Here is a 72,089-nt window from a genome sequence, read left to right on the forward strand (position 1 = left end):
TAACACCCACAGAAACACGTTAGAGCAGTGAAAACATCCAGAAAACCCTTCAGCCAGAATTTACATGCCAAATGTAAATTTGGCAATAATGTAATTTGGCAGTAATGTAAATGCATGGAAAACGCTATTCAGGAGCTGAAAAGCACTTTAAAGCAATAAAAATATCAAAGTCTCAAAAACGGGATCCGATGGCTAAACATCTTCACAAAACACCTTTTCCATGTTATAACACCCACAGAAACACGTTAGAGCAGTGAAAACATCCAGAAAACCCTTCAGCCAGAATTTACATGCCAAACATTGTAAATGCATGGAAAACGCTATTCAGGAGCTGAAAAGCACTTTAAAGCACTAAAAAAGTCAAAGTCTCTAAAACGGGATCTGATGGCTAAACATCTTCACAAAACACCTTTTCCATGTAGTTACACCCACATAAACATGTTAAAGCAGTGAAGACATCCAGAAAACCCTTCAGCCAGAAGTTTCATGCCAAACATTGTAAATGCATGGAAAACGCTATTCAGGAGCTGAAAAACACTTTAAAGCAATAAAAAAATCAAAGTCTCAAACACGGGATCTGAAGGCTAAACATCTTCACAAAACACCTTTTACATGTAGTTACCACCACATAAACATGTTAGAGCAGTGAAAACATCCAGAAAACCCTTCAGCCAGAAGTTACATGCCAAACATTGTAAATGCATGGAAAACGCTATTCAGGAGATGAAAAGCACTTTAAAGGAATAGAAAAAATTAAAGTCTCAAAAACGGGATCTGATGGCTAAACATCTTCACAAAACACCTTTTCCATGTAGTAACACCCACAGAAACATGTTAGAGCAGTGAAACATCCAGAAAACCCTTCAGTCAGAAGTTAAATGCCAAATATTGTAAATGCATGGAAAACGCTTTCAGGAGCTGAAAAGCACTTTAAAGGAATAGAAAAAATTAAAGTCTCAAAAACGGGATCTGATGGCTAAACATCTTCACAAAACACCTTTTCCATGTAGTAACACCCACAGAAACATGTTAGAGCAGTGAAACATCCAGAAAACCCTTCAGTGAGAAGTTACATGCCAAACATTGTAAATGCATGGAAAACGCTATTCAGGAGCTGAAAAGCACTTTAAAGCAATAAAGAAATCTAAGTCTCAAACACGGGATCTGATGGCTAAACATCTTCACAAAACACCTTTTCCATGTAATAACACCCACATAAACACGTTAGAGCAGTGAAGACATCCAGAAAACCCTTCAGCCAGAAGTTTCATGCCAAACATTGTAAATGCATGGAAAACGCTATTCAGGAGCTGAAAAGCACTTTAAAGCAATAACAAAATCAAAGTCTCTAAAACGGGATCTGATGGCTAAACATCTTCACAAAACACCTTTTCCGTGTACTTACACCCACATAAACATGTTAGAGCAGTGAAAACATCCAGAAAACCCTTCAGCCAGAAGTTACATGCCAAACATTGTAAATGCATGGAAAACGCTATTCAGGAGCTGAAAAGCACTTTAAAGCAATACAAAAATCAAAGTCTCAAACACGGGATCTGATAGCTAAACATCTTCACAAAACACCTTTTCCATGTAGTAACACCCACAGAAACACGTTAGAGCAGTGAAAACATCCAGAAAACCCTTCAGCCAGAATTTACATGCCAAATGTAAATTTGGCAATAATGTAATTTGGCAGTAATGTAAATGCATGGAAAACGCTATTCAGGAGCTGAAAAGCACTTTAAATTAATAAAAATATCAAAGTCTCAAAAACGGGATCCGATGGCTAAACATCTTCACAAAACACCTTTTCCATGTAATAACACCCACAGAAACACGTTAGAGCAGTGAAAACATCCAGAAAACCCTTCAGCCAGAATTTACATGCCAAACATTGTAAATGCATGGAAAACGCTATTCAGGAGCTGAAAAGCACTTTAAAGCACTAAAAAAATCAAAGTCTCTAAAACGGGATCTGATGGCTAAACATCTTCACAAAACACCTTTTCCATGTAGTTACACCCACATAAACATGTTAAAGCAGTGAAGACATCCAGAAAACCCTTCAGCCAGAAGTTTCATGCCAAACATTGTAAATGCATGGAAAACGCTATTCAGGAGCTGAAAAGCACTTTAAAGCAATAAAAAAATCAAAGTCTCAAACACGGGATCTGAAGGCTAAACATCTTCACAAAACACCTTTTACATGTAGTTACCACCACATAAACATGTTAGAGCAGTGAAAACATCCAGAAAACCCTTCAGCCAGAAGTTACATGCCAAACATTGTAAATGCATGGAAAACGCTATTCAGGAGCTGAAAAGCACTTTAAAGCAATACAAAAATCAATGTCTCAAACACGCGATCTGATGGCTAAACATCTTCACAAAACACCTTTTCCATGTAGTTACACCCACATAAACATGTTAGAGCAGTGAAAACATCCAGAAAACCCTTCAGCCAGAAGTTAAATGCCAAATATTGTAAATGCATGGAAAACGCTTTCAGGAGCTGAAAAGCACTTTAAAGGAATAGAAAAAATTAAAGTCTCAAAAACAGGATCTGATGGCTAAACATCTTCACAAAACACCTTTTCCATGTAGTAACACCCACAGAAACATGTTAGAGCAGTGAAACATCCAGAAAACCCTTCAGTGAGAAGTTACATGCCAAACATTGTAAATGCATGGAAAACGCTATTCAGGAGCTGAAAAGCACTTTAAAGCAATAAAGAAATCTAAGTCTCAAACACGGGATCTGATGGCTAAACATCTTCACAAAACACCTTTTCCATGTAATAACACCCACATAAACACGTTAGAGCAGTGAAGACATCCAGAAAACCCTTCAGCCAGAAGTTTCATGCCAAACATTGTAAATGCATGGAAAACGCTATTCAGGAGCTGAAAAGCACTTTAAAGCAATAACAAAATCAAAGTCTCTAAAACGGGATCTGATGGCTAAACATCTTCACAAAACACCTTTTACATGTAGTTACCACCACATAAACATGTTAGAGCAGTGAAAACATCCAGAAAACCCTTCAGCCAGAAGTTACATGCCAAACATTGTAAATGCATGGAAAACGCTATTCAGGAGCTGAAAAGCACTTTAAAGCAATACAAAAATCAATGTCTCAAACACGGGATCTGATGGCTAAACATCTTCACAAAACACCTTTTCCATGTAGTTACACCCACATAAACATGTTAGAGCAGTGAAAACATCCAGAAAACCCTTCAGCCAGAAGTTAAATGCCAAATATTGTAAATGCATGGAAAACGCTTTCAGGAGCTGAAAAGCACTTTAAAGGAATAGAAAAAATTAAAGTCTCAAACATGGGATCTGATGGCTAAACATCTTCACAAAACACCTTTCCCATGTAGTTACACCCACATAAACATGTTAAGGCAGTGAAAACATCCAGAAAACCCTTCAGCCAGAAGTTACATGCCAAACATTGTAAATGCATGTAAAATGCTATTCAGGAGCTGAAAAGCACTTTAAAGCAATAAAGAAATCTAAGTCTCAAACACGGGATCTGATGGCTAAACATCTTCACAAAACACCTTTTCCATGTAATAACACCCACATAAACACGTTAGAGCAGTGAAGACATCCAGAAAACCCTTCAGCCAGAAGTTTCATGCCAAACATTGTAAATGCATGGAAAACGCTATTCAGGAGCTGAAAAGCACTGTAAAGCAATAAAAAAATCAAAGTCTCAAACACGGGATCTGATGGCTAAACATCTTCACAAAACACCTTTTCCGTGTACTTACACCCACATAAACATGTTAAAGCAGTGAAAACATCCAGAAAACCTTTTATCCAGAAGTTACATGCCAAACATTGTAAATGCATGGAAAACGCTATTCAGGAGCTGAAAAGCACTTTAAAGAAAAAAATAAATAAATGTCTCTAAAACGGGATCTGATGGCTAAACATCTTCACAAAACACCTTTTCCATGTAGTTACACCCACATAAACACGTTAGAGCAGTGAAGACATCCAGAAAACCCTTCAGCCAGAAGTTACATGCCAAACATTGTAAATGCATGGAAAATGCTATTCAGGAGCTGAAAAGCACTTTAAAGCAATAAAGAAATAAATGTCTCTAAAACGGGATCTGATGGCTAAACATCTTCACAAAACACCTTTTCCATGTAGTTACACCCACATAAACACGTTAGAGCAGTGAAGACATCCAGAAAACCCTTCAGCCAGAAGTTACATGCCAAACATTGTAAATGCATGGAAAACGCTATTCAGGAGCTGAAAAGCACTTTAAAGCAATAAAAATATCAAAGTCTCAAAAACGGGATCCGATGGCTTAACATCTTCACAAAACACCTTTTCCGTGTACTTACACCAACATAAACATGTTAAAGCAGTGAAAACATCCAGAAAACCCTTCAGCCAGAAGTTACATGCCAAACATTGTAAATGCACGGAAAATGCTATTTAGGAGCTGAAAAGCACTTTAAAGAAATAAGAAAATAAATGTCTCTAAAACGGGATCTGATGGCTAAACATCTTCACAAAACACCTTTTCCATGTAGTTACACCCACATAAACATGTTAGAGCAGTGAAAACGTCCAGAAAACCCTTCAGCCAGAAGTTACATGCCAAACATTGTAAATGCATGGAAAATGCTATTCAGGAGCTGAAAAGCACTTTAAAGCAATATCAAAATCAATGTCTCAAACATGGGATCTGATGGCTAAACACCTTCACAAAACACCTTTTCCATGTAGTAACACCCACAGAAACACGTTAGAGCAGTGAAAACATCCAGAAAACCCTTCAGCCAGAATTTACATGCCAAACATTGTAAATGCATGGAAAACGCTATTCAGGAGCTGAAAAGCACTTTAAAGCAATACAAAAATTAAAGTCTCAAACACGGGATCTGATGGCTAAACATCTTCACAAAACACCTTTTCCATGTAGTAACACCCACAGAAACACGTTAGAGCAGTGAAAACATCCAGAAAACCCTTCAGCCAGAAGTTACATGCCAAACATTGTAAATGCATGGAAAACGCTATTCAGGAGCTGAAAAGCCCTTTAAAGCAATAAAAAAATCAAAGTCTCAAACACGGGATCTGATGGCTAAACATCTTCACAAAACACCTTTTCCGTGTACTTACACCCACATAAACATGTTAAAGCAGTGAAAACATCCAGAAAACCCTTCAGCCAGAAGTTACATGCCAAACATTGTAAATGCACGGAAAATGCTATTTAGGAGCTGAAAAGCACTTTAAAGAAATAAGAAAATAAATGTCTCTAAAACGGGATCTGATGGCTAAACATCTTCACAAAACACCTTTTCCATGTAGTAACACCCACAGAAACACGTTAGAGCAGTGAAAACATCCAGAAAACCCTTCAGCCAGAAGTTACATGCCAAACATTGTAAATGCATGGAAAATGCTATTCAGGAGCTGAAAAGCACTTTAAAGCAATAAAGAAATCTAAGTCTCAAACACGGGATCTGATGGCTAAACATCATCACAAAACACCTTTTCCATGTAATAACACCCACATAAACACGTTAGAGCAGTGAAGACATCCAGAAAACCCTTCAGCCAGAAGTTACATGCCAAATATTGTAATTGCATGGAAAACGCTTTCAGGAGCTGAAAAGCACTTTAAAGGAATAGAAAAAATTTAAGTCTCAAACACGGGATCTGATGGCTAAACATCTTCACAAAACACCTTTGCCATGTAGTAACACCCACAGAAACATGTTAGAGCAGTGAAACATCCAGAAAACCCTTCAGTGAGAAGTTACATGCCAAACATTGTAAATGCATGGAAAACGCTATTCAGGAGCTGAAAAGCACTTTAAAGCAATAAAAATATCAAAGTCTCAAACACGGGATCTGATGGCTAAACATCTTCACAAAACACCTTTTCCATGTAGTTACACCCACATAAACATGTTAGAGCAGTGAAAACATCCAGAAAACCCTTCAGCCAGAAGTTACATGCCAAACATTGTAAATGCATGGAAAACGCTATTCAGGAGCTGAAAAGCACTTTAAAGCAAAAAAAATCAAAGTCTCAAACACGGGATCTAATGGTTAAACATCTTCACAAAACACCATTTCCATGTAGTTACATCCACAGAAACACGTTAGAGCAGTGAAAACATCCAGAAAACCCTTCAGCCAGAAGTTACATGCCAAACATTGTAAATGCATGGAAAACGCTATTTAGGAGCTGAAAAGCACTTTAAAGCAATACAAAAATCAATGTCTCAAACACGGGATCTGATGGCTAAACATCTTCACAAAACACCTTTTCCATGTAGTAACACCCACAGAAACACGTTAGAGCAGTGAAAACATCCAGAAAACCCTTCAGCCAGAAGTTACATGCCAAATATTGTAAATGCATGGAAAACGCTTTCAGGAGCTGAAAAGCACTTTAAAGGAAAAGAAAAAATTAAAGTCTCAAACACGGGATCTGATGGCTAAACATCTTCACAAAACACCTTTTCCATGTAGTAACACCCACAGAAACATGTTAGAGCAGTGAAACATCCAGAAAACCCTTCAGTGAGAAGTTACATGCCAAACATTGTAAATGCATGGAAAACGCTATTCAGGAGCTGAAAAGCACTTTAACCCTTTACTGCCTAATACAAAATTCCGAACATTCCATATGCTGTTGAAATATGATATGCATATTAATATTCATATTTTATGGATTTTCATATAAAATCATACACCTTAACTGTTTATACCATCTTGAAGAGGAGAACTAGGGGATTTTTATCATGTAAATGAATATATGATTACTTAAGGCAAATCATATTTTATCAAAGTGGTTTCAGGTAGATATTTTTAACAAAAACTTCTCCATCCACCATACCTCATCAGACAACTGAATTTGTCACCACTTTAATTACAAGATAGAGAAAAACTTTGAGTAGGTGGAATATCCACAAGTCTGTGGGCAATGTAGAACAGAAGACAGATTAGAAATACCTTATTTTGATTAAAAGTTATGACCATTCTTGTGACTAGTGGAGACATGGGGGAAACCGGAATTATCCTGTCCCAAAAGCAGCTAAAAGCAGCTAGCGCTATGGCTAGATACTCCTCTCGATAAGTAAAAAACGTTCGAGTTTCTTCCACAATCGACCGAATTGGCCAAACGAGGCATGTACATTTAGCTTAGAGTATACATAATCTCCCTAGTTAATGTTGTTTTTCGAAGTTTTTTAGAAATCTGCTCAAATCGAAGCTAAACAGTGCTACTACCGTCATTGCTGCCTGTCACAAACGGCCAAGCCGGACACGTCATTCTTTCCTGAAAACACTCGCGTCACTCCCACAAACAAATTCTTCGTAAGTAAAAAGTTGAGACTTTTAATAGACAATATTGACAACACATATTAAGGAACTTGTCTTAACTCATAATATCGTCTCCGATTTCAATTCGAAGCTGTATATCTAACACTGTAGGCAATCTCCCATGGTCTCCGCTCTGGCTCCGCCTCAGAAAACAATGGCTGCCGTTGCAGACGATAGATTTATTTCCCCCTCCCACTAACCCCTTAACCAATGATATGTGCTTTGAGCTTAAGTTGTCATGAGTATCTGGCAGTTTTCAGAAATAAAATCGGTGATTGGATGGCAAAGTTATTAAGGCGGGTTCTATGGGTCTTTTTCGACCCATATTTGAATGGTCCGGCAGGAAAGGGTTAAAGCAATAAAAATATCAAAGTCTCAAACACGGGATCTGATGGCTAAACATCTTCACAAAACACCTTTTCCATGTAGTTACACCCACATAAACATGTTAGAGCAGTGACAACATCCAGAAAACCCTTCAGCCAGAAGTTACATGCCAAACATTGTAAATGCATGGAAAACGCTATTCAGGAGCTGAAAAGCACTTTAAAGCAAAAAAATCAAAGTCTCAAACACGGGATCTGATGGCTAAACATCTTCACAAAACACCATTTCCATGTAGTAACACCCACAGAAACACGTTAGAGCAGTGAAAACATCCAGAAAACCCTTCAGCCAGAAGGTACATGCCAAACATTGTAAATGCATGGAAAACGCTATTCAGGAGCTGAAAAACACTTTAAAGCAATACAAAAATTAAAGTCTCAAACACGGGATCTGATGGCTAAACATCTTCACAAAACACCTTTTACATGTAGTTACCACCACATAAACATGTTAGAGCAGTGAAAACATCCAGAAAACCCTTCAGCCAGAATTTACATGCCAAACATTGTAAATGCATGGAAAACGCTATTCAGGAGCTGAAAAACACTTTAAAGCAATACAAAAATTAAAGTCTCAAACACGGGATCTGATGGCTAAACATCTTCACAAAACACCTTTTCCATGTAGTAACACCCACAGAAACACGTTAGAGCAGTGAAAACATCCAGAAAACCCTTCAGCCAGAAGTTACATGCCAAACATTTTAAATGCATGGAAAACGCTATTCAGGAGCTGAAAAGCACTTTAAAGCAATAAAAATATCAAAGTCTCAAACACGGGATCTGATGGCTAAACATCTTCACAAAACACCTTTTCCATGTAGTAACACCCACAGAAACACGTTAGAGCAGTGAAAACATCCAGAAAACCCTTCAGCCAGAATTTACATGCCAAATATTGTAAATGCATGGAAAACGCTTTCAGGAGCTGAAAAGCACTTTAAAGGAATAGAAAAAATTAAAGTCTCAAACACGGGATCTGATGGCTAAACATCTTCACAAAACACCTTTTCCATGTAGTAACACCCACAGAAACATGTGAGAGCAGTGAAACATCCAGAAAACCCTTCAGTGAGAAGTTACATGCCAAACATTGTAAATGCATGGAAAACGCTATTCAGGAGCTGAAAAGCACTTTAAAGCAATAAAAATATCAAAGTCTCAAACACGGGATCTGATGGCTAAACATCTTCACAAAACACCTTTTCCATGTAGTAACACCCACAGAAACACGTTAGAGCAGTGAAAACATCCAGAAAACCCTTCAGCCAGAATTTACATGCCAAATATTGTAAATGCATGGAAAACGCTTTCAGGAGCTGAAAAGCACTTTAAAGGAATATAAAAAATTAAAGTCTCAAACACGGGATCTGATGGCTAAACATCTTCACAAAACACCTTTTCCATGTAGTAACACCGACAGAAACATGTTAGAGCAGTGAAACATCCAGAAAACCCTTCAGTGAGAAGTTACATGCCAAACATTGTAAATGCATGGAAAACGCTATTCAGGAGCTGAAAAGCACTTTAAAGCAATAAAAATATCAAAGTCTCAAACACGGGATCTGATGGCTAAACATCTTCACAAAACACCTTTTCCATGTAGTTACACCCACATAAACATGTTAGAGCAGTGAAAACATCCAGAAAACCCTCCAGCCAGAAGTTACATGCCAAACATTGTAAATGCATGGAAAACGCTATTCAGGAGCTGAAAAGCACTTTAAAGCAAAAATTATCAAAGTCTCAAACACGGGATCTGATGGCTAAACATCTTCACAAAACACCATTTCCATGTAGTAACACCCACAGAAACACGTTAGAACAGTGAAAACATCCAGAAAACCCTTCAGCCAGAAGGTACATGCCAAACATTGTAAATGCATGGAAAACGCTATTCAGGAGCTGAAAAACACTTTGAAGCAATACAAAAATTAAAGTCTCAAACACGGGATCTGATGGTTAAACATCTTCACAAAACACCTTTTACATGTAGTTACCACCACATAAACATGTTAGAGCAGTGAAAACATCCAGAAAACCCTTCAGCCAGAAGTTACATGCCAAACATTGTAAATGCATGGAAAACGCTATTCAGGAGCTGAAAAGCACTTTAAAGCAATACAAAAATCAATGTCTCAAACACGGGATCTGATGGCTAAACATCTTCACAAAACACCTTTTCCATGTAGTAACACCCACAGAAACACGTTAGAGCAGTGAAAACATCCAGAAAACCCTTCAGCCAGAATTTACATGCCAAACATTGTAAATGCATGGAAAACGCTATTCAGGAGCTGAAAAACACTTTAAAGCAATACAAAAATTAAAGTCTCAAACACGGGATCTGATGGCTAAACATCTTCACAAAACACCTTTTCCATGTAGTAACACCCACAGAAACACGTTAGAGCAGTGAAAACATCCAGAAAACCCTTCAGCCAGAAGTTACATGCCAAACATTTTAAATGCATGGAAAACGCTATTCAGGAGCTGAAAAGCACTTTAAAGCAATAAAAATATCAAAGTCTCAAAAACGGGATCCGATGGCTAAACATCTTCACAAAACACCTTTCCCATGTAGTTACACCCACATAAACATGTTAAAGCAGTGAAAACATCCAGAAAACCCTTCAGCCAGAAGTTACTAGCCAAACATTGTAAATGCATGGAAAACGCTATTCAGGAGCTGAAGAGCACTTTAAAGCAATAAAGAAATCTAAGTCTCAAACACGGGATCTGATGGCTAAACATCATCACAAAACACCTTTTCCATGTAATAACACCCACATAAACACGTTAGAGCAGTGAAGACATCCAGAAAACCCTTCAGCCAGAAGTTTCATGCCAAATATTGTAAATGCATGGAAAACGCTATTCAGGAGCTGAAAAGCACTTTAAAGGAATAAAAAAAATTAAAGTCTCAAACACGGGATCTGATGGCTAAACATCTTCACAAAACACCTTTTCCATGTAGTAACACCCACAGAAACATGTTAGAGCAGTGAAACATCCAGAAAACCCTTCAGTGAGAAGTTACATGCCAAACATTGTAAATGCATGGAAAACGCTATTCAGGAGCTGAAAAGCACTTTAAAGCAATAAAAATATCAAAGTCTCAAACACTGGATCTGATGGCTAAACATCTTCACAAAACACCATTTCCATGTAGTAACACCCACAGAAACACGTTAGAGCAGTGAAAACATCCAGAAAACCCTTCAGCCAGAAGTTACATGCCAAACATTGTAAATGCATGGAAAAAACTATTCAGGAGCTGAAAAACACTTTAAAGCAATACAAAAATTAAAGTCTCAAACACGGGATCTGATGGCTAAACATCTTCACAAAACACCTTTTCCATGTAGTAACACCCACAGAAACATGTTCGAGCAGTGAAACATCCAGAAAACCCTTCAGCCAGAAGTTACATGCCAAACATTGTAAATGCATGGAAAACGCTATTCAGGAGCTGAAAAACACTTTCAGTGTTTGGCATGAAACTTCTGGCTGAAAGGTCTTCTGGATTTTTTCACTGCTCTAACTTTTTTCTGTGGGGGTCTACATGGAAAAGGTGTTTTGTGAAGATGTTTAGCCATCAGATCCCGTTTTAGAGACTTTTATTTTTTTATTGCTTTAAAGTGCTTTTAAGCTCCTGAATAGCGTTTTCCATGCATTTACAATGTTTGGCATGAAACTTCTGGCTGAAGGGTTTTCTGGATGTTTTCACTGCTCTAACGTGTTTATGTGGGTGTTACTACATGGTAAAGGTGTTTTGTGAAGATGTTTAGTCATCAGATCCCGTTTTAGAGATTTTGATTTTTTTATTGCTTTAAAGTCCTTTTCAGCTCCTGAATAGCGTTTTCCATGCATTTACAATGTTTGGAATGAAACTTCTGGCTGAAGGGTTTTCTGGATGTTTTCACTGCTCTAACGTATTTATGTGGGTGTTACTACATGGTAAAGGTGTTTGTGAAGATGTTTAGCCATCAGATCCCGTTTTAGAGACTTTTATTTTTTTATTGCTTTAAAGTGCTTTTCAGCTCCTGAATAGCGTTTTCCATGCATTTACAATACTTGGCATGAAACTTCTGGCTGAAGGGTTTTCTGGATGTTTTCACTGCTCTAACGTGTTTATGTGGGTGTTACTACATGGTAAAGGTGTTTAGTGAAGATGTTTAGCCATCAGATCCCGTTTTAGAGACTTTGATTTTTTTATTGCTTTAAAGTGCTTTTCACCTCCTGAATAGCGTTTTCCATGCATTTACAATGTTTGGCATGAAACTTCTGGCTGAAGGGTTTTCTGGATGTTTTCACTGCTCTAATGTGTTTCTGTGGGTGTTATTACATGGAAAAGGTGTTTTGTGAAGATGTTTAGCCATCAGATCCCGTGTTTGAGACTTCGATTTTGTTATTGCTTTAAACCTCTACGTTTAAAAAGAATTCAGATTTGATTGGAAATCTCTCTTTTATAAATGTATAGTTGGATTTGACATTTAACAGACATTCAATTCATTAAGCAAGTTGTTTAACTCAAACAATCATAACACAGTTGGCTACAAAGCTGCAGTCAGATTTGGCAAAATTGTTAGCTTGGATGTTATCTTTACATATACATGGGGTCTTGATGATGATGCGCACGCAGCTTCAAGGCAGAAAGACGCGTTACATTTCAGGAGACGCCGGGACCTTAGCGCGTCAGTAGCATCTCGTCATATCACACAGTCGGAGCACAGCTAGATCATGAGCGTCAGCGCTCTTGGGTACACAGCATGCAGTGCGGCATGTCAAAGAACGCCAAGACTTGTGGTAAATAGTTTGGTTACAACAGCTATTTAAGGGATTTCAGTTGTTGCGTTCGTTCAGTTAGATGTTTTTAATATTGTTGTTTGTTAGTTAAAATAATCTTGTTGGTCACCCTGAAAATGCATGTCGTGTGGTTTACTGGGAATTGAGAGTCGGCCTTCATACATTTGTGTTGATCATCGTGGACTGTGTCATAGACCTTTTGCCAATGAGGCTATTCTTCATTGTAATATGACTGCGGTTCTGGAAAGCGGCCTTCAAGCTATCTTTGAGAAATTCTGGAAACAGTGTTGCGAGCAATGTGTTTTGATTGTGGGAGGCAAATTTGGGTCGACATCTAAATTCATGCGTCCGCTACAACATTTCTGCTTTGGCTTGACTTGTGCTGGGAGGGAGTTAAACGGCATGAATTGGGGGATAGTGTGTGGGCAGGTGTGTTTTTATATAGGGTGAAATGGAATGAGAAATGTTATACAAAATGTCTGAAAGGGGTGTATTTATGTAAATTTCCACATTGCCTTAATATTTGGAAATATTTGAAAACCATCATTTTGACTGATGGTTTCCAAACCTTATTGGGTTCAAGATGACATCACTCTGAAGTACCATCAACAATTAAAAATATGGTTGAATTTGAGTAGTTTAAACTTTGGCTGAATGTAACAACTCTTACCACAGAAGAAACAGCTTACTTTTTTATACAGTAACTGAACATGAGAATAGCTCAATGGACTGGGACAGTGACCTGCAAAGTATAAGGTTGTAGGTTTGAATCCAGCTGCAGTCTTTAAGCCTGTTTTAAATTTGAATATCTGTTTAGTTAAACAGGATGACATCATTATGAAATACCATGTGCAATTTCATACAATTCAACTTTGAAATGTAAACCATTTCTTAACCTTTGTCCCAAAGCTGACCAAAGCTAATACCATGCCCTTTCTTCTCATCCATTGTCAACAGTTGGTGTGTCGCAGAGAGGATAGAGAGGCTGCCTTGTAACCTTATGCTCACGAGGTCAAATCCCAATTCAGCCTATTGTAGTTGACCCAACATAAAGTCGTTTTGCTCTCTTGTTGTCCAACTCTTGACTTTCTACAATGTACATTTTTATAATATTTTACCATTTTGCGGAGGAACCCGCATCGCTGCTTGCAGCTATATTTAAGGTTCCTCCGGTAGGAGGAAACCTATTGTTTTTGTTAGTATTCTTCTTCTTCTTGTTAGGGTTCCTCCGGTAGGAGGGAACCTATTGTTTTTGTTAGTATTCCTATTATTATTATATTTCTCCGCTAAATGGCCCAACAGCTCAAAAAGTCCTGGACCCAATTTTTTCCAATTTGGCCCAATGATACAACAGGTCACTCATTACTCCCAGACGGCTAGTGACCCATGTGCGCCCATAGGTGGTGCTATAAAACACGCCCAAGTCTACGTGATTTCCCAAGTGCCATATTACTCCGAAATGCCTGAAAATTGGTATACATGCATTATTTCTCATGGGGAACAAAAAAGCCTCAAGGACCCATATTGTCAGACTTATGAATTGTTTTGTACTGTCCAAATTTGGTACAACCTTCAAAACCCTTCTACTCATAAACCATAGACCCAATCGACTTGAAATTAGTTACAGATGTGTAGAATACATGTCTTTACATAGGGTGACATGGAATAATAAATGCAATACAAAATGGCTGAAAGAAATGTATTTATGTAAATGTACAAATTGCCTCAATATTCTTTTTGTTAAAAAATCAAATATAATTTTGACTGATCGTTTTTCAAACCTAGTAGGGTTCAAGACGACATCAATCTCTAGTACCATAAACAATTTCACCTTGGTATGTCAATATATGATTGAATTAAATTGAATTGCTCCAAATTCTCACAGACTCATCCTGCCCTTTGTCCCGCTTTGCTTGTGTGGCACAGCATTTTCACCCCTTGTTCCGCACGTCGCATATTGAAAATGCTGTGCTATACAGCGCAAAGAGGAACAGGTGGTCAACCTACTGACACACGCGCGAGCTTGGCGAGATGCACACACATCCTTTCTGGAAATGGTGTGCTGACCAAGCCCCACCCTCACCCTCATTTCACTTCCAATCGCAGCTCGCTGTTACGAATATAAATTATTTTTTGGCGGCCATTGTCGTTTCCAACTTGAATCACCTGAAAGCCGTGTTGGAGGCAGCCACGTTCGGTAAGTCCTATTTTTACACATTTTAAGCTAGAATCAATGATTGGGTTCGTGAAAGTACACTACTCTTGAATTATGGTGAAGGTTTGAGCACTTTGAGAACTTTAGATTGTGAGTTTGAAGTGACGGAAAACCGAACTCGAAAAGTAGCTAGCTTTTTCCCTCTGTGTAATTACTGAATCATGTAGCATCTCGGCGAACTCATCAAAAAGGTAGAGGAGGGCAGCTTTTAGGAGAACAAGCAATTCCCCACAGACCTGTCGGCTCAGAATTTTGATTTGGGTCGAGAAAGTCTTTGTAATAAGCCTATGTGCCAGGGAGACAGCATAGGCTTAGGCGGCAGCCATGTTTGGTCGCGTCATGTTCATAAGTTCACCATTTCACAGTTCGGTCGACACCAAAAATGTCGAGGAGGGCAGCCTTTAGGAGATGTAGGAATTGTGCTTCTAGCCAGATGCTACGATTATTTTTGTGATTTGTGGAAAACTTGCAAGTGGAGTGAGACTGCGTCCCGGGGGTACATTGTTTTGACTTGGCCTCAGTGACAGACTCGGCTCGCTCACTCACTGGCAGTGTGTAAACGATATTGTAGTTCACTAAAATTTACTCCTAAAACGTCAGGGAGGGCTGCTTTTTGTAGACAAGAGTCTGCTGAAGATAGCCAGTATATAGGATCTTTCAAAACAAGCCTATTTCATTTGTCATTTTCCTGAGTAAGCGACCTACGTTAGCCAGGCTAGTTTCACTCGGTCAGCGTATTTAAAGGTCTCTGGCAGTCAGAATCACTGTTTACAGGCAAAGGTCGAGTGGGTCTTTGGTCAGATGTGTATATTGACCAGTTTAGAGCTAAATACTCTAGCTTGAGCCTGTGTTTTGAGTGACTTTGCATGGGTTTCCAACACATTTGGATTCAAGTTCAAGTTTTGCCACTGCATTTCCAGTCAAAACTGAAGTCTGTGTCAAGTGTAAATGGAAAAAGCTTTATTTTCCACCACTGACATGGACCCTTTTTTCACTTTTACAGGTCATGCAGAGGCCTGGTCAACAGAGTGCAAGAGAGCATAATGAGAGCAACAAGAGAGGATGCTGAGTGTAACAGAGGATGCAATAGAGAATGCTGAGGGCAACACAGACCCCCTTGCTGGACTACCCCTCTCTACCTGGACAGCTTCTCTTCAGCCTGCCCCCAAGACAGCTTCATCCAGCTGGCCTGCCCTGCCTGCCTGCCCCTGCCTTGATATCTCAGAAGATCACAGAATTACAGCTGTTTAAACTTCAGCAAAATCTTATTAAGCTTGCCACAGAACAAATAGCTTACTTTTCTATGCAGTAACTGACCACACTGATTCTCAATACTGAGAATAGCTCAGTAGGCTAAGACAGTGTACTGCAAGGAGCAAGGTCACAGGTTCAAATCCAGCAGAAGTCTTTTGGCCAGTCATAATTTTGATTATCTGTTTAGTTAAACAGGATGACATCATTCTGATATACCATGTTCAATTTCACCTTGAAATGTCAACCGTTTCTTAACCTTTGTCCCAAAGCTGACCAAAGCTAATACTCAAAACACAGTTGGAGCACAGCAAGATAAACAGCTTCAGCGCCCCTTGGGTACCCAGCATGCAGTGCGGTATGTCAAATAGGCAAAGACTTGTGGAAAATAGTGCGGTTACAACAGCCGTACGAGGGATTTCAGTTGTTGTGTTTGTTCAATTAGATGTTTGTAATATTATTGTTTATCAGGTAATATAATCTTGTTGGTCACCCTGATTGTGCATGTTGTGTATTTTAATCATATCAGAGAGTTGGCTGCTGTACTGCCATAGGCTATTCTCTTAAGGAGCTGAGCATGCACTCTGACATAGCTTGTTTGCCTTCACGACTATAGTTAATTGTGCATTGACTGAGATTCTGGAAAGAGATAAACTCAAGAAGAGTGACAAAATCTGCCTTTTTTCAGCCGTCTTGGGGAAAAATGTGTCAATTGTGGGAGGCATTTCTTCTTGGCATGACCTGTGCTGAGAGAGAGGGAACAGCATGGATGGAAGTTGTATGTGGTCAGATGTGTCTTTGTATAGGGTGAAATGGAATATGAAATGCAATACAAAATGGCTGAAAGGGTTGTATTTATGTAAATGTACACATTGCCTCAATATCTTTGTGTCAATAAATCAAATATCATTTTGACTGATGGTTTTCAAATCTTATTGGGTTTGAGATGACATCACTCTGAAGGACCATCAACAATATCACCTTAGTATGTCAAAATATGATTGAATTTGAGTAATTTAAACTTTGGCTGAATTTAACAACTCTTACCACAGAAGAAACAGCTTACTTTTTTATACAGTAACTGAACAGCTCAGTTGCCCACATGACTATTATTAGTTGTGCATTGACTGAGAGTCCTGAAAGAGATCAACTCAAGAAGTTTCAATATCCTATAAAAAGTTAATACTTGGCCCTTCCTAATTATACAGTCTCAGCAGTTGGTGTATAGCAGAGAGGCTAGAATGACTGACTTGTTACCTCATGCTCATGAGTTCAAATCCCCGTTCAGCCTATTGTTGATGGCCAAACATTAAGTCTCTTGTTGTCCAAGTCTCAATCTTCTACAGTGTACATGTTTATAATATTTTGCCATTTTGCGGAGGAACCCGCATCGCTGCTTGCAGCTATATTTATTATTATTACTCTTCTCCTTGCGCCACAATAACTCAACATGGTATTGGTAACTAATTTTCTAATTTGGCACAGTCATACTACATCTGAGTGGGTACCCCCACACCAACTATGGGTCACATCAGACCATAGTGGGCGCCACAGGAAACGCCTAAAAGTCAGATTTTCAAAGTGATAGCATTTCCACCCCATTGCTCAAATTCTTCTGAAACTTGGTGTGCATGCCTTATTTCTCATGGCGAACACAACAGCCTCAAGGACCCATAAGGTTTGCCCGATGGATTTTCCTGTACAGTGATAATTTGGGAAAACCTTCAAAATTCCTCTTCTCTTGAACCAAAGGTCTAATTAACTTGGAATTTTGTAAAGATATGTATCATTGACGTATTTTTTTTTTTTTGTTATAGCAATTGAATAAAATACAAAATGGCTGAAAGGGGTGTATTTATGTAAATGTCCACATTGCCTCAATATGTTTGTGTCACTAAATCAAATGTCATTTTGAATGATGGGTTTTCAAACCTAATAGGCGACACGCCCCTGAAGTACCATAAACAATTTCACCTTGATATGTCAAAATATGACTGAATTACAGCTGTTTGAACTCGGACCAAATCTGACAATGCTCGCCATTGGAGAAACAGCTTTTTTTTGTACAGTAACTGAACATGCCGATACACAACACTGAGAATAGCTCAGCGAGCTCGAGCGGTGACCTGCAAATTATAAGGGCGTAGGTTCGAATCCAGCCACACTGAGTCTGTCTTAAATTTGAATATATGTTTAGATAAACAGGATGACATTATTCTGAAGTACCATGCGCAATTTCACCTTGATATGTCAAAAGATCATTGAATTTCAGCTGTTTAACCCTTGTGCTACCTTCGGGTCATTGTGATCCCCAAGGTGAGAGAGAGAGAGGGAGAGAGAGAGAGAGGGAGAGAGAGGTATGAATTGCTGTCTTGGATTCTAATAAAACACTTTGCATCCAACTCTGTCGGATTTCCTGTGCTATTTCAAACTTAGAGAATTTTTTATCCAAGGAAACTTGGATCAAACATCCCTCTCTCCCACTCCATTTAGTCCAACCACGGCCTTTACGATCGTCGATCCCTCTAGGCGGGAGAATCGGTCGGGCGTCGGGGAAACCGCAGCCAGACATGCCAGCCCGCCCGCCCGCTCAGAGGCGTGAGCCCTGTGACGTCAGGTCGAGCATGGCAGGCGTCGTGAAGTGGAATATTATCACCCTATTGTAATTGGCCGCGTTTCCCAGATTCGTTAAGAAGCTTAGGAGCGCTCTTAAGAGCGCTGTGAAAGAAGGACGTGTTTCCCAGAGTCGTTCTGAGCTTAAGAAGATCTTTCACTAAGAAGGAAATGTAAGATCAGCCTGACCCACTCTTAACAGCCTTCTTAGCGACCAAACGCTCACTGCAGCCGCGTCATGGAAAGTTATATCTGACACAAAGGACGATATAATAATAACGATATAAAAATAAATAATTGCCCATGTGTTCCTGTAGCTACATAAATAAAATGAATCATCATTACTATCACTCATTACGTTTTCACAAACATTCGGCATCTGCATGAGTTGACATTAGATATAAAAACATCAACAACCCTGTGGTATTTCACAGATATCAGGGAAACTGACAGGTGTAATTGAACTCGGCTGGAACCTCATCAAGAGATCGAGGCTCCACCTCAGTCGGCGTTGCTGAAGTCCACGCGAGTGAGGCACCATGGCTGCAATACAGCATATTCTCGCTGCTAATTAACAGCGTCGCCGTGCGCGAAGCCAGATAGTTTATATAAATGCCTATGTGCGTCAGCACTTCTCCCTACTGAATGTGGCATCTGCATGATGTCGGACCGGGCTTTCCAGTCCAAGTACCGGCTTCCCCGTATGGAGATCCAACGCCTCGTCAGGCTAGTGTCACCACACATCCGGAGGGCAACCCGCTGCAATTTTGCCCTCAGCCCGGAGGTGCAGCTCCTGGCCTTGCTGCGTTTTTACGCAGTGGGGAGCTTCCTGGATGTGGTGGGGGACGGCACCATCCAGCCGTGACACCGATCCTCCTGCGCCATGCCCGGACACATCCAAATGCCCACCACGAGGTCCGCCAGGTCCACAGTGGATTTCATGCCATGGCTGGGATCCCCCGGGTAATCGGTGTCGTGGATGGCACACTGATCCCAATCCACTACTCCCAACAATAAACCCACTACCACTACCATCACACAAGCCATATCAATTATCATAGGGCTCAAGGCCGTAGCCATGGAGTCAACATTGGGGGGTACGAATTACATTTTTTATGATAATTTCGGACAGCGTGTGTGGTTGCCTGTCGTAGTGTAGCACATTTATATTTTTATATCAATATATTGGGGGGGACATTTTGACCAGATTTGAAGTGGGGGGGATGTGTCCGCCCAATATGTTTTATGATTACGGCCTTACACGGTGTTGTGTGTGGTTCATGCGCTGACAAAGTGGTGGATGATCGATTTTCCTGGCATCGATTGATTTAGTTTCAACACCACGGCGGTGGACAGCTCCCACTAAGAGCTTCTAAAGAGGCTTCTTTGGCGGGATCTTAAGAAGGCAGTTAAAAACGCGTCTGGGAAACACCCCTATCTTAGCACTCCTTCTTAGCCAAACCCTTCTTAAGAGCCTTCTTAAGTCCTTAAGAACGATCGAATCTGGGAAACGCGGCCATTATGAAGATGAAGAACGATTATGGGTTACGTGATTGAAGAACGAAACTGTAAATCACTTATTTTTTAAACAATTTTATACCCATATAAACATCCCTCTCTCCCACTCCATTTAGTCCAACCACGGCCTTTACGATCATCGATCCCTCTAGGCGGGAGAATCGGCCGGGCGTCGGGGAAACCGCAGCCGGACATGCCAGCCCGCCCGCTCAGAGGCGTGAGGCCTGTGACGTCAGGTCGAGCGTCAGGGGTGGGGGAAACCGCAGCGGGACATGCCTGCCCGCCGGCCAGCCAGAACGCCCGCATGGCATGGCATGGCAGGCCTCGCGAAGTGGAATATTATCACCCTATTGTAATTATGAAGATGAAGAACGATTATGGGTTACCTGATTGAAGAACGAAACTGTAAATCACCTTTTTTTTTTTTTATATAATTTTATACCCATATAAACATCCCTCTCTCCCACTCCATTTAGTCCAACCACGGCCTTTACGATCGTCGATCCCTCTAGGCGGGAGAATCGGCCGGGCGTCGGGGAAACCGCAGCCGGACATGCCAGCCCGCCTGCCCAGAGGCATGGCACACCTTTATTTAGTCCAACCACGGTGTCAGGGGAAACCGCAGCGGGACATGCTTGCACGCTCGCACGCTCGCTCGCACGCACGCACGCACGCACGCTCGCTCTTTATTTTATTTCATTTCAGTGCTCTGCAAGTTCTACAACAGATGTTTGCAAATATCGAGCAAAGTGAGTCTGAAGAGGAGACCGAGGACGTGTCAGAAATAGAAGACGGCGAAGAGTGTGTGGAGCATGTGGCAGAAGAGCAGGAAGAAGAAGAAGAAGAAAAAGATGACGGGCAAGAGTACGCTGAGCATGTGTCGGAACAAGAAGACGGGCAAGAGTATAATGCGGTCGACAACAACGCAGCAGCAGCCGCTGCCGCCGACCGAGCCCCTGAAATCGACAGAGATACTTTCTTGTCGAAAGATGGCAAAATTGAATGGCGTTCGGTTGCGTATCTAAGGAATTCGAGGCTGCTGTCACAACGTGACAGCCGTGAGAGGACCCCCAGAGGACCCACAGCGTACGCCGTTTCCCACGCTCACGACATCGTCTCTGCGTTTTTACTCTTTGTCACGCCACAAATCGAAAAAGTGATCTTGGACGAGACAAATCGGGAAGGCTATCTGAAACGCGGAGAGGAGTGGAAAGCCATGGACGCCACTGACCTACGTGCCTACATAGGGCTGCTAATCCTGGCAGGGGTGTACAAGTCCCGAGGCGAAGCGGCCGCCAGTCTATGGGACGCACAAAGCGGCAGAGCGATTTTCCACGCTACCATGCAGCGGAAAGTCTTCTACACCTATTCAACGTCAATACGATTTGACGACCGTGGGACGCGAGCGGCGAGACGTGCCACGGACAAGTTGGCGGCAATACGAGAGGTCTGGGATATGTGGGTAGGGAGATTACCCCGCCTCTACGACCCAGGGCCCGAAGTGACCGTGGATGAACAACTGGTCGCGTTCAGAGGACGGTGTCCTTTCAGGCAGTACATGCCGAGCAAACCGGCAAAGTATGGGATCAAGTCATGGGTCACGTGCGACGCAAAATCAAGCTACGCTTGGAAGATGCAAGTTTACACCAGGAAGTTGAGCGACGGAGCCCCGGAGAGGAAGCAGGGGATGCGCGTCGTGCTCGATGTGACAGACGACCTCAAAGATCGCAATGTCACGTGTGACAATTTCTTCACCTCCTACGAACTCGGACGTGAGCTCATGGCAATGAGAAACATGACCATGGTTGGCACCGTGCGAAAGAACAGGACCGAGCTCCCGTCTGAGCTGCTAGCGACAAACAGGCGACGGGTGCTGTCGTCGCAGTTCGCCTTCACTCCCACCACCACTCTGGTTTCCTACCTCGCAAAGAAAAATAAGAACGTTTTACTCATGAGCACACACTACACAAACGACGAAATCAGTGACAGAAACGACGGCAAACCGACCATCGTCTTAGACTACAACCGCAACAAAGGAGGCGTAGACAATCTGGACAAGGTCATCACAGCCTACAGCTGTAAAAGGAAGACGGCCCGCTGGCCCCTCGTCATCTTCAGCAAAATCCTTGACGTCTCCTCCTACAACGCCTTTGTGATATGGAGAGAGGTCAATCCCAACTGGATGCCGCGTAAGCGCAACAAGAGGAGGTATTACCTCGAGCAGCTCGGAAGGGCCCTCGTGACTCCGCTGATCGAGAGGAGATGATGTCTGCCCCGCGCGGAAGCTGCTGCCGCGGTTGTGAAAGATCTACGGATGGCCAGCTGTCGCGATCCACCTCCTCGACGACAACCCGAAGAGGATGGCGCAGCAGCCGCCGCCGCCGCCTCCTCATCGGCAGGACAGACCTCGCCGGTCCCTGCCAGTAAGAGGAAGAGATGTCAAGTCTGCCCGGTGAAGAAGGACCGTAAAACGTTCACGGTTTGTCGCGGTTGTAAGAGGCATGTCTGCAAATCCTGTTCGCATGTATACTGCCCCACATGCCCCACCGAGCTGCGCTTCGGCCAAGGAGAGGTTCCCGTAGACCCCGGACGACCTGCGGGAGTGTGTGCAGGAGACTGAACAACTCAGTAGAGTGCAGAAGATGGGCTTTGCTCAAGTCACAGCACAATGCTGCTGCTGCCGCCGCCGCCACCGCCACCACCACATGTATGGGATGAATAGATGATGTATCAGGACGGCGGGCTGGAGGTCTATCCCTAGTGGTGTCTGCGGGCCGTTTTGAAGCACGGTGTCATGCATGGTGTGACAACTTTTCATGGTACAAAAACAAAATAAAAATAAAGTGAAACATTTGATTTTATTCCTTGCGTTGTCTGCCTAGTCTATGACGCCACTCTCGTGCCGTTTCGTGGTTGAGGTGAGTCAAACTGAGGTTGTGACAACGTTTTCATAACAAAAATAAATAAATAAATAAAGTGAAACCTTTCTAGCCTTGTCTGCCTAGCCTATTAGTACACTCTCGCGCTGTATCCTAGTCTGCACTGTGACTCACCATACCTAGTCTGTTACGCCACTCTCGTGCTGACGACCTTTCCCAATACAATTTTTTTTTTTTTACCCTGACCGTGGAGCAAACCCAGACCGCGGAGTTGACAGCACCGCAGCCCTGTCATTAGACCACAAGGGAGTTGTTTGTACTTTGTACCGTCTCTGTTTTTTTTTTATTGTTATTTTTTGACACTTCAACGTCTGTGTCGTCTATTATGCAGCCCCGCACTGTCTCCGGTTCATTGTGACCCACAGCGGTCTTCTGACAACTTCTCGTAATGGGAGTCAGATGGCTGAGCGGTGAGGGAGTTGGGCGCGTGATCAGAAGGTTGCCGGATCGATTCCCTGCCGTGCCAAATGACGTTGTGTCGTTGGGCAAGGCACTTCACCCTACTTGCCTCGGGGGAATGTCCCTGTACTTACTGTAAGTCGCTCTGGATAAGAGCGTCTGCTAAATGACTAAATGTAATGTAATAATACAAATAAAGTGAAACCTTTTTTTTTCTTCTTTTTTTTTATTCCCCCAGCGTGGGCCACAATGACCCCGAGACAGCGCGAAGGTTGCGCAATAGACAACGCTGTGGGTCACAACGACCCGGAGGCAGCACGAAGGTGGCGTAATTGACAGAGCTGTGGGTCACAATGACCCGGAGACAGCGCGTGGGATAAATGCAAGCATAGACAATGAGGAGAGCGTGAGGGTTAAACTTTCGCAGAATTGAAAAATCCATGCTACAGGAGAAACGGCTCTCTTTTTTTAATACAGAAACTGACTGGAATTCCTTAGCCTTGCGGGTAGCTCAATGGGTTGAAACGTTAAGCTACAAAGTAGAAGGCCACAGGATCAAATCCAGCCACAGTCTTTAGCCTAATATAATTTTGATTACTTGTTTAGTTAAACAGGCAGACATCCTTTTAAAATACCATGCCAATTTTCATGCAATTTCACCTTGAAATGTCAACCGTTTCTTAACCTTTGTCCCAAAACTGACCAAAAAATAATACTCATATCACGCAGTCGGAGCACAGCTAGATAATCAGCGTCAGCACCCTTGGGTACCCAGCATGCAGTGCGGCATGTCCAAAAACAACTGAAACAAAATTTCAGTTGTTGTGTTCGTTCAGTTAGATGTTTGTAATGTTAGTGTTTGTTAGGTAATAGAATCTTGTTGGTCACCCTGATTGTGCATGTTGTGCATTTTAATCGGACCAGAGATTCGTCCTTCGGGAATCTTTGAATTAATCTTGCCAGCAACTGAATATGAGCTCTGCCCAGCCCAATAGACCACATGACTACTGTCAGTTGTGCATTGCCTGAGATTAATATCCTATGAAAAGCTAATAATTTCCCCTTACTACTCATAGAATTTCAGCAGTTGTTGTGTAGCAGAGAGGATAGAGAGACTGACTTGTAACCCTATGTGAGTTCAAATTCCCATTCATCCAATTCTTGTAGCCTATCAAAGTAGCATATTAGCTGTCACGAGCTGTCTAGCTGGCTATTGTGAATTTGGTCTCTAAACTATATGTATATGTCATTGCAGAAATGTGTCAGATTGCAGGCAATAACAGTTTGTTGATGATCAGTGATTTGCCCAAATCATATGTGCTGCATAATGTCGGTTTCACAATAAATCATGGGCAAGCATTTTCTGGTAAAGTTGGACTGCATGAGTATAATCCAGGTTTGGTAAATATATCTGTAAGCCTTTATGAAGCCATGCAGAGAATCCTGCTAACAGATGAGAGCTGTTTTTTGACATTAACTCTAAGCACATGTGCCATTATCAAATATGTTAATGATTTTGCAGTGTTTTCTCATTCACGGAGCTATGATGGGCTTGTTAGTTCAACAGGGAAAATGTTGTTTGTTTCTATGAAACGTTTGATGATATGTATAATCAGCACATTAATACATTTACATTTATTCATTTAGCAGATGCTTTTATCCAAAGCGACTTCCAAGAGAGAGCTTTACAAAGTGCATAGGTCACTGATAATAACAACAAGATAGCCCCAAAGCATTGCAGGTAGCTAAAAACAGAAGTACACATTGTGAACAACCAAAAATAAGTGCTAAAGGGAAGAAACCATAAGAGCATGTAGTTAAGCAAATTACAATTACACAACATGAATCTCTAAGTGCAAGTGTACCTGTAGGAAAGCAATAAAAATAGGATTAAATAATTAAACAGTTTAAATCAGCTACCACTAACCAACAAGAGCAACAGTCTAAGCAAGAGTCATTGTGATCCTTGAGGAAACTAGCGTTGGGTTCAACAAACCATTCCTACGTACCGTTGTACTCCCGGAACAAGTGCGTCTTGAGCCTTCTCTTGAAGGTGGAGAGACAGTCTGTGTCTCTGATGGAGGTGGGGAGTTGATTCCACCACTGGGGGGCCAGGCAGGAGAAGAGCTTGTGTTGGGACCGGGCGGTCTTGAGCGGTGGGACCACCAGGCGGTTGTCTGAAGAAGACCGTAGGTGGCGGGTGGGGTGTAAGGCTGCAGGAGAGACTTGATGTAGTCGGGTGCAGTCCCGTTCACTGCTCGGAAGGTCAGTACCAGGGTCTTGAATCTGATGCGGGCCGTTATGGGTAGCCAGTGGAGGGAGATGAGGAGCGGGGTAACATGGGAGTGTCTGGGTAGATTGTAGACCAGGCGGGCCGCTGCGTTCTGAATCCTCTGAAGAGGGCGGGTTGCGCATGCAGGGAGACCGGCGAGCAGCGAGTTGCAGTAGTCCAACTTGGAGAGGACCATTGCTTGGACAAGCAGCTGGGTGGAGTGCTCAGACAGGTATCTCCTGATCTTCCGGATGTTGTAGAGGGTGAATCTACACGACCGGGAGACCGCAGCAATGTGGGCCGTGAGGGAGAGCTCGTCATCCATGGTAACCCCAAGGTTCCTGGCAAAGGATGAGGGGGTCACTGTCGCAGATCCCAGGGTGATTGAGAGGTCGTGGGAGATGGAGGGTTTTATGCCGGGATGATGAGAAGTCCCGTTTTGGCAAGGTTCAGCTGGAGGTGGTGCTCGGTCATCCAGGCGGAGATGTCTGCGAGGCAGGCCTCAATCCTAGCTTAGATCCGCGGATCGGTCGGGGGGAACGACAGGTACAGCTGCGTGTCGTCAGCGTAGCAGTGGTAGGAGAAGCCATGGGAGGTGATGATTGGTCCAAGTGAGGTGGTGTACAGAGAGAAGAGGAGGGGTCCAAGGACGGAGCCCTGTGGGACACCAGTGGAGAGCTGGCGAGGGTCTGACAGTTTGCCTCCCCAGGAGACCTGGTAGGATCTTCCCGACAGGTAGGATGAGATCCACTGGAGTGCAGTGCCTGTGATCCCCATCTCAGAAAGTCTGGAGAGCAGGATCTGGTGGTTAACCGTATCAAACGCCGCAGAAAGGTCCAGCAGAATGATGACGGATGACCTCGAAGCCGCTCTGGCAGACTGGAGGGCAGTGGTGACTGAAAGGAGGGCAGTCTCTGTGGAGTGGCCGGTCTTGAAGCCCGATTGGTTGGGGTCAAGCAGGTTGTTCTGAGAAAGAAAGTTAGACAGTTGGTTAGATACAGCACGTTCAATTGTTTTAGAGAAGAAGGGTAACAGTGATACCGGTCTGTAGTTCTGGAGGACGGCAGGGTTAAGGGAAGGTTTTTTTAGTAGAGGGGTAACTCTGGCCTGTTTGAAGGCAGAGGGGAAGGTGCCAGAGGTAAGAGGAGTTTAGAACATGGAGCAGAAAAGTTATGATAGAGGGGGAGATGGTTTGAAAGAGAGGGGAGGGGACAGGATCAAGGGGACAGGAGGTGGGGCGATGAGAGAGAATGAGGTCAGAGAGCTCTGCCTCGGACAGGGGAGAGAAAGAGTTTAGACATTTAGTTGGGTCAGTCATGGAGGGTGAGGGGGTAGGAAAGGTGGATTTAGGGAACCGACTGCTAATGTCGGCGACTTTTTTCTCAAAGAAGGAGAAGTCGTCTGCTGTCAGGGTGGAGGGAGGGGGTGGGGGAGGTGGGTTAAGAAGGGTGGAGAAGGTAGAGAAAAGTTTGTGGGGGTTTGAAGCAGAGTTACTTTTGTTAAGAAAGTAGAGGGTTTTAGCACCCGTTATGTGAGAAGAGAAAGATTTAAGGAGGGAGTGATACTTATCAAGGTCCAGACCGTCTTTGGTCTTGCGCCATCTCCTCTCAGCTGCTTGAAGGGTGGACCGTTCTTCACGAATAACATCCGGTGTCGGTGGCAGTGTTGGTGGGGTGGGACGAGAACTCGTCAATGGGAGGGAGGGAGGATGTTAAAATAGAGGAGAAATGGGAGGGGGATAGGGAGCGGAGGTTGCGCCGGAAAGTTACGAGGGGAGGGGAGGTAGGAGGGGTTGGAGGGAGAGAGACAGAGAATTGGATAAAGTAGTGATCAGAAATGTGCAGTGGGGTTACAGAGGTTAAGTCAGTGATACAGTTACGTGTCAGGACGAGGTATAGCTGTTTGCCTGCCTTGTGGGTCGCCGGTGTGCTCAGCAGCGTCAGGTCGAAGGAGGTCAGGAGAGACAAGAAGTCGACAGCCTGCGTTCCTTGGAGGTGGACGTTGAAGTCCCAGAGGACTATCAGGGGGGTTCCATCATCCGGGAGGACGATTTGTTCTGGTAGAATGCCTCAAGAAAGTGTTGCCAACAATTTGCAGTTGCAACCCATTCCTTCAGAGCTAAAGTGTTTAAATTCACTTGAGCAACACTTAATAGCGAAACATATTCCTTTTATGAAACTGTTGGCATTACCAAAAGGTGGACAAAATGGTTGCCATGGACCTGTCGTGTGTGTTCCATCTAATGTCAATCAAGTAACAAACATGCTTCCATGAAATGATGGAAATGATTTAATGCTACGAATTAAACTAAAACGCAAGTTAACATACAAAGGACATTATGAGTACAAACATGTTCATACAAATCATGTCTACAATGCATTGCAGTAATTAAAGTTAAACAACAAATGGTATGATGACATTAGTATTATCAATGAATGGGTAAACCCTTTGGAGAAAGTGACTGATGTGCTAATCAATGAAAATCAACAGGATATCATTGTTAACCCTCTCAATAATAGATATGATCATACACCTATGGAAGTTTGTAATATGAATGATTATATACAATCTCAATTAGACTCTACTGTTCCAGAGGTCGATAAGAGCAGTACAGTCTGTGATAACATTGTGACATCACAAATGTCTGCTGAACCAACACATTCAACAAGCCTTGCTGATGAAAATACAAACAGTGATTCTGAAAATGATCAACCTGAAGAAGAGTTGACATACATTGAGCAAACGCATGGGCTGTTTCTAGATACATGTTTACAGCCAGTATATATTGCTCAAGAAGTTTTGGATCAACATTTTGACTCTGTGTTATCAGTAGCTCCTGCTGAAAATAATCATCCCATAAGACTGTTAGAAGATGCTACTAATGAAGGTAAATGTTTTCCTCCCCACGGGAGCTCCTACTTTTCATGACCCTCGCAAAGAAAGAATAACCCTGGCAAGATATCTGAATACACGTTTACTAAATGCTGATGGCAGATTTGATAAAAACACAGACTATATATTCTATGCTCAATACATATCAGAAGTGCAACAAGTTCTTTCAAATGTTTCAATAGCCCTGTGCAAAAGTTCAGGAACAGAACCAAACTATAAAGATGATCCCAACATGCTAACTAATGCAGAATCTTTAAGACGGGTATAAAAAAATGACGAAGGTTACAAGTTCTGACGACCTATACGTGGAACACCCCCTTTTTGGCAATCTGCTCAGAAAGATTTGTTTGCTATGATAAGACAACTAGGAATCCCTAGTTCATTTTCTTCAGCTGACATGTGCTGGCCTGAAATGATAACAACACTCAGTCATGCACAAAATAAAAATGTGCCTATAGATGAACTGACTTGGTCAGAGAGATGTGCATTGTTAAAACAAAACCCAGTTACAGCTGCAAGAATGTTTGACCACAGATGGCACAGTTTCTTAAAAGATGTGATTATGTCTCCAGCTGCTCCTATTGGACAAATAACTGATTACTTTTACAGAATTGAATTTCAAAACAGAGGCTCCCCTCATTGTCATTGCTTGTTCTGGGTGGAATCAGCCCCTCAAATTGACAAAGACCCAGATGAGAAAGTTGTACATTTCATTGACAAATACGTATCTTGTGAACTGCCTTTGTCAGATGATGAAGAACTGTGTGAGATTGTAAACGCTGTGCAAAAACATAGCACTAAGCACTCAAAAACCTGTAGAAAAAACTGGATGCCGGTTTAACTTCCCACGACCTCCATCTTGTAGAACATTTGTTGATCGTATTGTAAAACCTCAGAAAACCAAGACCAAAGTGGTTAAAAGTGACTTACAAGACCCTACAATGCCCATTCAAAAAGTAAATAACACTGAAGATAAATTGAATAATTCACAACAGCCAGATCAATGCAATACTGAACAATCACAACAAGCAATAAATGAGGAACAGGAATTGAGAAAACTTATGACACCAGACATAGCTAAGAAGATTTTGAAACTAATCAGAACAAGTGTATTAAGTACTGACCAAACATTTGAGTCTACAGAGGAACTTTTTGAAAGCGTTGACATTTCTCAATTGCTTTTTGAAATAGCAAACTCAAAACTAACTGCTAAAACAAATGTGGTATTAAAAAGAAAACCTGGTGATTAACCAGGATTAACCAATACAACAAAGACCTGGGGGGTATTCCAAGTAGCGGGTTTAATGAAAACTTTGAGTTGTTTAACCCTGAAAAGAGGCATAATCCGAGTTCCGCGTTCCAGAAAGAGAGGTAACGAAACCTTTTGGTAAGTTTCCATGGTAACTTACTCCTTGAAACTAACGTGCTCGATAGCAGGTTATCCATGCCAAACTCTGGTTTCAACCGATCCGCCCCCACTTTCTTAGCCTGATAGCGTTGGCAGACACGGCATATCATTTCCTGGTTCAGCCGAGCGATCTCAAACAAAAATGTATTCGCTTAGTTATACGCCGGGAGACGATTTTAAGACTGCAGTTTGATGTACTTTAATTCCCTGATAAATACCTAAGTTAACGTCACCGTTTCCTGTCACAATCTGTAATTTATTTTGCAACATTCTCAGCCCTTGGGTCTTCATCGATAGTGTTACTCGCCGTGGATTTGCACTCAGAATTGACCAAATACCTTTTGCCACTGAAATAAAGAAAAAGAATTGAAATTATATTTGGTCTTCTTTATTGCCTACAAATAGAAATCCAACAATGAGTAGCCTATTTCTATCGGCTGTTGTTCCTTCAATTTACATGATTCATATGATTCCTACAATTTACATGATGTAGGCTACCGTCCTTTAACTGTTATTTCAGCAAATCTATTTCAACATTGTTGGGGGTCGATATATTGGCCAAACAACTGAAACTAATTCCCCTATGGTTTGAAGGAGGATGGGAAACTGAACAGTGTATTAACATTAACCAAATAATGCCAATACCAATGGAATTACAGTTATTTGACTCTTTGGGTTAAATCAGAGCAAGAATGGTCAAATGAAGGTTAAATAATATAATCATTTTATCATATTGCAAATGAATGCAATCAATTAAGTTAACTCTTATGCCTACTCTACCATGATTATTGTAAACCAGAGATAGAAAGCATGAGGTGAGGAAGAAGGAGTAGGCCTAGGCCAAGCCAGAGCTGAGGAGAAGGTCTCAGGAGATCAAGAATCCACAGAACAATGCTTCACAATTCCTTTTATACCCAAGAACAACTACAATCACACCAGAATCTTGACCCTTACTTATCAACATGTCTAGCAATGCTACAGTAAGTTACAAAGATGTGAGAGCCATCAAGTTGAGACTCCATCCAGTAACTCCATATTTTACCATATGAGAGGTGGGGGCAGGTGGATAGCCTTACAAGATCAGCCTTTATTCTTCTGCCCTATGAACAACATCTCTTGGTCAAAATAGAAAATTCAGCAAATTCAACAATTAATATTAATGTAGGTTATTGTTCCTACAATTAACATCACCTGTGACCATGCATCCTCCCGTAACTGGTGTTCCAGTAAATCTTTTTGGAGATTAGCCTTTATTCTTCTACCTTAAGTAGGCCTACACCATCTCTTGGTCAGTTTTTGGCACTTTCTTCACGAGGTGCAATTTGTACAACTCATTTACTTGTAACTGGGTATACATGAGATTACATACATTTCACAGTTCCACATGCAAAATTCACTTGCCATTAAATGAACATCTCACTGTATACAGCATCCATGCTCTGTTCAACAGGATCAGAATGTGCAAATCGTTTTTTGAATATTAATTATTCTCACAATGTCAGTGTAACTGACAATTCTGTACAAGCCTGTAAATAAAAGTAGATGTTGAGAACTACCAGTAGCTACATAAATAATTCTCTGCATCCATTTCTGCGGCAGCAGTCAATGTCTCTTCGTCATCTTAATCATCATCATCTTTTGATGAAAAACATTCTGTTGGGGGAAACTGCTACTACAAATTGAAATAGGCACCAATTGATATTTACTTAGTATCATGTCGAATATGATTAAAACTAAGGTGACGTCGAGGCTACAATCACAAGCGTATAGCGTAAGCAAAATGCGTTACCGGTTCGTAGTATGTTTTTACATTTAATAAAACATTGAACACTTTTTCTCCTGTAATATTAACTAACAGTGGGGTTAAATGTTCAATTTATGGACTGGCTATTGCCTTCAAATGTATGCATTGACTCGGCAGCAATTGTCTCCCACGCCACTTGTATATGCTGCTACAGCCGTGTTGCTTTTTTCCTGGAATATGTGCTCGACCATAAACACGAAATACAACTTTTATCTGAAGTTTGGTGGAGTATGCAACGTTTTTTTCGCCGTGTGCCATGGTGGATCCTAGAATCGGAGCTCCATTGATGTTGGCTTTCAATAGTTCTCATGCCCACGCTTAACTCTGAGTTGATGTACTACGAGTTGAGTTAACAAATTCATATCAGCTTTTCTGGAACCGAATTTTCAGAGTTTCCCATGTTAGAGTAACTCAACTCAGGGTTCAAGGTTAATCTCGGAGTTTGTTAAACCCGCCACCTGGAATACCCCCTGTTACGAGCTTGGAATGCCAACATGGATATTCAGTACATTGTGCATGCATATTCTTGTGTTGTGTATATTATTTCTTATATTTCCAAAGCAGAGAGAGAAATGGGATTGTTACTAGATAAAACACAAAAAGAAGGACATAAAGGCAATCTGGATGCCAAAGCTGCATTCAAATCACTTGGCAGTGTTTACCTTCATAATAGAGAAGTCTCTGCACAAGAAGCAGTATATAGACTGACTGGAATGCATTTAAAGGAATGTTCACGCAAAGTAACTTTCATACCGACAGGAGAACACCCTATGCGCATGAGTTTACCTCTCAGTGTATTGAGAGAAAGAAAAAATAACGACAACAGTCAACAAAATACTATATGGATGACAAGTGTAGTAGACCGGTATAAACATAAACCACAAACACCACAGCTTAAAAACATGTGCCTTGCCACATTTTGCTCAGAATATCGTGTCTTGAGTCAAAGTGAAGTTCCATGTAATCGAAATGAATCTGTTGTTCAACTTCAGGACAACTATGGACACATTAAAAAAAGATCACGCACGGAACCAGCTGTTATTAGATATGCAACACTGTCACCCACAAAAGATCCAGAAAAATACCATTGCCAGTTACAATTATTTTAGCCCCACTACCAAGACTGTGAGTTGAAACCGCATTTGTTTGTGTCATATGAAGATTTTTACAATGTTGGGATTGTACATGAATTTAATGGTGACCAAGACACAGTTAAAGAACAGCAGGTCAAAGACAACAGGTCCTTGTATGAACAAAATTCAGACAAACTAGACTTTGCACAATCTGTTATGGAAGAGCAGGGGGAATTGGACGATGCTTGGGCACAGATTTGTCCCCAGTCTGAAATGGAACGCCTTCAATGTTTACAGTCTCAGAAGATCATTGAACATGAAACTGAATTACATCATATTTCAAAAGATATTCCAGATTTGACAGAAACTTTGCGTACAACTGGTAACGTAGAACTCAGAAAATCGTTCATGACTAAAGACACTGCTTGGAATATAATGAGATCCTTAAATGATGAGCAAGCACGCAGTTTTTACAAACTAAGTCAAAGGAGTTTAGAAACTGTTTGGGGACAAAATCCAAAACAAATACAACTTTTTATCACTGGTGGAGCAGGCACAGGAAAAAGCCATTTGATTAAAGCTATACATTATGAGTTGTCGAGAATTTTAGCACAAGCATGTACAAACCCTGATGACACTACAGTGCTGTTAACAGCTCCTACTGGAGTTGCCGCGTATAACATTGGTGCAGCTACCATACACAATACTTTTTGTATTGGCACAGATGTGCGATTACCTTACCAGCCGTTAGGTGAAGAAAAAATTTACTCTTTACGAGCTAAGCTTTCCAATTTACAATTACTGATCATCGATGAAATATCAATGGTAGACACCAGACTGTTTGCATACATTCACGGAAGACTAAGACAGATAAAACAATGCGGAGATCATTCTTTGTTTGGAAAAGTGAGCATCGTTGCTGTTGGAGATTTTTACCAGTTCCGCCAGTGAAAGGGAATATGCCAGGACTGAATATTTGGAACGATCACTTTGAAATTACACAGTTGACTCAAGTTGTAAGACAAAAATATTCTACTTTTGCTGAGTTGCTAAATCGCATACGTGTCCATGAAGAATCAACCCCTATGTTGCTTGCAGACATTAAAACATTGAAACTAAAACGAAAATAAATGAATGTGTTGCACATTTATGCTACGAACAAACAGGTTTACGATTACAACTCCAACATGCTAAATTCAATTTGCCAAAAAGCTGTAACCATTGAAGCACAAGACTTTGAGCGTAATCCCAAAACAGGACGTATGGAAAGGAAAAATGGCCACCACTCCAAAGTTTTTAATACTTGTCTTCAGCCAAGTGTTTGTTTGGGCATACAAGCTCAAATCATGCTTACTAAAAACATTGATGTTTCAGATGGACTTGTTAAGGGTGCCTTTGGGACAGTTGTCCAAATAATATATGATACTGACAAAGATTTTCCCTCTCTAATACAAGTTGAATTTGTATGTACTACACAGAACATCACAATCATTAAACCTGAAGAAGAGAAAGTCTCTAACAATAGTGGCATACGTCGTCAGTAACAATCAAAACGATCAAAACATTAAAGTCAACACACCATGTAATACTAATCTAGAATCATTAGTCTTCCACATTCCACAGTTCCAATTATTTGCTGCAGTTGTATACAGACCACACACATACCAAGTTGATCATTCCAAAGAACAATTATTACACCTTATAGATGAAATGAATACTTTTCCAGGAGGTAAGATTATCATGGGGGACTTCAACGATAATCTTCTAACTTCTCAAACTATTCAAACACAATTTGAAAAACACAATTACATTCAATTAGTCAACTTTCCAACCACTGATGCCAACACTATAATAGATCATGTATACACAAAAGATGTCAAATTCCACATATCACTCGAATTGTTGTCAACCTATTACAGTCACCATAACGCTATTCTTATATAATAAAGTAGCCAAAGCATTATCTGCAAAGCAGTAGATTAGAGTAGAAACACAACACAACTTAGACACATTACTATTATTATTCATTAAATACTTTATAATTTGTAATGTTGTAAACCTGCTGACAGGACATCTAAACAGTGGACCAGTGACGCTATGGAGGATCTGCGGGCATGCCTGGACTGTACTGACTGGGATATGTTCACGACTGCTACCAACATTCTGGATGAACTCACAAAGGCTGTACCGTCGTTCTGGGGCGGCTGTGGCTCAGGGGGTAGAGAGGGTCGTCTGTTAATTGCAAGGTTGGTGGTTCAATCCCCGACTCCTCCCAGGCCATGTACCGAAGTATCCTTGAGCAAGACTCTGAGCCCCAAGTTGTTCCCGATGGGCAGAGCGGCACCTTGCACGGCTGCTCGCCGCCGTCAGTTTGTGTGAGTGTGTGTATGAATGGGTGAACGAGAAGCAAAATTGTAAAGTGCTTTGGGTACCGCCAAGGTATAACAATGCGCTATATAAATGCAGTCCATTTACCATCAGCTTATGTGAGGACTGCTGTATTCCAACACGCACCAGGGTTAACGTCAACAACAACAAGCCTCAACAAAGCTCAGAAGGTTGCGGTCGGAAAAGGAGGAAGCATTTAGGAGTGAGCCCATGCCATGTACCAGCCTGTCTTGAGTCCTCCACCATCATCCCTGTGCCCAAAAAGCCAAGGCCAACAGGATTTAATGACTACAGACCCGTTGCCCTGACCTTTGTGGTAATGATGTCTTTTGAGCGCCTGGTGCTGGCACACCTCAAATCCATCACAGAGACCGTCCTGGACCCCCTGCAGTTTGCCTACAGAGCCAACAGGTCTGTGGATGACGCAGTTAACATGGCCCTCCACTTCACCCTACAGCAACTGGACTCTCCAGCATCCTAGCATCCCAGAACAACTTAGAGCTCACTTAAGACAGTGGAGATGGTTGTGGACTTCAGGAAGAAGCCACTCACCCCCATCACCCTGTGCGACTCCTCAATCAACACTATGGAGTCCTTCCGCTTCCTGGGCACTATCCTCTCCCAGGACCTCAAGTGGGAACTGAACATCAGCTCCCTCACCAAGAAAGCACAACAGAGGATGTACTTCCTATGGCAGCTGAAGACATTCAACCTTCCAAAGACAATGATGGTGCACTTCTACACAGCCATCATTGAGTCCATCCTCACCTCCTCCATCACCATCTGGTATGCTGCTGCCATTGCCAAGGACAAGAGCAGACTGCAGCGTATCATTCGCACTGGTGAGAAGGTGATCGGGTGCAATCTGCCTACCCCCACGGACCTGCACACCCCGAGGACCCTGAATAGGGGTGGTCTTTCCTACAGGCGATATAGGCGGTCGCCTAGGGCGCCACTTAGTGGGTGGCGCAAAAAAATGCGCGCAGCAAAAGATAAAAATAAAAGTTTTAATTTTTAAAACTTTTTCTGGGTAGTTTTTTTGGTTGCGCCCCCTTCTTTATCTCCAACCAATATTTTGAAATTCAAAAAATAAATCTAACATTAGGGTCAAATGAGCCAGGTATGAGGCGTTTGGTTAGAGTGTGTATGTTCAAGAACATTATTTCGAAGAACGAAATAATGAAGAGGCAAAAGCTATCCAGGGCGAAATTTAAGAAGAAAAGAAAGGAAGAATAAGAGAAATGTGCAAAGGCGAAAGGTAAATCCTTAAATTCTAGTCTTAGCCTATGATGAATTCCAGATAAGAAAACAGTTCATGAATGCGTGAATTGCCCCGGGCACTTTAGTGGAGTTAAGAAGAAAAGATGTACCTTACCATTGAACGTTTTTCTACTCCCTGTCACATAACCTAGTTCTTTAAGGATTTTACAGTTGCCTATATCAAAAATGATATGTCCATTTATTCTAAGTTATACAAAAAAAACACGATTAAAATAGGGGCGCACATATATTGCCAATTAGCCAGTGCAACAACACTACAAATATCTTACTCGTTGCATAGCACACCCAATAATTGCCGTTTTTGTCTTCCTTAATGTCCTTAATGCCTAATGGGTGTGCTATGCAACGAGTAAGATATTTGTAGTGTTGTTGCATTAGGCATTAAGTAAGACAAACACGGCAATTTGTCTACAAGTGAGGAATACTGGTAAAAATCCAATACGTATTGTCAACTTTAGCGAATGGATTGTATGTAATCTTGCTAGATAGTAAGCTAACGCTAGCTAGCCAGTGACTTCTGACGTTCCTTGTTATTGTCATTGAGTCGAAACATTGACATTTTGGTGAATTCCGTTTTGTCTAATTTTGTTCAGGGAGATTGATTGCTTAAAATGAGTGAATATGTACGGTGGCCCTGAAGTGCAAATCACACCCCCTAATATGAGTACACTTCTAAGATTGTTGTTTGCCAGGCATCAACAGAACAGAAGACTAAAAAAACATTATTTGCAGGCGATGAGGGAGTGAACGTTGAACAGGGGGGGTGGCCGGAGCGTAGTTCAGCATATACTTGACTTTTTCTCAGGGATGAAGCGCCACGAGTGAAGCTCGCCTAGAGCGCCAAATGTGCTAGGACCGCCCCTGACCCTGAAGCAAGCAAAGAGGATTGTGTCCGACTCCTCCCACCCTGGACACTCTCTGTTCCAGCTACTCGCCTCTGGCAGAAGGCTGGGGTCCATCAGGAACAAAACCTCACGCCATAAGAACAGTTTCTTTCCATCTGCTACTGGCCTCTTCAACAAGGCCAAGGACTCCAACTGACATTTAAATATTATCTATTATAAGTCCATCCGTCCACACAAGTCACCGTCATCTCATTTGCACTATGCTGCCCATTCATATTTGTATTCTTATTTTATATATATTTTATATTTTCAATTGTTTAAATGTTTAGTTTATCTTGTTTCATTGTTTGCCTTTTAACCCTTGTGCTACCTTAGGGTCATTTTGACCCGCAGCTATGTCGTGACAACTTTTCATGATAAAAACATAAAGTGAAACATTTTCTTTATCCTTTGCGCGGTATCAGGGTCGTTATGATCCACAGCTATGCTGTGACAACTTTTCATAATAAAAACATAAAGTGAAACATTTTATTTATCCTTTGCGCGGTATCGGGGTCGTTTCGACCCACAGCTTTGTTGTGATAACTTTTCATGATAAAAACACTAAGTGAAACATTTTCTTTATCCTTTGCGCGGTATCGGGGTCGTTTCGACCTACAGCTTTGTTCTGATAACGTTTCATGATAAAAAAACGAAGTGAAGCATTTTCTTTATCCTTTGCACGGTATCGGGGTCGTTTCGACCCATAGCTTTGTTGTGATAACGTTTCATGATAAAATAACTAAGTGAAACATTTTCTTTATCCTTTGCACGGTATCGGGGTCGTTTCGACCCATAGCTTTGTTGTGACAACTTTTCATGCTAAAAAAACTAAGTGAAACATTTACTTTATCCTTTGCACGGTATCGGGGTCGTTTCGACCCACAGCTTTGTTGTGATAATTTTTCATGATAAAAAACAAAGTGAAACATTTGAGTCATATTTGGTGTGTGATGATGATGATGATGACAGTGATATAGACACATCCCAGACTACCAGCACTAACTGGGAGGGAGGGAGGGAGGGAGGGGTGAACACCTCCAAAATAATTGAAACTAACACACACACACACACGCTGACAACTCTGAGAGACAGGAAGAGTGAGACAAAAAGTGAAAACATTTCATTTCGACATTTTATTGTATGTATTGTACAAACTTAAAAACAACAACATCAACAACATCAGTGGTGACCCACAAACCCTATTTACAGAAAAGTGTATCTATCAGACAAGGCACAAAGTCATGGATCAGCAGACTACGCTCTTCTCATATATAGGACAAAGCATTTACACCCTCATCCAACCAACCAACCCACACCTACATCCATAGCCATATATTTTGTTAGCTGGAGTGTAGACTAAATGATTCGAGCGGATTCACGAGTGCCCTGCCAAGCTGCTCGAGGAAAAATCTCCTCTTGTTGCGCTTGCCAGGCATCCAGTTGGGGTTGAGCTCTCTCCATATCACAAATGCGTTGTAGGTGGAGACGTCAGTCATGTTGTCGAAGATGACGAGGGGCCAGCGGACCGTCTTCCTTTTACAGCTGTAGTAAGTGACGACCTTGTCTAGATTGTCCACACCTCCTTTGTTGCGGTTGTAGTCTAGGATGATGGTCGGTTTCCCGTCGTCTCTGTCACTGATTTCGCCGTCTGTGTGGCGTGTGCTCATAAGTAAAACGTTCTTGTTCTTCTTGGTGAGGTAGGAAACTAGAGTGGTGGTGGGCGTGAAGGCAAACTGCGACGACAGCACCCGTCGCCTGTTTGTCGCTAGCAGCTCGGACGGGAGCTCAGACCTGTTCTTTCGCACGGTGCCAACCATGGTCATGTTTCTCGTCGTCGTGAGCGCTCGTCCGAGTTCGTAAGAGGTGAAAAAGTTGTCACACGTGACATTGTGGTTCTTCAGGCCCTCTGTCAAATCGAGCACGACGCGCATCCCCTGGTTCCTCTCCGGGGCGCCGTCGCTCAACTTCCCGGTGTACACTTGCATCTTCCAAACGTAGCTTGATTTTGCATCGCACGTGACCCACGACTTGATCCCATACTTTGCCGGTTTGCTCGGCATGTACTGCCTGAAAGGACACCGTCCTCTGAACGCGACCAGTTGTTCATCCACGGTCACTTCGGGCCCTGGGTCGTAGAGGCGGGGTAATCTCTCTACCCACATATCCCAGACCTCTCGTATCGCCGCCAACTTGTCCGTGGCGCGTCTCGCCGTGCGTGTCCCACGGTCGTCAAATCGTATCGTTGACGAGTAAGTGTAAAAGAGTTTGAGCGGCATCGTAGCGCGGAAAATCACCCTGCCGCTTTGAGCGTCCCACAGACTGGCAGCCGCTTCGCCTCGGGACTTGTACACGCCTGCCAGGATCAGCAGCCATATGTAGGCGCGTAGGTCAGTGACGTCCATGGCTTTCCACTCCTCTCCGCATTTCAGATAGCCTTCCCGATTTGTCTCGTCCAAGATCACTCTTTCGATTTGTGGCGTGATAAAGAGTAAAAACGTGGAGACCATGTCGTGAGCGTGGGAAACGGCGTAAGCTGTGGGTCCGGGGGGTCTCTCTGTGTTTTTACGCTGCGGCGGCGGCGACCTCCTCCCGTACGGAACCGAAGACCATTGGATTTTGCCGTTTTTCGACACAAACGTATCTGGCACTTGGTCCTCGTGAGGATCATTGTCGTCGTCTTTGGGAGCCGACAGGTCGGCGTTGCGTCCTTCTTGTTGTTTTTGTTCTTCTTCTTCTTCCTCTTCTTCCTCTTTTTCTGATACATTCTCTGCCTGGCGCTCTTCCACGTGTTCTTCTTCTGACACCTCCTCTGTCTCCTCTTCAGAGTCACCCTGCTCGACATTTGCAAACATGTGCTGTAGAACTTGGAGCGCAGTGAAATCCTCAGCCATAGCTGCGTGACTCTGGAGGACGGCTGGCTGGCTGGCCGGCTGCTGCTGGCTGTTGCTGGCCTGACCCTAACCCACTGAGCATGTATGTGTAAGTAGTAGCAATTCCCCAGACAACAGTTGCAGGAGTGGGGGATGGGCGCTCATGTCCTCCGACAGAGACGGTGGGGGAGGGGATGGGCGCTCATTTCGTCAGACCGAGTTGCAGGAGTGGGGGATGGGCGCTCATGTCCTCCGACAGAGACCGAGGCCGCTGGACGGGCGCTCATTTGTCCGACCGAGATGAGGAAGTGTATTTTATCCGACAGAGACCGAGGCCACTGGACGGGCGCTCATTTGTCCGACCGAGATGAGGAAGTGTATTTTATCCGACAGAGACCGAGGCCACTAGACGGGCGCTCATTTGTCCGACCGAGATGAGGAAGTGTTGTTTATCCGACAGAGACCGAGGCCACTAGACGGGCGCTCATTTGTCCGACTGAGATGAGGAAGTGTTGTTTATCCGACAGACACCGAGGCCACTAGACGGGCGCTCATTTGTCCGACCGAGATGAGGAAGTGTATTTTATCCGACAGAGACCGAGGCCACTAGACGGGCGCTCATTTGTCCGACCGAGATGAGGAAGTGTTGTTTATCCGACAGAGACCGAGACCACTGGACGGGCGCTCATTTGTCCGACCGAGATGAGGAAGTGTATTTTATCCGACAGAGACCGAGGCCACTAGACGGGCGCTCATTTGTCCGACCAAGATGAGGAAGTGTTGTTTATCCGACAGAGACCGAGACCACTGGACGGGCGCTCATTTGTCCGACCGAGATGAGGAAGTGTATTTTATCCGACAGAGACCGAGGCCACTAGACGGGCGCTCATTTGTCCGACCAAGATGAGGAAGTGTTGTTTATCCGACAGAGACCGAGGCCACTAGACGGGCGCTCATTTGTCCGACCGAGATGAGAAAGTGTTGTTTATCCGACAGAGACCGAGGCCACTAGACGGGCGCTCATTTGTCCGACCGAGATGAGGAAGTGTTGTTTATCCGACAGAGACCGAGGCCACTAGACCGAGGCCACTAGACGGGCGCTCATTTGTCCGACCGAGATGAGGAAGTGTTGTTTATCCGACAGAGACCGAGGCCACTAGACGGGCGCTCATTTGTCCGACCGAGATGAGGAAGTGTTGTTTATCCGACAGAGACCGAGGCCACTGGACGGGCGCTCATTGTCCGACCGAGATGAGGAAGTGTTGTTTATCCGACAGAGACCGAGGCCACTGGACGGGCGCTCATTTGTCCGACCGAGATGAGGAAGTGTATTTCCCCCCAACCGGGATGAGGAAGTGCATTTTCTCCAACCTAGAGACGCAAGGAAGTGTAGTCCTCCTACCAAGACTAGTATGGGCTCTGGGGGTGAATGGGAGAGCGATATTAAACTCCACTGAAGGGAGAAGTGTACTCAGCTCCACTCCGCTCAGCAGAGGAGACAGAGACCCAGGCTCCGCTCAATCATGTCCTACTATGAGGTATGCAGCAAGGTGTCATTCAGCTTTCTTGTTGTTGTTGTATTTACGTATATATCTGTGTAGGTGTACATTGAAGGTCATTTTACAACTGCTGCTCCCCAAAGGAAGGTCCCACAGTCACAATGTGGCAGGTCTGTCTAGTTCATTGGGGTCTTTGAAATCAATCTTTAGATAAAGGATATTTATAAAAAGGATAAAGGATAAAGGAAAGTTGGCTCGAAACTTCTTATTCTCTCTCACTTCATCTACTAGTGTCTTTCTATGTATCTCATGACTGTTGCCATCTCTCTCTCGCTCTACCCCTCTCCCTCCCTACAGCATATTGAGTTTGACTATGACATAAACGACACTGGTTCTGGCGACTTGGGGCTGGCCCTGGAGGATCTGTGTGACCCGGATCAAGTGATATCCCCTGACCTGCAGCGAGTGTTCCTCCCTGTGGTCTATGGCTTCATCTTTGTCCTGGGCATCATTGGGAACGGCCGGGTGGTGATGGTGCTTGGCTGCCAGCATAGGTGAGCATAAAGATGGACAATGAAGACAATGACAATGACATGTTATAGTAGTTTAGTCCATTAGTACGTTTAGTGAGTTACTTTGTACATTTTAATCTTTTGAAAAAGAAGGAACGAAAGACCCGTTTCACATTTGTTTATTATATGCACCTTCCTGTCACAGTCAATTCCTTGTTTGTGGTGTGAACACATGACACAGCGTGGCGGATAAAACACATTTGGATGTAGAAGATGACACACGCACGCACGCACGCACATACACTCACACACAGCGGGGTTTTTCCTCTGATTGTCCCCAGGTCAAAATGGAAACTGGCAGACCGCTACCGGCTGCACCTCTCTGCCGTCGATCTTCTCTTTGTGCTGACGCTCCTGTTCTGGGCAGCGGATGCCGCACTGACGGACTGGCGTTTCGGATTAGGCACTTGTGTGGCCGTGCACGTCATCTACACGGTGAACCTGTATGGGAGTGTGCTCATCCTGGCCTTCATCAGTCTGGACCGCTACCTAGCCGTGGTCAAAGCGATAGACGCGCACACATCACGCACGAGACAGCTACTGGCACGGAGACTGGTGTTTGTAGGTGAGCTACGTCTCTAGCCTCAGCCTCCCTTATCTCTCTCTCTCTCTCTCTCACGACGTGTCCATGCCTCAGATGTACAGAGGTACAGAGTCAGATGGCTGAGCGGGATGGAGTCGGGCTAGTAATCAGAAGGTTGCCGGATCGATTCCCCGCCCTGCCAAATGACGCTGTGTCCTTGGGCAAGGCACCTCACCCTACTTGCCTCGGGGAGAATGTCCCTGTACTTACTGTAAGTCGCTCTGGATAAGAGCGTCTGCTAAATGTAATGTAAATGTAAATACAGCACTTTGCTTGTATTCTTCTGATCTCCTGATTCGACCACCGAATCTCCTCTTTGTCTCCCTCTCATTTTCCAGGAGCCTGGTTGCCGGCGGCTCTCTTGGCCGTGTCAGACATAGTGTTTGCCAGGACTTGGGAAGCAGGAGATGGGACGATTGTGTGCCAGCGCTTATACCCAGCTGACAACGCTCCTCTCTGGGTGTCAGTGTTCCACCTGCAGCTGGTGTTTGTAGGCTTGGTGGTACCGGGCCTAGTTTTGCTGATGTGTTACTGTGTCATCGTGTCCAGGCTGATCCGCATCGGCCCTCGGTGGGGGCAGAGACAGAGCCGTAGAGCTGTCAGGATCACTGTGGCCTTGGTCCTCTGCTTCTTCCTGTGTTGGCTCCCCTATGGTGCTGGCATCACAGCGGATGCCCTCATGCGCCTAGAGGTCCTTCCCAGAAGCAGTCTGGAGGTGGTGCTGAATGTGTGGCTGGCGGTGGCTGAACCCATGGCATTTGCCCACTGCTGTCTAAACCCGCTGCTGTATGCCTTCCTGGGGTCGGACTTCAAGAGGTCCGCCAGACGGGAGGACTCAACACCAGGTTGCCTCGTCTCCTGTCTGAAGATCCCCCCTCCTAGACGCCCAGTAACCTCTAATACCACAGAGTTCGAATCATTTAGTCTACACTCCAGCTAACAAAATATATGGCTATGGATGTAGGTGTGGGTTGGTTGGTTGGTTGGATGAGGGTGTAAATGCTTTGTCCTATATATGAGAAGAGCGTAGTCTGCTGATCCATGACTTTGTGCCTTGTCTGATAGATACACTTTTCTGTAAATAGGGTTTGTGGGTCACCACTGATGTTGTTTATGTTGTTGTTTTTAAGTTTGTACAATACATACAATAAAATGTCGAAATGAAATGTTTTCACTTTTTGTCTCACTCTTCCTGTCTCTCAGAGTTGTCGGTGTGTGTGTGTGTTAGTTTCAATTATTTTGGAGGTGTTCACCCCTCCGTCCCTCCCTCCCAGTTAGTGCTGGTAGTCTGGGATGTGTCTATATCACTGTCATCATCATCATCATCACACACCAATTATGACTCAAATGTTTCACTTTGTTTTTTATCATGAAAAATTATCACAACAAAGCTGTGGGTCGAAACGACCCCGATACCGTGCAAAGGATAAAGTAAATGTTTCACTTAGTTTTTTTAGCATGAAAAGTTGTCACAACAAAGCTATGGGTCGAAAAGACCCCGATACCGTGCAAAGGATAAAGAAAATGTTTCACTTAGTTATTTTATCATGAAACGTTATCACAACAAAGCTATGGGTCGAAACGACCCCGATACCGTGCAAAGGATAAAGAAAATGCTTCACTTCGTTTTTTTTATCATGAAACGTTATCAGAACAAAGCTGTAGGTCGAAACGACCCCGATACTGCGCAAAGGATGAAGAAAATGTTTCACTTAGTGTTTTTATCATGAAAAGTTATCACAACAAAGCTGTGGGTCGAAACGACCCCGATACCGCGCAAAGGATAAATAAAATGTTTCACTTTATGTTTTTATTATGAAAAGTTGTCACAGCATAGCTGTGGATCATAATGACCCTGATACCGCGCAAAGGATAAAGAAAATGTTTCACTTTATGTTTTTATCATGAAAAGTTGTCACGACATAGCTGCGGGTCAAAATGACCCTAAGGTAGCACAAGGGTTATTGAAGACCTTTCACAGTCGACATGAAAACACTAGAGGAGGGGGGTGTTTTTAAATCCAATCTTGGAATTCACACAGGCTGTAACCCTAATACCTAGTCCATCCTCACGAAAAACACACCTCACACATCTCAGTAATTAATTATTTTGCACACCCACCACACACCTGGAATGTAACAACTGTCATATGCGAGATATAAAATGGAGCCATCTGTCTCTGCATTGTACAAATTGTAGATATATATAGACACAAACATTCACAACGGAATGTTAAAGTGTTAAATGGACTGTGCAATCCATCTTCCGTAGCACATTTGGGACTGGGATTTGACACCAACACCAACGGGTTAAATGGGATGTTCAGTCAAACTTTTATTCACTCCATTGGTACAATACATACTGTGGAACTTGCAGCGATGGGATGATCTCTGACACTGCTGTTGTTATGTAAGCCTGAATGTGCCATATTACGAAGTGACAATCTATTCATCCCTGTAAGTGACAGCGGATCGTAACGATTGGACTCCCTATGCTGCTTCACATCGCACATGTCTCATCGGATAGTCATGTAGACTTTTCACTCCTGGATCGATGTAAGTTGCAACCATGGCTAATATCGCGTCAAGATGATAGTAGTGTGTCAACTCTAGGTACATGGGTCTGACGAAGCGACTGTCTGTAAGTCCTATCATGGTATCACCATCATCGAGGATAGAGAATGTTACGTTGACGCTCTGTAAGGTTTCTTTCTCGTATTTTGTCAGGATCCTGTTCTTTACGAGGAGACAATCGTAAAACTGCTCCATTTTGCCTGTTGATAATATTTCACTGCGAGTTGACGAATGCTGTTCGGAGGATGGAGAGGTTGAGTTGTCCACATTAGTTATGTAAGTGACTTGGGATGTTTCATCTTGTGATGACTCCATGGTTAATATGTTGGTAGGTAATGACAGGAGGGATACGTCTGTCTGCTTTATTCTTACTTTCTGGGTGAGATGGTCTTGTTATCTTGTACATTGTGTCGTGTCTGTATTGTTAAAGTTGTTATCGTGAAAGTGATAACAAACATTTCTATCATTCACTAGGCGTCTGATCGGTTGCTAGGTCTATAATTTCTTCAAGAATGAGCATCTTGACACAGTCTACCACTGCCTCGCCTGCAAAGCTTTCCAGTTTGTGATAAAAAGTGAATGTAGCCTGGATAAACATGCACTGTCACGTGAAACCAATTCATTGTAAGTTTACATGTTAATAGACATAACCTTTTTATGTGGGTTGTAGGTGAATAAAACAAAATGTGATGTTGTACAGTGTTCCATTGTACTTTATTCAAAGTAACACACAGTACAGTTCGATCCTCTACGTCGAGAGACATAATGACAATAACAAAACATCTACTACATAACAACTCAGACAGCGTCTGTCCTAGACAGCGCCTCTTCTAGAGGGTCTGACTGCTTTCTGTGTTCCTGCGGGCTATACTGACAGATGGGTTGTAACAACAAGACACTCAAGGTTGTTTTGAAATGTATAATAACAGCAATATTATAAACCAGGTTCTCCAGAGGGCAGCAGACTGTCAACGTGTAGAGCGTTCCAGTTCTAAGGTTGTTCCCCAACGTAGAATGTGAAGACTTTGGAGGTGGTGAGTTTGTTACGTGAAGCTGGATTGTGAATTGTAAGAGTTGACACCCCTGCTCATATAGTCTCGGGTTGAGAGTGGCATGTTCACCACATCGGACGGTTCTCTCTGAACATCAATCGAGACTCTTTCATACTTTCCCTTTAGGACAGTGGAAGTCAACACCATGGTCATATCAGATTATGATATTGAACACGGCTATAGCACACTCCATATTATGCAATCTCTGAGTATCAGTGATCAAAGGTCGGTACAGTAGCTCCATGCAGCCCGCGATCACAGACATAAACAACTCAATGTTCATCATGATGAGACATGCCATCACAGTCCCGGTAGTGTTGGGTGACTCCAAACCCTTGTAAGAACCCTCAGAATCGTTGATTTTCCGTTTGCTTTTGGAGGCGAAATAACTAAGCACTATACTCACGACCATGGCCAGACATCCGAGTGTGATGAGTGCTATTCCTGAGTGTATGTAAGCATACTCATAGTCAGGTCTCCCCTCCGATGGAGACCGATGAGAGGAGTCAGCATCTAACCTGCCCTTGATCCTTGTACTGTGGTTGTTGTTGATGAAGTAGAGAATGTTGTTAGGGATGGTCAAAAATCCAACGATCAGAGAGGTGATGACAGCGATGGTAGCCCCCAACTTGCCCTTGAACTTGGCTACATTCATAATGACACCGTTGGCATCGTTGACATTCTACTGTTAAACAGATCCTTACTCGTGGATATCAGAGACTCAAAGCCTCTCATGTTTGTTTTCCTGAGATTCATGTCACTCAACGCGGGTCTGACTCAACTGTAATTCTGCGAACTTCCACCTTATGTTCTAGCAAAAGGATATGGTCATTTTAGCAACGTAACAAGCCTGAACATTTAATACAATGAAGCTCCAAAGACCCGCGATTGACTTCCGAAGCACGGAACCTGGTGTGCTGTATGCAAAGTCAACAGCCGATCAACGTTGGTATAAGGTCAAGGGTATCACCAAACCTCTGAATAGACTCAAGTGGTACAAAAAGCATTCGGTTGGTCACAACATGATAAACATGGATCTTTACACAAGACTTGTCAAGGACATTAATGCCAACCCGGATAGCTCCATTGAGTGGGTTTCTGATTATCTACGAAATCTGAACGTTCCAGAGTCGAAGGTTGCAAAATTCAAGGAAGCGCTGTTGCAACTCGTTAGGTCTAAATCCTTGACTCTGTACCACTCCAGACTCCTATGGGACAAGAGTCGTATGTCGATCGGAATAGGTGTTGCGGTAGACAAGGAGTGTAAGGACGTGTTCAATGGAAAGAAGACCATGTGTGATGTAGGCCCTGTGTCACGTCTCATACTCACACAGCTGAAGGCTCTGCGTCTTACTCCCATTTGTGCAGGGCTGAAGGTCGCCGGTGTACCTAGACCGGATAGGTTCAGCAAACCTGGATCGTACACGTATCATAACAGCTGTACTGGGGGCTGTAAGTCGATTTGCGACACGGGGGGATTGTACACAGAGGTGGACCTGGTGGCACATGATACTGTTAAGGATAATGTAGTGCTGTTGGAGGTCAAGACTAGGAACCGTGACATTCTAGATGCTGTCACCTTGAGACGATACAACACTCAGCTGTGGCTGACATGGGTGATGTTTTCTCTCACTTACCCCAGCATGGCAGAGCGGTCAGCTGCCTACCTGGTGATAATCAGACCGGGGACAAACCAGGTTACTATAAGAAGTTGTTCAAGGCCAACGATTTCTAAGAATATCTGCAAGACGTTCCCGTTGCTGAAGTGTTTTTGTTCCCAGGTACTTAACTGTCTCTCTCCTATGTGTGTTAACACGAGAGTAGAAACTAAGCTGGCCTCCTCGCTGAAAAACACTGTCTCCTGGTTAGACCCTACCGATTTGTGTTACAGAAACACACTTTTCAACCAGGAGAAAATAATGAAAGTTGTTGAGAATTCAGATGACGTCGTATTGAAAATGCAGACTGTTGCAAATCAAGATGAATAGTAATAATATACTCACATGTACTGTCCTGATGTTCCATATGCAGGGGGTAGTTGTGAGGGTCCAACCCTGTATCAGTCATCCACCTGTGCTTAACTACAAAGCACACTCATGGACGACTCTAGTCAGTGTGTAAACAGAGCACATATACCCAAGTTTAATTTCATTTCATCGGATAACATCATTTTTCTAGAAGATTGAAATGGGGTTGAAACACAATGCTATCCACGCAATGCTAGCTAACCCTCACCTAGCACCATTTGAATTGGTCAACAAACCTTGTGAACAACAGACTTGGACTCTGATAGATCATCTAATGGTAATCCACAAAGTCAAAGCTGTTGACTACATTAAGGATGATTCAGAGGCGTCGATTGTGAATATGGCCAGGAGGCTGGCGTGTCATTACAAATGGGAAGATTCAGACAGTCGGTGTGTAGTGCTTGTGAAGGATGGAGCAGCAGCTCCGAAGCCGGCTGTGATAGAGCTCAGACAGAAGCAAGTCCCTGATCCTCATATAAAGTTCTGCCGACGTAATCTGTGCGCCATTGAATACACCATGATGAAGATGTTGGCTGACATGGGTATGAAAAACAAGCTGTTTCTAGTTACCGGGTCAAACGGAGACTCAGTCGAGGATGATATAATCGAGGGAAACTTGATCAATAACCTGGTGTCGTTTCACCAGAAGTACTTGGACTGCCAGGAGTGTAAGGACGAAAGCGTAATTGTGACGACACCTGAAGATATGAAACCTCTCGAGTGGGACACACCCGACAGTTACCATATCGGCTCCATAGAAAGACCTGCCGGATTCAAGGGTGTATTTGTGGCAACTTTTGTGTATCCTGAGACAGTAGAATATTCTATCCTGGGGAAAACAAGAGCTACTATGAAGATCTAGACATGTACATGTCGACCTTTGGGGATAATGTGTTTGATAGTCCTGAAAACCGGTCGTCCGAGTTTCCATTTAAGGAGATGATTTCAACTGACGGCTGTAAAATCATCTGCCATTCGCCCGCCAGTCAGTCAAAAACCAGGAAGGCGAGCTACGGTTGATATCAGAGCTGCAGGCAGGCAGGCAGGCAGGCAGGCAGGCAGGCAGGCAGGCAGGCAGGCAGGCAGGCACGCAGGCAGGCAGGCAGGCAGGCTGGGGAGACATGTAGCATGTACTGCACACACACACACACACAAACAGATACACACACAGACATACATACATACACACATACACAGAGGTACACATACACATACAAGCAAAACACTGGTTGGCAAAGTATCACATTGTTCACATCACGTACAGTACCAGAATCAGAATGGTATAGAAGCTCTGTTCCAAGATGGAAGAGGGGTATTATTACAGACGAGCAGAAGGTCATCTGATTATGACACTTTGAAACAAGTGGGATAAATAAAGTAAGAGTGGAAGGGTGTTTCATAGTAGTTATGCCTGTGTGTGTGTGTGTGTGTGTGTGTGTGCGTGCTCACGTTTGCAGACACCGGCGCGGTCCATCATCCAGATGAGAGACGAGCAGTACTCGCAGTAGGTGGGGATGCTGTACTGGGCGGGCCTAAACATGTGCCCGTTATGCTCCTCCACCTGCCACACACACACAAGCACCGTTCATCTGCCATCTCTCACAACATGTACTGCAGGAGACAAGAACAAAATAAATACTGTGTTCGATGATAATTGTTTCTGGATGAGACTGTATCAATATCGCTTTCCCTTTTCCTCCTCTTCTTGCGTTCTGGTTTGGGAACCTGGGAGAAGAGCCAGCAAAACGGACTGGTCAGTGACGGCTGCTCTGCATGCCTTGGTCTAACAGGCATGACACACACCACTTGTAGAAAGTAGAGCGGCAGCAGTCTGTGAGCCAACCTTGCCGATGGTGCCGTCCGTGGGCTTGTACGCCGTTCTTGAACTCATCCAGCAACACCTTGAAGGTGTTGACCCAGACTGTGGTCTCGCTGGCTCGCTTGCTGCATAGTGGAAATGCACCTGCTAACCGGAGATGCGCATTTATTTCCCCCTCTTTTTGAAATTCACAGTAATGCGCCTGAACATGAGATTCGATTGGGGACACGTTAGACCACGGCGCATCGATTAGGGAAGCTTTGGAGACTCGAAAGTGAGATCCTCATTTTGGTAGCTCTGTTTGAAGTTTTTGTCTCGCTCGCGCGCTCGCTGCATAGTGGAAATGCACATGCGCCCGTCGGCCTGGCTTCGCGCGTCATGCCCTGGTAAATACCTTTCCAAAATGCCTACCGTTATGTCGCGGCGTTCCTGCTAACCGGAGATAAGCATTTATTCCCCTCCTCTTTCTTGAAATTCACAGTAATGAGCCTGAACATGAGATTCGATTGGGGACACGTTTGTAATTCGAGTCAGATCACGGAGCATCGATTAGGGAAGCTTTGGAGACTCGAAAGTGAGATCCTCATTTTGGTAGCTCTGTTTGAAGTTTTTGTCTCGCGCGCTCGCTGCATAGTGGAAATGCACATGCGCCCGTCGGCCTGGCTTCGCGCGTCATGCCCTGGTAAATACCTTTCCAAAATGCCTACCGTTATGTCGCGGCATTCCTGCTAACCGGAGATAAGCATTTATTCCCCCCCTCTTTCTTGAAATTCACAGTAATGAGCCTGAACATGAGATTCGATTGGGGACACGTTTGTAATTCGAGTCAGACCACGGAGCATCGATTAGGGAAGCTTTGGAGACTCGAAAGTGAGATCCTCATTTTGGTACCTCTGTTTGAAGTTTTTGTCTCGCTCGCGCGCTCGCTGCAGAGCGGAAATGCACGTGCGCCCGTCGGCCCGGATTTGCACGTCATGCCCTGGTAAATACCTTTCCAAAATGCCTAAAAAAAAAATGCGAAAGCACTCCGGCTAAGTAGCGCGTGAAGGTTAAGGTAAATGTGGTGGTGAAAATAATGGAGGAGAGGGAAAAAGGCAGCAGCATTACAAGATCAAAGAAACCAATGAACAGGACATCATGCCATCTCAGACAAAACTGGCTCAATTTTAATAACCGTTTGGGGTGACGAGTCACTGAAAATCAACGAGTTGTATGAGTAAAAAAATGTCTCAGTGAGGTTTTTCAATAGTCAAGTGACTCTTACTACAACAATGGACACCATGTTTGCAATTGTGGACAATGAAGGAGATGCTTTACCAGCTGCAGACAACGACACCACACAACTTCAAGGAATCATTCTACAAGTAGCAGTGACAGTTAGCTACCTTTGTACACCACGCCATCAACTTGCCAATGTCAACATGTCTACCTTGATGACAAAATGTGAAGACTGTAGGGCCTTTTGTAAAACCACCAAATTGACTAATGTCATTATGGGGAAAATTGTAACTGAAGATGAAAATCAAAACCCAGTTGAGTACACAATGACTTGATTCGTTCACTAGTCACCAAAAAAGAGATTCTGGATAAGGAAGAGGGAATTATTGCAGACATAATGCAACATCACATGGCTGATGTGACGGCAAGAATAAGTTGTGCCATTTCTATAACTTTCTGTGAACAGCCTGAAGGTTATACGCAGACCCCAGAAGAACAAGTACAAACATACCCTGGGTCTCAGGATAACACAGAGGAGGACTTGCTAGAAAAAGATGGCATGGATTTTATAGACTCTCTCCAAAGGATCTTTAAAGAGAACACGCCATCACCCATCAAACACACCAGCAAAACTAAAATGGCGCACAAGTAAAAATGGCCTTGGTCTCAACTTTTACATTTTCTTGTAAAAGTGCCTTTTTGTCATTTAAAGTCGTTCACTATGCTGAAGCACTTGCCTTGTTTGAATATTTATTTGTATAATTGCACTTCCTTTAAGCTAATTGAAGCTACCTTTTTGTTATTGCTTAACTGCCACATTGTTAGTTGTGGCCATTATTTTTGGATTTTGTCAGTGCGATTTGGACAGACACTTGTGGAATAAAAACTAACTGTCATTTTCTGTGGATTTCACTTTGTTTTCAATAATGACTGTTCTCCAGTTTACAGTTTACAGTTATGGTTTAGGCCTAGAAGCTATAGAAATATTGCACAAATGGAAACATCTCTTATGCAGTGTTTTAATATCTGACACATGATTTACAACACATGAATATTTTCATGCCAGTTCTGTATGGGTGACTGATATCTGGTCAGTCCTCCGGTTGTCATAGCAGTAATTAGTGTCACAACACTTGCAAGACTAAGGCCGAATCCCAATACTCCCCCTTCCCCCTTCCCCTTAGTTTTGCGCGTTCCTGTGAGAGCTAGTGGTGTCCCAATACTCTTTTGGAGCTAGGGGAAGGGCTAAGACTAAGGGGTATACACCCCTTAAAACCAAGTAAGATTGGGAGCTTACTTGAAACCTAGGGCTATGTGAAAACTGCGCGACCGGCAACAATGGCGACCAAATCATCCAGAGTCCGATAAATGTTATATTATCGGCTTAATTAATTGATTAATTAAAAATTATGTCAGTCTTGTTTTGTGTTATATAAAGTCATGAACATATATATTTGCAACCATTTTCCTAATTGAAACGTTTCTAAAAATCGCTAGTTTGGTACGTTAATGTTACAGTTCTGAATTGCACAACAGTCCCGCATTTCTTGACTAGCATGTCTACAGTTCTAAGTAAACTCCATTAGCAGCGAACTTTCGAGGGCCAAGGGGAAGGGGTAAATTAAGGGGAAGGGGTAAGGGGGAGTATTGGGATTCGGCCTAAGCCAATGCAAAACAAGCCTGTAGGCTACTAGGAAATAGTCGTAACGGTTATGTTTAGCTGTGATGGGATTACTACAGAGCCAGAACTTTCTATTTGGTAGATAAGATCATCTAGCCAGCACATCTGATTATTTTTCCATCGTGTGTAAACCTATGTTTGTTGTACATGTCGGAAAGCTAAGTTATTATTAATAATCAGAAGGTTGCCGGTTCAATTTCCGACAGCAAAATGATGTGTCCTTGGGCAAGGCACTTCACCCTACTTGCCTCGGGAGAATGTCCTTGTGTAAGCCGCTCTGTAAGAAGTAATGTATACATGTCTTTCAAAGTAATATTTATCATAAATTAGCCTAATACAAGACAATATGGTTGAATTCAATGTCCACATTGTATGTGTTTTATAATATTTTCCAATCTTGCGGAGAAACCCGCATCGCTGCTTGCAGCTATATTTAGGGTTCCTCCGGTAGGAGGAAACCTATTGTTTTTGTTAGTATTGTTGGAGCCTCGAAAGTGGATCTTAGTGAAGCAAGAATTAACAGGCTTGGAGTCAGGAGATTGATTGCAAACGCTTCGTCTTTTATTTTGCCAGGTAGTTTGGAATCATACGCAGAGCTTCTCTAGCCAGAGAAGTCTGACATGTATTCAATAGACAAGAACTTTTATACAGTCTTACTACGTCACACACATCTGTTTTCAATCACCAGACACACACACAGTTAGTTCAAGATAAACAGATATCATCCCTCACGCGGCTATTCTTACCCAACTCGTGGTTCCAACGAGCAACATTTCCCCATCAGGTCATCCTGACCTGACTTCCTCCCTGGAAAGAACATTCTAACGGGAGGGGGAGAGTGACTCTCCCAGCTCCCTCTTTCCCCACTGAGTGTGGGGACAAACAATCTTCCTCTCCTCATCTGACTCCTTACATGGGGATAAACACTCTTCCTATCCTCATCTGCCCTCGTCCTAGCTGACTCCTCTCTTGAGGTCACAAGGTCACAAAAACCCCAACAGGAAATCCCCAACAGTATTCTTCTTATTATTATTAGGGTTCCTCCGGTAGGAGGGAACCTATTGTTTTTGTTAGTATTTCTATTATTATTATATTTCTCCGCTAAATGGCCCAACAGCTCAAAAAGTCCTGGACACAATTTTTTCCAATTTGGCCCAATGATACAACAGGTCACACATTACTCCCAGACGGCTAGTGACCCATGTGCGCCCATAGGTGGCGCTATAAAACACGCCCAAAGTCTACGTGATTTCCCCAGCGCCCCGTTACTCCAAAATGCCTGAAAATTGGTATACATGCCTTATTTCTCATGGGGAACAAAAAAGCCTCAAGGACCCATAAGGTCCGCCATGATAGATTTTTCTGTACTGTCCAAATTTGGTACAACCTTCAAAACCCTTCTACTCATAAACCATCGACCCAATCCACTTGAAATTTGTTCCAGATGTGTAGAATACATGTCTTTACATGGGGTGAAATGAAATAAGAAATGCAATACAAAATGGCCGAAAGAAGTGTATTTATGTAAATGTACATATTGCCTCAATATCTTTGTGTTAATAAATCAAATATAATGTTGACTGATGGGTCAGCACACCATTTCCAGAAAGGATGTGTGTGCGTCTCGCCAAGCTCGCGCGTGTGTCAAGTAGGGTGACCACCTGTCCCGCTTTGCGTTGTGTCGCACAGCAATTTCACCCCTTGTTCCGCACGTTGCATATTGAAAATGCTGTGCTATACAGCGCAAAGAGGAACAGGTGGTGAACCTACTGACACGCGCGAGCTTGGCGAGACGCACACACATCCTTTCTGGAAATGATTTGCCGACCAAGCCCCACCCTCACCCTCATTTCGCTTCCAATCGCAGCTCGCCGTTACGAATATAAATAATTCTTTGGCGGCCAATGTTGTTTTCAACTGGAATCACCTGAAAGCCATGCTGGAGGCAGCCACGTTCGGTAAGTCCTATTTTTTACACATTTTAAGCTAGAATCAATGATTGGGTTCGTGAAAGTACACTACTCTTGAATTATGGTGAAGGTTTGAGCACTTTGAGACCTTTAGATCGTGAGTTTGAAGTGACGGAAAATCGAACTCGAAAAGTAGCTAGCTTTTTCCCTCTGTGTAATTACTGAATCATGTAGCATCTCGGCGAATTCATCAAAAAGGTAGAGGAGGGCAGCTTTTAGGAGAACAAGCAATTCCCCACAGACCTGTCGGCTCAGAATTTTGATTTGGGTCGAGAAAGTCTTTGTAATAAGCCTATGTGCCAGGGAGATCGCATAGGCTTAGGCGGCAGCCATGTTTTGGTCGCGTCATGTTCATAAGTTCACCATTTCACAGTTCGATCACCAAAAATGTCAAGGAGGGCAGCCTTTAGGAGATGTGGGAATTGTGCTTTAAGCCAGATGCTCCGATTATTTTTGTGATTTGTGGAAAGTAAGACTGCGTCCCGGGGGTACATTGTTTTGACTTGGCATCAGACAGACTCGGCTCGCTCACTGGCCGTGTGTAAACAATATTGTCTTTCACTCAATTTTACTCCTAAAACGTCAGGGAGGGCTGCTTTTTGTAGACAAGAGTCTACTGAAGATAGCCAGTATATAGGATCTTTCAAAATAAGCCTATTTCATTTGTCATTTCCCTGAGAAAGCGACCTACGTTAGCCAGGCTAGTTTCACTCGGTCAGCCTATTTAAAGGTCTCTGACAGTCAGAATCACTGTTTACAGGCAAAGGTCGAGCTGGTCTTTGGTCAGATGTGTATATTGACCAGTTTAGAGCTAAATACTCTTGCCAGAGCCTGGAATCGAGCCAAATGTTTGGAGTGATTTTGCATGGCCGGGTCTCCATCAGTTCAACACATTTGGATTCAAGTTCAAGAAATGCCACTGCATTTCACAGTCAAAACTGTAGTTTATGTCAAAGTGTAGATGTAAAAAGCTTCATTTTTCACAACTGACATGGATCCTTTCTTCACTTTTACAGGTCTGGAGGGTCATGCAGAGGCCTGCTCAACAGAGAATGCTGAGAGAAAAACTGATCCCTTGCTGGACTACCCCCCTCTAGCTGGACAGAATCAGAATCAGGACAGCTTCTCTTCAGCCCTGACCCCAGGACAGCTTCATTCAGCTGGCCTGCCCTGACTGCCTGCCTGCAGGCCCTGCTTGCCCCTGCCTGCAGGCCCTGCTTGCCCCTGCCTGCAGGCCCTGCTTGCCCCTGCCTGCAGGCCCTGCTTGCCCCTGCCTGCAGGCCCTGCTTGCCCCTGCCTGCAGGCCCTGCTTGCCCCTGCCTGCAGGCCCTGCTTGCCCCTCCAGAGACAGTCACCCCACAGACACAGTAGCTCTGCAGACTGCTTTTTTGAGGATATTGATGAAAAAGGACAAACCAGCATTTTTTACTTTGATGAAAGTCTAAAATGTTTATCCTTTCCATGTCCCAGCATGCCAAGATGCTGACTTTTAGTGTCTTAAGTAATGAAACTAGGGATGCACCGATATGGAAATTCTTGGCCGATGCCGATGTTTAAAACAACAACCTAGCCGATAGCCGATACCGATATTTGTTTATTTTGTTTTTGTTGTTATTCATTCACCCTTTTGTGCCAGGAAAATAATGAAATCATTATTTAAAAAGCACTATTTTAAATGATTTCAGCCCTTTACCACTCTTATCTTTTAATGAGCACAAATTCAATCAGATTTATGAAACAATCTTTAGTTTAACTAAACTTTATTTAATATAATTATAATATCACCAGGCTTACTCAAGACATCATCTTAACTGTAAACAGATGCTTGCAATGCAGCCTTACAAAACACTAGCATAAACCCTTAGGGAATGCCATATAAATTCAAGATTAAAACAAATAAAATAAAAATATTTTTCTGTGAAAACTGCCTGCCATACAACTACCTACTCAATGACAAAAAAATGACTTTCTGTACTTAAATATATTATATTTGTTAAATTAAATAACCCAATAAAAATATTTTGTTAAACAAATTCACTTAAATAATGTAAAAGTGACTAGAAACGCAACATACAATTAAATAAGTATGAAAAATAAGATAAATACAAAGTCAAATAGGGCTATCTTTCACAGTTTCACCTTCTTGTGTATCCATTGCAGTAGGCTGGCGGAGTTGAACATGGGCCTCAGTCTTTAACAAAACTAAATAGACACAAAAAAAAAGCCTTCCCTTATAGTGGGCCTCTACTTCCTAATAAGATGCATGTTTTTCTTTACAAAGACGAGCATCTCTGCCTTGTCTGGGGCCAGTCTATTTCTCTTCTCATCCAAAACGTGAGCCACAGTGCTGAAGAGCCGCTCACTGTCCACGCTTGTGCATGGGGCACTCAGGTATTTGCGGGCGATTTGCGCCAATGCTGGAAAACGCTGGTGATGTTCCTGCCAATATCTGAGTGCAGCTTCATTTCTGGGAATGGTGGCCTCTGCGAAGAAACTATCCACCTGCTCTGACACCCTCGTCCTTTAAGAATAAAGAATCGAGAGGTTACTTAACTGACTCACTCATTATCCATACAGGTTGGCTACAAGGCAAGCAGTAAAAATGCAAGTGTGGTCCGCAATACTGTTCTAACAGCAACATAATAACAACAATTATAATACAGGTACATGATATCAAGCATTCTGATTGGTTGAGAGTGAGTCACGGGGTGTACTGTATTGAGCCATAATGTACTGTACACCTATTGACATTTACCCAAGCATTCCATATCAGTGCGCATTCAAAATAACGGTAGATTTTGCGTGACTGTTAGTTGTCATTTCAAGCTTGACAGTGATGTGAATTAATGAGATGGTGTGAGATCTAACAAGGAGACCTGGGATGTTTTCAGACGACACACAAATTAATGTCGATCTCCTAGCTAATCATCAACAAACTTTTGGTGCTAGGCTAACAAACGTGACGTTCCCAATGATGTGTGTCTGTTGCATAGCAACAGCCACACATACGGGGACTATTTTCTCTAGGCTACTGAAATGCGATACACAACGTTTGGTGGCTACAACTATTTTGTGCTGAAAGGCAGCTTAATTTATAATGTCGCTGGCAACCGTATTATAAAACCAATAAGGTACTCGAGGCAGTCCTGTATCGTCAATAATGTACTGTTCAAGGGTTAGCCGGCTCTCCGCTGTACAGTACATTATTGACGATACAGTACTGCCTTTCGTACCCTATTGCTTAATAATAAAATAAAGTAATATACCTTGGCATTTCTTTTCCCTTTTCCTGCAGAATCTCCTCAAACATGTCGTGCAGTTCCCCTTGTTCCTCGTCTGTTCGTGGCCTCTTCTGCAGTGGGCCGTCACTCGTTGGGTGGTCATCTTCATCGGTAGACTCTGTCTGCGTCTCATCCCCAGCAGAGGTGTTCACCAGGGCGTCAAGTGCCGCTCGAGCTCGTACTTTAACATCCTCATCAAAGTAGCGGTCCTTATAGCGGGGGTCCAGTAACGTTGCAATTAAGAAAGTGTCATTAAACTCGTACTCACTGAACCGTTTGTTCACAGACTCTAGTAATGCAGTCTTTGTTGTTTTAACGGCATGGTCTGTATCAGCAGCCTTGCTTAAAAGGCGTCTCAGAGCTCTCACCGAGGGGATCACGTCAGCAACCGAGGTCTCTGATGAGCTGATATTTCGTGTCAGTTGTTCAAATGGGGAGAGAAGAGTGATAACATTTTCAATTAATCCCCAGTGTTGCGCAGTGAGGTTTGCGGGGAGGTCGTGGTCAGCGGCATATGCAGCTAGTGCATGTTTTTGTTCTAGAAGGCTTTCCATCATGAAAAATGTGCTGTTCCACCTAGTGGGGACATCTTGCTGTAATCTTTTGACCTTCGTCTGTACAGCCTGAAGGCGCGAGTAGGCAAGCGGCGAATGCTTGAAGTGGCCGACTATTTTTCGGCATATCGCCAATGGTTTCGTGACGCTGGGCTGGGTCAGAACGCCATCATGTATACCTAGTTGCAGAGAGTGCCCCATACAACCAAAGCTAGTCAGCTTACTGTCTCTCATCACTTTCGCCATATTTCTGGCATTATCCCTTACAACAGCATGGACTTTGGACTTTGGTATCTTCCATGTCTCAAACATTTTCTCAAAAGTCTCTGATATAACATTTACGGCATGGGAGCCTGTGAACTCCTGGGAGTGTAGCACTGCTTTCACCAGGTTAAACTTTGTGTCGATCCACTGTGCCGTGAGGCTAAGCATACTCACAGGTCTGCAGTCTGAACTCCAAATATCAGTGGTGAAACTGATGGCAGGGACGTCTCCAGACAGTAGATGATGAATGTGGTCAGCCACAACGCTGTATAATTCGGGTAGACAGACTTCGGCCAAATGACGGCGACTGGGCAGTGTGTAGCTTGGCTCCATATACTCCACCAGGCCTCGAAAACCCACATCCCCCACAACAGAGAAAGGCTGGTCGTCTAATGCGATGAACTCCATAACTTTCTTGTTGAGGTTTTTTGCTTTGACACTATCCGTGGGGAATTTATTCCCTTTCTCAAATGCTGTTGCTATTGACTGAGTTTTATAATTACTGGTGGATTGAATTTTCTTGTTAGCCATAGCATCTGTCCGCTTCTTATCAGCTTTCAGGAATTCATTGTATCCATCAATGTGTCTGCTTTTTAAATGACACTTCAAATTTGTGGTGTTGAAGTCCTTTGATGTATTACCCCCTCTTGAAATGTCGGCTAAACATGTCCTGCAAATAGCTATGCGGCGATCTTTTTCTGACACAGTGAAGAAATCCCACACAGCTGATGCTACCGACATTGTTTCTGCTGTTCTGAGGCGATATATTGTTGCGCGTGAAATCAACGTTTTTTTTTTTTAGATTTAGGCGAGATATTGTTACGCGTGAAGGTATCTAAAAAAAAAACGTTGATTTCGAATGGTCTTTTAAGATAGCGTGTAACGTTGGTATGACAACGCTGAAAGAAAGTTAGGTGTCTTATAAACACGGAAGAGATAGAATAACGGATTTCGAACCGTAGTAAGACAGCATTTTAAGAGTTTTCGAACACACCCTGTATGTAAACATGAAGCACATGTAGTAGGCTACCTGTTGTGCACACATGTGAACATCGGCCAGTGCCATCGGTGAAAGTCAAGTTTATTACCGATGTGCCGATGACATTAAACAAGGCGAATATCGGCCGCTACCGATGTACGGCCGATACATCGGTGCACCACTAAATGAAACCAGTTCAAGTTATAGACTTTTGACCTGAATCCAATGATTAGTCATCTGAATAAAAACCACTCAAGAGAAGTACTGCTTCTTGGATGATTTGTGCTCCACATCAGTACATCTCACACATTTGCCTTGGTTTCCATGGGATTCATGGAATTGCTAGTTTCTGCTCCACCATTCTGTAATAAAAAATATAATTTGGGACAGCAATTCCATTTTTGTGTTATCCTTTCGCATTACACACATTTAGTCAATGTACTTAAACTCAACCGATTGTTTTACCATACTGTTCATATTGAACAGACATCAGTGTTTGGGAAGATTACTGTATATGTCCACTTTTGATCTGTATTTCCATCGTAAATTTGGTCTTTAATTATAATTGGAAGGGGTTTTAAAAGGTCTTAAAAAGTCTTAAATTTAACTTGTTTACACCTGTAGACACCCTGTGAAGCCCCCACCCCCCACTCCAGAGACAGTTGGTGACAGAGAGGCGCAGACATTAAGTTAAACATAGTTATGCCTTAAGAGTAGAGTAAAAAATAGAGACTAAATGTGTAAATGGATGTTGAAACTCAGAGAACTGAGTTGGTGCATGTCAGTTTAGGCAAAGGTTGTCTTTTAAACCTCTAGGTTTAAAAATAATTCAGATTTGATTGGAACTCTCTCTTTTATAAATTTATAGTTGGATTTGACATTTAACAGCCATTGAATTCATTAAGCAAGTTGTTTAACTCAAACAACCATAACACAGTACATATGGTATAAAAAGCTGCAGTCAGATTTGGCAAAATTGTTAGCTTCGATGTTATCTTGACATATACATGGGGTCTTGATGATGATGCGCACAAAGCTTCAAGGCAGAAAGACGCGTTACATTTCAGGAGACGCCGAGACCTTAGCGCGTCACTAGCATCTCGTCATATCACGCAGTCGGAGCACAGCGAGATCATCAGCGTCAGCGCTCTTGGGTACCCAGCATGCAGTGCGGCATGTCAAAAAACGCCAAGACTTGTGGAAAATAGTTTGGTTACAACAGCGATGCAAGGGATTTCAGTTGTTGCGTTCGTTCAGATAGATGTTTGTAATATTGTTGTTTGTTAGTTAAAATAATCTCGTTGGTCACCCTGAGAGTGCATGTTGTGTGGTTTAATCGGAAGTGAGAGTCGGCCACCCCATAGCTCCAATTCCTCTGAAACTTGATGTGCATGCCTCATTTTTCATGAGGAACAAAAAAGACTCAAGGACCCATAAGGTCCGCCATGATGGGTTTTCCTGTACAGTGATAATTTGGGAAAACATTCAAAATTCCTCTTCTCTTGAACCAAAGGTCTAATTTACTTGAAATTTGGTACATATATGTATCATTGACGTATTAGAAAATGTTACTTAAGGCAATTGAATCAAGTACAAAATGGCTGAAAGGGGTGTATTTATGTAAATGTCCACATTAACTAAATATGTTTGTGTCACTAAATCAAATGTCATTTTGAATGATGGTTTTTCAAACTTAATAGGCTTTAAGGTGACATCACTCTGACGTACCGTACACAATTTCACCTTAGTATGTCAAAATATGATTGAATTAGAGCTGTTTCAACTTTCGGTTACCACAGGAGAAACAGCTTACTTTTTTTATACAGTAACTGAACGTGATAATATTCAACGCTGAGATTAGCTCACTGGGCTAGGACGGCGACCTGCAAAGTATAAGGTCGTAGGACCAATCCAGCCACAGTTGTTTAGCCCGTCTTAAATTTGAATATCTGTTTAGTTAAACAGGATGACATCGTTCTGAAGGAGACCATTTAGTCATTTAGCAGACGCTCTTATCCAGAGCGACTTACAGTAAGTACAGGGACATTCCCCCCGAGGCAAGTAGGGTGAAGTGCCTTGCCCAAGGACACAACGTCATTTAGCACGGCGGGGAATCGATCCGGCAACCTTCTGATTACTAGCCCGACTGCCTCACCGCTCAGCCATTTGACTCCCATGCTCCCATGGGTACCATGACTCCAAAGTACCATGCGCAATTTCACCTTGATATGTCAAAAGATTATTGAATTACAGCTGTTTAAACTTTGGCCGAATCAAACAATCCATGCTGCAGAAGAAACGGCTTTCTTTTTATACAGAAACTGACTAGCATTTCTTAGCCTTGCAGGTAGCTCAATGGGTTGAAACAGTGTCTTACAAAGTGCAAGGTCACAGGTTCGAATCTAGGCAGTCTTTTGGCCTGTTATAATTTTGATTACTTGTTTAGTTAAACAGGCAGACATCCTTCTGAAATACCATGCGCAATTTCATGTAATTTCACCTTGAAATGTCAACCGTTTCTTAACCTTTGTCCCAAAGCTGACCAAAAACTAATACTCATATCACGCAGTCGGAGCACAGCTGGATAATCAGCACCCTTGGGTTCCCAGCATGCAGTGCGACATGTCCAAAAACGCAAAGACGTGTGGAAAATAGTTTGGTTACAAAAGCCGTGCCAGAGATTTCAGTTGTTGTGTTAGTTCAGTTAGATGTTTGTAATGTTATAGTTGTTTAGTTAATATAATCTTGTTGGTCATCCTGATTGTGCATGTTGTGTAGTCACAAGCTGTTTTTGCAAGGAGTTGAATATGAGCTCTGATCTAGCCCAGTTGCCCACATGACTATTGTTAGTTTTGCATTGACTGAGAGTCTGGAGAGAGATAAACTCAAGAAGAGTTTCAATATCTTATGGAAAGTTAATAATCAGTCCTTACTAATCATAAAATCTCAGCGGTTGGTGTGTAGCAGAGAGGCTAGAGACTCTGATTTTTAACCTTATGCTCATGAGTTCAAATCCCCGTTCAGCCTATTGTTGATGGCCAAACATGAAGTCGTTTTGCTCTCTTGTTGTCCAAGTCTCGATCTTTTACAGTGTACATGTTTATAATATTTTGCCATTTTGCGGAGGAACCCGCATCGCTGCTTGCAGTTATATTTAAAACATTTTATGTTGATTTATTTGTTGTTACTTTTAGAACATACAATAATAGCATTTATAAGCGTACAATTACTTGTGTAGGCATCATTATTTGAGTAAAAAAACTAGTCAAGAGTGGTTATAGTGGTTTGATTCAATATTGAAGAATTACATGAATTAGAATATTTGGGTTTGGGTATTGTGTACAGGAGCCTCTGCACAATGTAGAAGTATAGAATAGCCTACATGTTTAGGCCGTCAAAAGACGCAGTTGCAAGTAGCTGTAAGCAGCTGTATTTTTGACATTTATAAAATTCAAATGTCATTCCAAACCATATAGTTTTAATGTTTCTAAAAACATTACACATTTGGTATTACTGTTAGCCAATATATAGGCTATACATTTTAAACTAGAGAGGGTACAATTTCTGGGGAAATTGTAGGGTGTGTTTGCTTGCGTCGGTTGCAGATGGGTCCGTTTTCCCTTCTAGTGATATTTTCAAGCATTTAGCCTACTCACAGGGGTGAAAGTAAGCCGGTACTGGCCGGTACGCCGTACCGGGAAGATATTACGACACACGCACAGGCCCGTCGCAACAAGGCAAGCAAAACAAGCAATTGCTTGGGGCGCCGAGCTGGCTTAAGCCCCCAAGACAACGACTGGTTAAGAATAAAATGTCACGATGGCTGGCTAGCAGGTAGACCCAAATGGGAAAATAAATAAAACTAGAAAAGGCTGTTCCTGCGAAACAGCAGTGAGCATGCTGAAAACCTGAATGGGGTTAGCTGACCATGCTAAAAAAACTGAAAATGTTGTAGAAAGTTATAAGCTGAAGCTTCAAAGCGCCCGAAAGGTATTTTAAATAGGGGCTTGAGCTGGACGAAGGCTTAAAACTACAGAAAAGAGAAGACAAATGCAAAACAAAAAGTGAAAAAAATCAGAAAGAAGAAGAACAATGCATATTTTTTTTTTTAATTTAGCAGAAGATTATTTGCTGGAGTTTCAAAAGGCCTGAAATGTATGTTATAAAGGACCTGCAGCAAGATGAAGGCAGAAAAGTACAGAAAAGAGAAGAAAAATGCAAAAGTACTGGCAGTTGGAAGGTACTGCTGTAAAAGGTATTTTTGAAAGGACCTGGAGCAAGATGAAGGCAGAAAACAGAAGAAAAGAAGAAGAAAAATGCAAAACAAAAAGGGGAAAATTTCAGAAAGATGAGCTGCAGGAAAATGTGAAAATTGAGCAGAAAACCTGGAGCCGAGTGCACCAGCTGGGCGTAAAAAAGTTGGTCTTAACTCTTACGTCGGTCTTAGCTACGTCCGACTTTGTGATTTGAATTTAAACCAAGTGCACCAAGCTTGACAGACCAAGGTCGTAGCTACGTCTGGTCTTAAGATGCACGTCCTTGTGAAAATGCGAAAGCGTCGATCGTTGCCAAGCAACACATTTAAGAGCCTATCAGAGCCAGTCCACGGACATTCTCTGAGCCTATCCGAAGTGCACTTTATAGCTAGCCTATCTCCCTTCAAAACAAGCCATGGATAAAGAAAAACAAAAGAAAAGGAAAATACATTTTACTGATAGAGAAATTAGAAAACATATAGTTTGTATACTGACAATAGAAGCGTGTTCACGGGGAAATGTATAATAATATCAACACAAACAAACAGAAACAATCAGCTGGAAATCGATCAACAACAAAATTAACAGTGGATTTCTGCTACCACGGACGACTTTCTCGCCTTAATGCCCTTTCCATGTTGCCTATTAACAAGACGCGTTGCATGTGCGATCAAACTAGTGTTAGCCCTTATTAGGCTACCATGGATAGGATATTGGTCCAATTTTCCAACATATGCCTGCTCCCCACTAGGCGTAAAATGTACACCCAGGTGCAGCACATAAAGGGCTTAAGTCTAACTGGTGCACTAGTCGTAACTTTAAGTTAGTCGTAACTTTCAATTCTACGTCGGACGTAGCGTACGTCCAGGCGTACGCCCAGCTGGTGCACTCAGCTCCAGTTGCTGAAGTCTGGGTTGAACGAATTTGAAGGTAAAAGGACAACACTGGAATGACTTGAACTTGCTGGAAAAAGGTAGCAACCGTTGGTCATTGGCAACAGACTGGCAACATTTCTAACCTAGAATCTAGGTTTCAGGTTCAAGACGGAGGAGAAACTAATCATGCGTGCCTGCACACCCAGTCCTGTTCAGACACTTTAAGATGACATTAAAATAATAATTCATAGTGCAGGGTTGCCGATGTTGTCGTTGTCCCTGGTGAGTTTTTTATACGTAAATAACAAGATCATGATACATCTAAGCAGCGGATCATTTCTTGCAAGTGTGTCAAAGTGGTATGTATTAACACCGTAGGCTTGAATAATAACCGAAGGCGTGAAGCTAGAGAGGATGCAATGGAAGATTTCCTACATAAGCTAGATGTACAACTTCAAATTGAAAACGGAGAAGATATTTAGAGAAAAGACAAGTTACTTACATATGTGTTCAATATCATCAAATAACAGTAAAAGTTTTCCAGTTACTTAGCGTTTGTTCGTAGGATTAACGCCAGCAGTGCAGCAAACACTTACCCAAGGCCTGGTTTGGCTGTTTGTGACGGTCAGCTATGACAGTGAGCCTCGTTTTTTGCAGATTTCTGTAAAACTTGCTAAAATAAAAATGATCTAGCTAGATTATGTACACTTTAAGCTCAATGTACATATCTTGTTTGGTCGATTGTGGAAAAAAAGTCGAACCGTTTTTAGTTTTGGAGAGCCATCGCGCTAGCTCGATTATGAGAAATGTAGCTAGAATCCACACCTCAAACAAGTTAACCCAGATGCAAAACTGTACATCCAATCCCAAAAATAAGGATATTTTCCGAAACCCAAGACTCTGCCGAAACCATTGATATCCTTTATGTGTCTGTGCGGTCAGAAGTACAACTCTTTTGGCAGTTTCCAAAACGTCACCCAATTCTGCTTTCATGGTGCGTGTCTGTTTGGTTGCCACGGTGATGATGCAGCTGTGACCGCTAATAAGCTGGGCAGAGAGAAAAAACACATTTAGCTGGAATCCCCACCTCAAACAAGTTAACCTAGACGCAAAACTATACGTCCAATCCAAAAAATTAGTATATTTGCCGAGACCCAAGACTCTGCCAAAACCAGAGATGTCCTTTACATGTCTGTGTGGTCAGAAATACGACTCTACCGGCAGTTTAAAAACACGTCTACTTTCGAAATTCTCTGACGAATTTTACCCACCTCTCCATTGAAGTTAGTGAGAGAATTTGAAAGGCTGCTCTCGCTTCAAGGCTCAAAACTGAAAATCTATAAATGTGAGGTCTTTAGTAGTTAAATTGTCTGAAAGAGGACACGTTTTCCTACATTTTAAGGTAAAACTTGTTTCTGTAAGTTAAACTATATGAACGTCAGAGGAATTTGTTTGACAATTTAGTTGAATATCCGAAAAAGATCAGCCAGCAGAGTGCTGGCTGCTCAATCATAAAAATCAAGAAGGAGCTACATTTTTCATGTATTGCAAACTGTCACAATTCAAAATTGGCTGAATATATTTGAAAGAGCTGAATCATTTGGGAATAGCTGAATGTATTGTGAACATTTTAAAGGCTGAATGGTGTCTCTAGCTGAAAGTATGCTGAAGTAGTTAAGTTTGAAAGAGGAGGAAGCTTTTTAATGATTTGAAAGGATGTACCATTACTTTCAATGGAAGAATAATTTCCACAAAAACCTTAATTCTTTAAAAAGTATAAAAGTGAGAAATACCAGAAGTCATAGCCATCATCTCCTGAAGGAGCTGAACGTTTTGATACCAAAATTGTAAGAATCGGTAGTATGCAGTATGCAGGACTAGTTAAAGGCCAAAAAACGGCGGAAGAACTGAGAAGTTGAAAAGCAATAGTGAGAATGCTTAACAGTATTCTCACAAATAATAAATATATATGTGAGATAACAAAGGTTCTGCTCTTTCCAAAGGCAAGCACACCCAATGAAGTAAAAGAAATGTCCAAGAGAAAAAGGCACTCATCTAAATATGCACAACATGTTTTTTGGCTTTAAATAATACATGTGCTATGTGGCTCAAATGCAATTGTCTTGATTTTCTGTTCTGTGTATTAAAGCAGGCACAGGTGACACAGGGAAAGAGATGGAGGCTACTGTGGTGACAGGGTCCAGTGGAGAGACTATGACAGGTGCAGCACTGCAACTGTACACAAGAGTCAGTCTGTTAACAGGGTTATTATATGGAAATTAGTTTGTTGAATTGATTGTCATTATTGAATATAGTTAACCGATTATTGTTCTTTTGCAACATAAAATAGCAGATGCAGAAACAAGTATGGAAAAAAAAAGTGAGGGAGAAAGTGACGGGGGGGGGGGGGGGGGGGGGGGGGGCGCGGGCCAGTCTGTGTTTCAAAGTCCCGGGCTGTTTTTCGTTCTCAGTCCGACCCTGTGTATAACGTATCATATATAAAATTGTCAAGGCAACACGTTATACGTGTTCAAGCTGTGTAAAAACTGTGTGAAACTAGTTGGAGGTGCCAGCGATCATGTCAGAGGGAGGGCCGGTTGGTGATGGAAGTGGGCCATTATTTTGGACCATCCGAACCCCGTCGGCCCACCAGGGATTCCCCCGGTATCCCCGATGGCCAGTCCGGCCCTGGTCGCATTAAATAATGTATTTAAACTCAAGCTTGTGTGGTGCGTCGCTGTTTTCAATGCCACAGGCTTAACTAGGTTATGTCAAAATAAACTTTTTTCATTTCTGGCACATTCAGTGAAGTTTGGCTAGCAACATCAGCTAGCTAGCTGGCTCGTAGCTTCTTCATGCAGGGCTCTAGACTGAGACCAAATGGTCGGCTTTTTTTACTGACAATGATCGCTTTCAGCAAATTTCTTTTGAATTAGCCATTTCCCCCTAAATAAATATCAAGCTTATTTACGTGTTTGGGGGTATATTTTTTGTTAGCAGATGGTACTGTTTGAATCGCAATTCAATCTGAAAAATACTACTGGTGACAACGTTGTTAGAATACCTAGTTTCAAAGGGGGTTCGGCTTGTTTCATAACAAACGGACCCATCTGCAACAGACGCACGCCCTACAATTTTCCCCAGAAATTGTACCATCTCTAGTTCCTCTTTCAAGTAATAAGCCCCTGTGTTCAAATGTTGAGCAATAAATTAGCTGCATGGTCTTTAGAGATCTTGGGACGAAGCTACAATAGTGTACATAACAGAAAGTGTTTCATTCTGTAGAAATTGTGTAAATGTTTTATGTAGTTAGATGGTCCGAGGAGAATGAGTGCAGTTGGTGAGGCGCCCTGGCGAGTTGCAGTCATTCGCCATTAGTTCCGAGTACAAATTTAAGGCTAGTCTCTATAGATATCTCCCCAACGTGACGTCATCACCAAATTGCGCTAATATGCTAATGCTAACACCAAAAACAACAAAAAGTGGTCTTAAACACCATTTAGAGACACCATGTGTAGATTTTTTTTATGTTAAACATATCTTGAGTGCTTCATGTACCCATTTATCGACAGTGATGTTTAACCCACAATATGGCCTTTAAGTCACGCTCAGAAATGTGTCATTTGCATATTAAAATCACAAAAAAATCGAGCCCCACCCCCTGCGACACTCACCTTTTTTACTCTGAGGAGTTTGCAGGTCTGGGGGCTGTACCAACAGTTTATACATGGTCCTCGATCAAGCCTGGCAGGCGGAAGATTGTTAGAACAGCAAGGTATTTATTTTCGGCAATGTTTAACAACCTTCGTCCAACAGTCAATATTGATCAGTGACCATCGATTTAACTAAATATTACTGAATGGAATTAATGCGACAGTTTGTTTTTCAGTCATGTTGCCACTACCACAGGTGAAGAGGATGCACTGGGTGAAGAATCAGATGAGTCAAGGTAAAAAACCCAAAGCCTATATGAGCTAATTGGTTAAATCTAATGTACATTAATTTGCTGCTATCACTTTTATTTATTCCTTATACATAAATAACGGTATATTTGATCGTATTTGCAGTCACTCAGTGGGACAAGATCCCCAAGAGGACAATGCCTGCACATCAAGGTGAGCCTTATCTATGATAATTGTGTTGCAATGTCACACAAGATTCAGTTGAGATTATTTGGATGAAATGCTTGTGATTGAGATCACATAATTACTGAAAAAAAACAAGCGTGGCAGTAAATATTTAAGATAGTTGTTTTGTTTGTGAAAGAGGAAGTCATGTTTGTTCTTGTAAAGCATCTTACCATTTATTTTTTAACCTGGCCATTCCAGCGAAGTAGAAACAAGCTTGCCATACTTAGATACCTTGGAGGAGCAGCTTCAAGAGGCCTCCAAGACCATCGCTCGCCAGGAAGAAGAAATAACGACACTTCGTAGCAACCAGTTCCTCCTCAAACACTTTCAGTGTGACGACAAACAAATCCAGTTCTACACAGGATTCAGAGACTATAGTACTCTACATTTTCTTTCCTATCATTTTCTATAATTCTACACACCATATACAGTATGTATACATACACATTTACATTTTGTCGTTGCTCTTCTCTTACACTTCTATTTGACCTTGGCTGAAAATGGAAGATTCTATAGCTAAGCTATGTCAGTTATAGCTATGCTAGGTTAGCTATAGAATCTTCCATTTTCAGCCAAGGTCAAATCATATAATATGACAGTTTAGCTAATATTGGGTTAACACGACAACGCGAACGTTTGCTGATAACACACGCCCTCCGATAATTCACGTGAAGTGATCAATAATGGGAGACGAATGTCGGAGCAAAAATGTATTCTTCTAGAGACGGTACAGAAGATAACTTGATCGACTACACACAATAAAGGCAAATTGCTTCACACAGTGACAAGTGGTTGTGATCACTTTTGAGGAGTTTAGCTCACCTTTATGAAGCGCGAACGTTAACTGCGCTGCTGCGTGCATCTAACACATGACATTCCAGTAACTTAATTCCATGCTGTGTGTTCAAATGCTTCTTAAAATTTGTGGCATTTCCTCCCTTCGAAGAAATATACTTTTTACACGAAATACAAGTGGCGTTGTTGTAATTTTGTTGTGTGAAATACAACCAAACTTTAGAACGCTTCTGCCTAGTTGCCATGTTTGCTGCAGTCTGAATGAAATATAAAAGTTTGTGCATGCGAAAAGGCACAGAGAACCGTGCAGAATCGTTAGAATTTGGCTGATGATTCCAAGGAATCGGTTCACTGGGAACCGATTCTAAACAAGAACCGGTTCTCGATACTCATCCCTAGTTGTACCTGGCTTACTTTGCAGTGATACAGTCTCGCAAAACAAAAAAACAGTGACATGGGAGGCTCAATGGCTTTGGCTGAATTTGAGCTTCTTACGTTGCCCTAGCCAGGACACCAATTTATCCTAGTGAGCTATTTTTTGTGCTGGAAATGAGTGTTCAGTTACTGTGTAAAAATATGAGCAGTTTTTCAACTGGCAAGCGGTTGTCAGATTTGGCCCACGTTCTAACAGCTGTAATTCAGTCTTATTTTGACATGTCTATGTGATTGTGGTCCGAGATAATCTGTGCCAAATCTGGTGAATATTGGAACATTTTGTTGGAGCCATAGGGAAAAAACTTTTATAAAACGTAAAATGGTGCATCAATTCATCTGGTATCACAAGTTAACGTGTCAGACAAGGGATCGCCCCCTAGCGGTTAAATGACGCAACCTTTTGGAACCTCTTTGGAACAGGGTCCCGAGCACCTGTACCAAGTTTGATGTCAATTCAGCAAATATTTCCTGAGATATGATCTCACTTCCTGTTTTGGCGGTTTCATCACCAACTTTGATCAGCTTTACCGGAAAAACTGTTTTGAAAATCAAAAACCATGTGAAAACGTTTGTGAGGCTTGATCTGAAGATAACTGGTGCCAGATTTTTGCTTATTGCAGCGCCACCTAGAGGTGAAATGGCATGACCTATTGGACCTCTTTAGAACAGGGTCCATAGTCCTTATACCAAATTTGGTGTCAATGCAGTAAAGAAGTGCTGAGATATGACCTCACTTCTTTTATGGTGGCTTGGTTGACGACTTTGGCTGTCCCAGTGAAAAGGTTTATTAAATTTTAAAAAATTGATGTCTTTATGAGGCTTGGTCTGAAGAGGATCTGTGCCAAATCTGGTGAAGATTGGACAACTTTATGGGAGGGGTAGCGAAAAAAACGTTATATTCAAAATGGCGGCCACATCAATTCGGCCACATCAATTTGATTGGCTGTAACTAACAAACGAGCACCTGTACCAAGTTTTATGTCAATTCAGCAAATATTTCCTGAGATATGATCTCACTTCCTGTTTTGGCGGCTTCATTACCAACTTTGATCAGCTTTACCGGAAAAACTGTTTCGAAAATTTAAAAACCTTCAACTTTTACCCACTGGTGGCGCTAAAGGGTTTGAAATGGAGACATGAAACTTG

At 42.6% G+C, this 72,089-nt stretch overlaps 2 protein-coding genes and 1 pseudogene across 2 annotated transcripts; 2 read left to right on the forward strand and 1 right to left on the reverse strand.

Annotated features, from left to right (window-relative positions):
- Positions 1-20,894: 20,894 nt before the first annotated feature.
- On the forward strand, positions 20,895-23,841 carry LOC124466354 (annotated as a pseudogene).
- Positions 23,842-38,850: 15,009 nt separating this feature from the next.
- LOC124466355 (piggyBac transposable element-derived protein 4-like) lies at positions 38,851-40,092 on the reverse strand (the record flags this gene model as incomplete). The annotated part of the gene is made up of 1 exon (XM_047018177.1): positions 38,851-40,092. A coding segment is annotated over one exon (1,242 nt), but the record flags the coding sequence as incomplete, so codon positions are not given.
- A 1,560-nt stretch (positions 40,093-41,652) lies between these two features.
- On the forward strand, positions 41,653-43,974 carry LOC124466357 (C-X-C chemokine receptor type 4-like). Its single transcript, XM_047018179.1, has 4 exons — positions 41,653-41,918; positions 42,237-42,433; positions 42,733-43,016; positions 43,373-43,974. Exons 1-4 carry the CDS (start codon positions 41,904-41,906, stop codon positions 43,972-43,974), a joined length of 1,098 nt encoding a protein of 365 aa, XP_046874135.1. The 5' UTR covers positions 41,653-41,903.
- Positions 43,975-72,089: the final 28,115 nt, after the last annotated feature.

Source organism: Hypomesus transpacificus, unplaced genomic scaffold, assembly GCF_021917145.1.
Source record: "Hypomesus transpacificus isolate Combined female unplaced genomic scaffold, fHypTra1 scaffold_96, whole genome shotgun sequence".
In the NCBI taxonomy this organism is placed as follows: Eukaryota; Metazoa; Chordata; class Actinopteri; order Osmeriformes; family Osmeridae; genus Hypomesus; species Hypomesus transpacificus.

Bases quoted from the DNA above. Each gene is read 5' to 3' on its own strand.
- LOC124466357 (XM_047018179.1), top strand. The intron at 42,434-42,732 runs GTGAGCATAAAG...GATTGTCCCCAG, and splicing joins GTGCTTGGCTGCCAGCATAG to GTCAAAATGGAAACTGGCAG. The intron at 43,017-43,372 runs GTGAGCTACGTC...CTCATTTTCCAG, and splicing joins ACGGAGACTGGTGTTTGTAG to GAGCCTGGTTGCCGGCGGCT.